The sequence below is a fragment of the Thalassophryne amazonica genome, chromosome 20 (assembly GCF_902500255.1).
Source record: "Thalassophryne amazonica chromosome 20, fThaAma1.1, whole genome shotgun sequence".
NCBI lineage: Eukaryota > Metazoa > Chordata > Actinopteri > Batrachoidiformes > Batrachoididae > Thalassophryne > Thalassophryne amazonica.
Genome location: NC_047122.1, coordinates 67,666,690 through 67,738,778, shown reverse-complemented (window position 1 = coordinate 67,738,778; position 72,089 = coordinate 67,666,690).

Below are 72,089 nucleotides of genomic sequence, written 5' to 3'. Positions count from 1 at the left end.
GTAGCTACTCTGCACTGTGTTGGTATATGGCATTAGAGAACATAAAGAAGGAATCATATCCTTAAACCTAGTTACAGCGCTTTCTGAAAGACTTCTAGTGTAATGAAACTTATTCCCCACTGCTGGGTAGTCCATCAGAGTAAATGTAAATGTTATTAAGAAATGATCAGACAGAAGGGAGTTTTCGGGGGAATACTGTTAAGTCTTCAATTTCCATACCATAAGTCAGAACAAGATCTAAGATATGATTAAAGTGGTGGGTGGACTCATTTACTTTTTGAGCAAAGCCAATGGAGTCTAATAATAGATTAAATGCAGTGCTGAGGCTGTCATTCTCAGCATCTGTGTGGATGTTAAAATCGCCCACTATAATTATCTTATCTGAGCTAAGCACTAAGTCAGACAAAAGGTCTGAAAATTCACAGAGAACTCACAGTAATGACCAGGAGGACGATAGATAACAACAAATAAAACTGGTTTTTGGGACTTCCAATTTGGATGGACAAGACTAAGAGTCAAGCTTTCAAAAGAATTAAAGCTCTGTCTGGGTTTTTGATTAATTAATAAGCTGGAATGGAAGATTGCTGCTAATCCTCCGCCTCGGCCCATGCTACGAGCATTCTGGCAGTTAGTGTGACTCGGGGGTGTTGACTCATTTAAACTAACATATTCATCCTGCTGTAACCAGGTTTCTGTAAGGCAGAATAAATTAATATGTTGATCAATTATTATATCATTTACTCACAGGGACTTAGAAGAGAGAGACCTAATGTTTAATAGACCACATTTAACTGTTTTAGTCTGTGGTGCAATTGAAGGTGCTATATTATTTTTTCTTTTTGAATTTTTATGCTTAAATAGATTTTTGCTGGTTATTGGTGGTCTGGGAGCAGACACCGTCTCTACGGGGATGGGGTAATGAGGGGATGGCAGGGGGAGAGAAGCTGCAGAGAGGTGTGTAAGACTACAACTCCGCTTCCTGGTCCCAACCCTGGATAGTCACGGTTTGGAGGATTTAAGAAAATTGGCCAGATTTCTAGAAATGAGAGCTGCTCCATCCAAAGTGGGATGGATGCTGTCTCTCCTAACAAGACCAGGTTTTCTCCAGAAGCTTTGCCAATTATCTATGAAGCCCACCTCATTTTTTGGACACCACTCAGACAGCCAGCAATTCAAGGAGAACATGCGGCTAAACATGTCACTCCCGGTCCGATTGGGGAGGGGCCCAGAGTAAACTACAGAGTCCGACATTGTTTTTGCAAAGTTACACACCGATTCAATGTTAATTTTAGTGACCTCCGATTGGTGTACCCGGGTGTCATTACTGCCGACGTGAATTACAATCTTACCAAATTTACGCTTAGCCTTAGCCAGCAGTTTAAAATTTCCTTCAATGTCGCCTGCTCTGGCCCCCGGAAGACAATTGACTATGGTTCTGGTGTCGCTAACTTCACATTTCTCAAAACAGAGTCGCCAATAACCAGAGTTTGATCCTCGGCGGGTGTGTCGCCGAGTGGGGAAAAACGGTTAGAGATGTGAACGGGTTGGCGGTGTACACGGGGCTTCTGTTTAGGACTACGCTTCCTCCTCACAGTCACCCATTCGGCCTGCTTTCCCGGCTGCTTGGGATCTGCTGGAAGGGAACTAACGGAGGCTAAGTTACCTTGGTCCGCACCGACTACAGGGGCCTGGCTAGCTGTAGAATTTTCCACGGTGCGGAGCCGAGTCTCCAATTCGCCCAGCCTGGCCTCCAAAGCTACGAATAAGCTGCACTTATTACAAGTACCATTACTGCTAAAGGAGGCCGAGGAATAACTAAACATTTCACACCCAGAGCAGAAAAGTACGGGAGACACAAGAGAAGCCGCCATGCTAAACCGGCTAAGAGCTAGTAGCTGCGCTAAGCTAGCGGATTCCTAAAGACACACAAAGTGAATAATGTGTAAATAATTTAGAGGTGATTCAGCAGAGGGAGTGCTTTAGTTAAGGCACGTGAAGATTACACTGTGAAACAAATCGTTATCTAGTTAACTAGATCAATCTAACTACGCAGATTAAACAGCTAACAGATACAGCAAAACACCGCTGTGCTCCGGAACAGGAAGTGATACAATACCGCAGTGAGAGCCAACCACCAGTAGAGGCGAGAATGTCCGTGATGGGATTTACAGATGGATAGTCAAAAGAAACAGAGCTGAAGGTCAACACACAAAAGGCAATCAATGGTGGCTGGCAACAGTGTCCAATAGACAGTTGGCAATCTCAAACACACGCTGAGGAGAATCAGGTTCAGTAAAAGCCCCGGTTCACATACGTCCCGTTAGGTTGAGATGGGCTTCTCAATAGAAAAAAACATGCAAAACAGCAAAGTCACGTGATAAATCACCAAGTCTACCATGTTGATGCACTAATTTAAATGGTCTGTGTATTTTTTTTAATGATAAGTGTTTACAATTTGATGACTGCTCTTCACCCAGGCAAAGATAAATAACTCTGCTTTTTTGACAAAAAATTGTTGCGAATCATTCCGTAGCATCATCCTGTAATCTGTCAGCCCTGAATCTTATCATAACCCCATATATAAATCATGGATCATTGTATATGGGAGTAGTGCTCACCCTGACCAGTTATCTCAGTTATCTCCTCCAATGCCAACTGTGTTCTGGTCCATGGTTTTCAAAAAACATTTTCTCAGTCAGGAAAAGAAGCTTGTAATTGCTGTCAAAGTAGTCAGAGAATGTGACCTTTTGATGCGTTTTTCACAAAGTCCCAGTAATACAGTGATCTTGATTTAATATGACCATCGTCTTTCTTCCTCAGAGGGATTTTTGCCTTACCACTGCGGCTCTGGGGGTTGGTAAGGTTAGACCTTACTTCTGTGAAGCACCTTGAGGTAACTGTTGTGATTTGGTGCTATATAAATGAAAATAAATTAAATTAAAATACAATACAATAAAAGGTAAGTCCCTTCGGCTGCTCCCTTGTTTGCACTCAGGGTCGCCACAGCAAATCCAAGGTGGATCTGCATGTTGAATTGGCACAGGTTTTACGCCGGATGCCTTCCTGACGCAACTCCACATTACGTGGAGAAATGTGGCAGGGGTGGGATTTGAACCCGGAACCTTCTGCACTGAAACCAAGCGCATTAACTACTTGGCTACCACCCCTGCCAAAGTCGACAATACAATAATATTGTTTATTCATATGCAAATTGGAATGACAGACTCATTCAGAGTGAGGCAGGATTACACCAAGGATCAGCTCCGAGTCCTTTCGTGTTCACAATGGTGATGGACAGGTTGACAGGCGAGATCAGACAGGAGTCTCCAATGGAGTATGATGTTTGCAGATGACATTGTGATCTGTGGTGAGAGTAGAGAGCAGGTTGATTCTAGCCTGGAGAGGTGGAGATATGCTTTGGAGAGAAGGGGAATGAAAGTCAGTAGGAGCAAGACTGAGTACATGTGTGTGAATGAGAGGGAGCCCAGTGGTATAGTGCAGTTACAAGGAGTAGAAGTGGTGAAAGTAGGTGACTTTAAATATTTGGGGGCAACTGTCCAAAGTAACAGAGAGTGTGGTAGAGAGGTGAAGAAGAGAGTGCAGACAGGGTGGAGTGGGTGGAGAAAGGTGGCAGGAGTGATTTGTGACCAAAGAATATCAGCAAGAGTGAAGGAGAAAGTTTACAAGACAGTAGTGAGACCAGCTATGTTGGACGGTTTGGAGACGGTGACACTAACAAAAAGACAGGAGGCAGAGCTGAAGATGTTACAATTCTCTTTGGGAGTGACGAGAATGGACAGGATTAGGAATGAACATATCGGATGGACAGCTCAGGTGGGACAGTTTGGAGACAAAGTCAGAGAGGTGAGACTGAGATGGTTTGGACATGTGCAGAGGAGGGACCCAGGGTATATAGAGAGAAGGATGCTGAGGATGGAGCCACCAGGCAGGAGGAGAAGAGGGAGACCAAAGAGGAGGTTTATGGATGTGCTGAGGGAGGACATGCAGGTGGTTGGTGAGACAGAGGAAGACACAGAGGACAGGGTGAGATGGAGATGATTGTGGTGCCCAATAATGGGAGCAGCCAGAAGAAGAAGAAGAAGATATGCAAATTGTGAGTCATTTTGGCCTCGGCAGACTGAATGTTCACTACAGATGTGCTGCCTCATTCACATGTCTTCTGCAGAAGACATTCCTGGCAGATTCCTGCTTTATTATATTGTTGATTCCTCGTTGTGGTGAGTCACGTCGGCTCAAACAAAATCGCCACACTGGTATTTCTCAATGAGAAACAAATAAAGACGTCTGCACTGAGAGCACGGCCCGACAGTTGCCGGTCACAGAAGTAACGTCATGAACCAAATGCATTCAGTGGCTCCCTCAATTTACACTTCACTCCAGAGTCACACACAGAGGACTTTTCATTACTACCTTAAGACTTTTTTGTTTGTTTTTGTGGTAATGTGGTTTTGTCTCCAGCACTTGTGTATTAACCCTGAATCTGCAAATCCACATTCATCACTCAGTGTTATGTCGAGTCTTACCTGTCGTACTGAACGTGTCACACAAAGATACACATATATTGGTCTTAACGGGGAACTCTGCAACTTTTTGTGGTCGCATTTTTCTCTAAGGAGCTTCGCCTGCAGTTCGCAGTACAGATGTGACAAAACTGTTTCTCGTCTTCTTCATGCACAATCACTTGTATTTCAACACTGCCTACTCCAGGTAGATTTACCATCTAGTACCACACTGTGGGCCTGAATTAAAAGGTTAAACATGTAAAAATGTGCACAAAGTCTGTAACACCTGCAAATTAATGTGCATGCTGCTCTACTAATGACGCATGTTCAAATGTGCAGTATACCACATATTGTGTTGTGGGTGTTGCACATTTAAATCGGTGAGGTTTGCACATGCAATTAAATTTTTCAATGCTAAAAGCAATTTCAGCGGCTGAGAGTATGTCTGCAATTTGTCTGTTTGAAGCCTTGGTGATAAGTCTTCACTCTGGTGGACATTTCTGCCAGAGAGTGTGTAACCGTCACACGAACCATTTGTTATTAATATCTTTTATTTTATTGTGGTTGACAAAATAACACGTTCATTTACATAAATTCATTACAGCACCTATAATGTGTTCATGTTTTTTACAATCACGATTAATTGCACTTTGCTCTGTTTTGTTCCAATGTCACTGACTTGGTCTGCAGATAAAGTGTTTTTACGATCAGTAACTGGGTTAGATGTTCGTACCTTTGGGCAGTTTTATACACAGTTTAAACAACAACACCAGATCATAAGGATTACATTTTTTAAAAGAGCAGCAAGAAATACTAGGGGAGGTATGACCACTACCTTTGCACCCCCACGCCAGGACTAAACCAAACCAACTTTTTTAGGTTCCTTAGATGACCCCAAAACACAATCAGTATGTTCCCAAAACAAGAACTGGCCTCAAGCCGTCCAAGATGGCCACCAAAATAGGGTTTTTCACTAAAACACCTTTGAACAACATATAAACAACTTAAATATTACAGAGATTCAATGATAAGGGTCTGTTGGTGGCCATTTTGGATGCCATTTTGAATCTTAAACCCATGAATGAATTTAGGCACAAATGAGTTTGCTGTGACCTGCAATGGTCTTCCCATTGAATCTGTGTGATATTTAAGTTGTTTATATTTTGTTTAAAGGTGTTTCAGTGAAAAACCCTATTTTGGCATCCATCTTGGGCGCCATCTTGGATAACGGGCTTGAAGCCAGTTTTTATTTTTGGGAACATTCTGTTTGTGTTTTGGAGTCATCTAAGGAACCTAAAAAAATTGGTTTGTTTTAGTCCTGGGGGGGGGGCAAAGTTAGTGGTCATAGCTCCCCTAGTAAAAAATGGTTACACAGAGGTAAAGTACATGTTAAATACTTTTCATCGTACTGTCATTGTTTTATCACAAATGTCGGCGTTTATTCATTTAACAATCTTTAATTAACAGCTTCACGGAGCTCCAACAGGCTTAAAACAGGTTAAAAATGTTTGATTCATGATGCTTTTTGTTAAGGTTTTAATGTTCAATAGACAGATTTAAAAATGAAATGGTCTTGGAGCCAATAAGGTCATTATTAAAGGGGTCATACTGTGAAAAATCCCCTTTTATGTCACATCTCCAAAGTCCCACAATTGTATGAGTGTTTTCACAGATGTTCTCCTGATGTAAGATAATTTGTTGCAGCTTGTTTACCACCTCTGTGACATATGTAACAGAAATAAACCTGATCCTGTCATTTTACCTGAAAACATTTCACACACACACACACACACACACACACACACACACACACACACACACACACACACACACACACACACACACACACACACACACAGACAAACACTAGCGCACACATCTATGCAGCACTTTTCCATCTGAAAATCACTGAGGGCCCTTGGCCAAGGTCCTTAATCCCCAGTTGCTTCCACTATGAATATGTTGGTTAATTTATTGTGGGGTTAGTTCATTTTAATTAACATTTTGCTTGTGAACATTCCTGGATGTAACTGTCTTCCACCTGTAATTTATGTAGCTTGAGGGGAAATCTTTCTGCTGTGTGCTGCCATCTAGTGGAGATATTTCTGTATGAGTTAATCAGCTAATAACAAATTGATACAATTGTCTTGCTTAATGTATTTTCTGAATGTGTCGCCTTAATCATTATCAGAAAAATTTCCACTCCTGAGAAATTTTTCAGGAGCCGCCACTGGTTATGATACAAGGTTAAAAATATTTAAAATATTTAACCAGCGAGTGAACACAGCAGCGCGTGTGAACATCGTGTATCATCTCACCTGGTCAAACAGCACCTGAGGGCTGTTTTCATCCTGCGCTCTGGAGTCTTTCCACACTTCACAAAGTTGTTTTTCCTTTCTGTAAATCTCTGCTTCTTCTTGCTGAAACCACACAAGAGGCAGTTTTCTGGCCCTGCTGTGAAGTGAGCTCCAAAATCCCACCATTTCAAATGCTGCATTTCCTGGCTTGTAAACAAAACTTTTTTTTTTAAAAAAAGGACTAAGAAAATTTTCGACTGTGCCATTATATTTTTTCATGCGTCTGTTTTAGTCTTAAATTACGATAAGACAGATCTCTTTGAATGTTCTCTGGCGATGAATTGTGTCAAATGTTTTTCTACTTCTTAAATACTTCAGATGGAGGAAGAACTGCGGCAGCATCGATGAATTCTCACAAAGCTCCCGGAGCATCAACAATCCCCTGGCAAATGATCAAATGCCTCCCCGGTGCTTCTCCCCCTGCAGTGAGCTTTTGTCAGAGAAGGAGTGTTGTTGTGAGTCAAACAAATCTGCCTGGCTCTTTAAAGCTACACTGTGGGGGATTTCAGGGGCTTCTGTTCATTGGCGTGACTACCTTTAACAAGGAATCAACATGCTTTCATCTGCTTCGAATGAGACCTTCATAAGTATACGCAGCAGTGGGCACAGCTAAAGGCCGTGTCATGCCGGGCGATGCCATCACAGGTTCACGACAAAATGTACCAGGTGTGGGTACCACATTCGCACAACTGTCACAGAAAAACAAACCTGTCAGCAACATGTGAAAATCCGTGGCAGAGTGTGTTCTGAAAATAGGAGTGACAACACCAGAATGCAGCGACAGCTTGGTTTTGGCGTGCCGCTGTGGTAGTGTGGCACCGTCTCTGTGGTCAGCAGCTGGTGTGACGAGGCCAGCAGGAGTCACTGTGTAGTTGAGATCAGTAAACCTCACTCCCCAACGCCAAAAAGAAGCTTTGGCAACAGAGAAAATGGGTTTTAGCCTCGTGGTTAGAGTGCCTGCCTCCTGTCAAGGAGCTCTTGAGTTCACGTACCGACGATGGAAACACAACACAGAGGTTAAACTGGCATAATGAGGCTGAAGAGGAAAAACAGTGACTGTGAGGAGGAGGAGGGCATGAAGAGATGAACATCTCCACTGATGAATTTGCAAAGTGGTCCGTATGAAAAGCATCATACAAACGAAAACATGTTTGGATTATTGATTGATTTGTTTGTTTTTTCTGCATTCAGAGCATGGACTGTTTTGTGTGCAGCAACGCAGGCAACCCAAAGGTGCAAGCTGTGGTTATCAAATGCATCTTTTTACATGCCTCCATACAGGACATAAACAACGGAAAACTCCTTTTACACAGACACTTGTGTTCACACAATATTAATATAACCTGACATAACTCCTGATAATTTTACAGAAAGTACGAGGTCTATTAGATAATAAACCGACCCTTTTATTTTTTTTTAACTATATGGATTTGAATGACGTGCGATTACACCAATCATGCTTGAACCCTCGTGCGCATGCGTGAGTTTTTTCACACGTGTCGTTGACGTCATTTCCCTGTGGGCAGGCCTTGAGTGAGATGTGGTCCCGCCCTCTCGGCTGAATTCCTTTGTTTCACACGCTGCTCGAGACGGCGCGCGTTGCTTTATCAAAATTTTTTCTGGACCTGTGAGGAATATCCGAGTGGACACTATTCGAGAAATTAAGCTGGTTTTTGGTGAAAACTTTAACGGCTGATGAGAGATTATGGGGTGTTTCTGTCGGTGTAAGGACTTCCCACGGAGCGGGACGTCCTGCAGCGCTTCCAGGCGCCGTCATCGGCCTGTTTCGAGCTGAAAACATCCTAATTCAAGGCTTAATTCACCCAGGACGTCATGAGAGAACAGAGAAGATTCAGAAGAGGCCGGCATGAGGACTTTATGCGGACATTCCACTGTTTAAGGGCATTTTGTAATGAAAGACGTGCGCGCAAATTCGCCGAGTCGTTTCCGTGACGACCCCCGCGGTCGGGTCCGGCCCGACATGCGACTCTGCCCACACGTTCTTTCATTACAAAATGTCCGTTAACAATGGAATGTCAGAATAAACTCCTCATGCCGACTTCTTCTGAAAGTTCTCTGTTCTCTGACGACTTACTGCGTCAACAGAGCCTGAAATGTGGAAGTTTTCAACTTGAAACGGCGAGACGCTGCCGCCTCGAAGCGCAGATCGCCGTCAGGCGCCGTGGGCCGTCCTTAAAGTGACACTACCAGACCAAACTCTGTCATCAACCGTTAAAATTTTTAACGAAAACCAGCTGAATTTATCGAATGGTGTCCACTCAGTTGTGCGTTACAGGTTTGAAAAAATTTTGATCAAACAAAGCAACAGTCTCTGAGCCATTCCTAAACAATGAAAAAAATCGATGAGAGGGTGGGCGACTCCTCACTCAAAGACTGCCCACAGGCGAATGACGTAACCGACAGGCGTGAAAAAACTCTCGCATGCCCACGAGGGTTCAAGCATGTCTGATGTAATCACACGTGATTCAAATCCATATGGTTTTTGAAAATATCTGTATACCACAATCCAAATAATGAGGATGCCTGGTAATTATTTCACCCCACCTCCCACACATTACGGCGTTCCACCCAAATAATTTCATGCAATAAGGGATTTATCAGTCACACTGTAAAAACATAACTAGTATTTCTTGATTTCATTTGTTTTCAAATTAAACAAAGCTTTCCATTTGCAACCTACAAAAACTTGTCTGCCCAGGAAATTTCCCTCATTGTTGTCTTAACTAGGATTTTCTAAACAGCAGAACAAAGATTATCAACGTTTGAGTAGATTTTTTGAGTGAAGTTGGGAAGCTGTGGGAAACCCCATAGATGACTAATGTGCACATGCACACATTGTCTGAACAAGACCTGATGGACCTGCCAGAAGATTCTTGACAGAAGTGGGAGCTAATGACCATTTTGCACCAGCAGGTAAGCTAATTAAATGTGTTGTTAGAGTTTTCTACAAGCGCCTAACAACATTTCCAGCCTTTGACCTACTTCTGTGCTAAAGTCTGTTTCACACCAGCCGCTTCGAGTTGCGTTGTGCGGCGTCATGATGACGCCACATGGAAGCAACCCAGCGCCGAGATGATTTATCTCAACGCCAGAACACAGTGACGGACGCAAAGGACGAAGCGAATCGGACGCCAAAAATTAAACATGTTTAATTTTTTTCTGCATTGAGCTCCTTGCTCTTAAATTCTCTCACAACTGTGTTTAAAAAAGTCCATAAAAGTCCTGCTCACAGACTGATATCAAGTAAAACGTCCGGACATCTCCAGTCAGGTCACAGACGATTTGTTCGCACGCGCACATGTGAACAATTAAAAAAAAAAAACTGGCTGGCTGCTGCAGTTCTCACTCTCCGCTCCAACTCTCTCATAATTGTGTTAAATAAAGTAAAAAAGGACATACATCCTGCAGACTGATTGCCACAGACAGGACATGTCCAACCAGTCCCAGCAGAAGACTGCCCCTCCCTGAGCCTGGTTCTGCTGGAGGTTTCTTCCTGTTAAAAGGGAGTTTTTCCTTCCCACTGTAGCCAAGTGCTTGCTCACAGGGGGTCGTTTTGACCGTTGGGGTTTTACATAATTATTGTATGGCCTTGCCTTACAATATAAAGCACCTTGGAGCAACTGTTTGTTGTGATTTGGCGCTATATAAAAAAATTGATTGATTGATTGATTGATTGACATGTCCACATTTACACACGGACGTTCTCGCATTCATCTCGCGGTCAAAGGAGGAAAGATAAACTATAACAGAACTCAGAGCGCAGACCTGCAGCTTGGCACAAGAAGAAATATAAAGGGTTTTCAATCACGTGACCGATTTGCTGCAGGACAGGTGCCGTCTCCATTCTGGATTACAAGGAGGCTGACGCGTGATAGAAAAATCGAGAGAATGTCTGGTTATTACAATGCTTTAAATCCTCCAGATAAAGCTATTTATGGTGATAGATGTGTAGCAGTTGGTTCAGTGGATCCGTATCTTATACCAGATAGTGAATTTAGTGGTGATGTAACGAACTGGCCAACAGTGTCACACTGCGATATTGTGAACTAGGAAGCTGCCGACCAGGTCAGCCTCGCCGGCCTCCTGCAGAGCATCACAGCGGAGCTCTGAAAGCGGAGGTCGTCTTGAAGTCCTGAGCGATTTCTCTCACCAGGCGCTAGAAGGGCAGCTTGTGGATCAGCAGCTCGGTGCTCGATGACCACAATGTAAATAAGCATCCGTATTGGAAGCATTCTTGTGTTATCCTCGGCAGTATTTTTATGTATTCTTATATAATTTTATTGCCAAATAAAATAAAATTAATCTCTCTCTCTCTGCGCCACGGTGCCGTGAGGCTTCTTCACACCAATGTTGAAGCTTCTGCAATTTTTCGCCAAATGCACGTAGCGTAACACAGCGGCCACCGTGTGGTAATCCAGAACGGCCACAGGACACAAAATGACGTGACCAATACGTCACATGAAAACCCTCTATAAACGAGAAGAGAAATCAGAGTGCGCAGTGGCTGCAGTCAGTTTGTCTGCAGCTTCTCCTCTGCCACCAATTTAGTACGCATTTAGTAGTTGTTAATGTTATTTCAAGGACATGTCGCACGTCCCAGTTAGCAGCACAGCAAAGTACTAATGATAGTAAATCTTTCTGCACACATGCGCTCATAATTAGTGGATTCTGATGCTTTTTATTCCTCTCCCGAAGCAGGGAAAGGGGTGCATTTCCCAAAAAAACATCTAACTCAGCAATTCTCTACATTTCTCTGTGTGTGACGGAGATCAGAGCATAACAGATTCATCCCACACAGAAACAGAGCAAAACGAATCCGGTTCTGTCCGAAAATTACACTGGCCATTTGATAAATCCTCATCTCCCTGTATGACAAATTCATCCTGGACGTTGCCTGTTCAGTCATGGAATGTCACACATTGGAGAAATAGAGCTGTATTGTTATTTTATGTTACAGGGACTGTTGCAAAAGTGCTTTTAGCAAAACTGATTGTGTCCTATGTGTTGGGAAAGTGTAGGTACACGGACCCACAACAGGGGGCACAAATGAACGGACAATGGAGGAAGTCAAATAACAACACTTTACTGTTGACAATGGGCACAACAAATACAACAGATTACAACAATAGACAAAAAGCCAAATCACAAAAGGTGTCGTGTGGGCAGGCTCGAAGATAGGAGACGTCTGTCCAAAGCAGAACCGGAACCACACGATTTCCTCCGCCACCAGACCCCGGGAATACTGGAGCCGCCAAGTCCCGAATTCCCAGGTGGCCACTGCCTCCACGTGTCGGACCTGGTACTGCTGGCGAGGAACAAAGAAACAATTAAATGTGGGCGCGTTTGCACCCAGCAATCCGCACGGCAGGAAAACTACCTCCACCTCTTGTTGGAAAAGGAGTCTGTTATACAACGCACAAAAGTCACAAAAGGTTACTGTCACACAGTTAGCTGAGAATGTTACCTTCCAGGTAGAACGATATCTCGGCAAAGAGGTGGAGACGTCGTCCTGCTGATGTACCCCTGCTGATCAGATGATTGGTAACAGCTGTTGCAGGTGATGCGTGACAGCTGTCACCCTGGCTGCTCCTGTGAGGCGGCTGCGCCCTCTGGTGCCTGGAGCCTGCACTCCAGACAGGGCGCCCTCTGGTGGTGGGCCAGCAGTACCTCCTCTTCTGGCGGCCCACACAACAGGACCCCCCCCTCAACGGGCGCCTCCTGGCGCCCGACCAGGCTTGTCCGGGTGGCGGCGGTAGAAATCGGCCAGGAGGGCCGGGTCCAGGATGAAGCTCCTCTTCACCCAGGAGCGTTCTTCGGGACCGTACCCCTCCCAGTCCACCAAATACTGGAAGCCCCGGCCCATCCTACGGACATCCAAAAGCCGGCGTACAGTCCAAGCCGGCTCGCCATCGATTATCCGGGCAGGAGGCGGCGCCGGACCCGGAGTACAGAGGGGTGAGGTGTGATGTGGTTTAACCCGGGACACATGAAACACAGGATGGATCCGCAGTGAGGCCGGAAGCTGAAGCCTCACTGCGGCTGGACTGATGACCTTAAGGATCTTGAATGGGCCGATGTATCGGTCCTGTAGCTTGGGGGAGTCCACTTTGAGGGGAATGTCCTTTGTGGATAACCACACCTCCTGCCCTGGCCGATACGCAGGGGCCGGGGTCCGCCGACGGTCTGCATGGGCTTTTGCCCTCGTCCGGACCGAGGGCACACCGACCTCTCCCTCAACCACCGGAAACAACGGGGGCTGATACCCCAGACATACCTCAAAAGGGGAGAGGCCGGTGGCTGAAAACACCTGGCTGTTATGGGCATACTCGATCCAGGCCAAATGGGTACTCCAGGCCGCCGGGTGCGTGGCAGTCACGCAGCGCAAGGCCTGTTCCACCTCCTGGTTTACCCGTTCTGCTTGCCCGTTGGTCTGAGGGTGGTACCCGGACGAGAGACTCACCGTGGCCCCCAGTTCCCGGCAGAAGCTCCTCCAGACTTGTGAGGAGAACTGGGGACCGCGATCGGAGACCATGTCTTTTGGAATCCCATGCAGCCGGACGACGTGGTGGACCAGGAGGTCCGCTGTCTCCTGGGCTGTTGGGAGCTTCGGGAGGGCCACGAAGTGGGCCGCCTTGGAGAATCGGTCCACTATCATGAGGATGGTGGTGTTACCCTGGGATGGCGGGAGGCCCGTGACAAAATCCAGGCCGATGTGGGACCAGGGGCGATCAGGCACAGGCAGCGGCTGGAGTAAACCTGATGCCCTGCAATGGTCAGCCTTGCCCCTGGCGCAGGTGGTGCAGGCCTGGATATAATCCCAGACGTCGGCTTCTAGGGACGCCCACCAGAAGCGCTGCCGGACAACTGCCACGGTTCTTCGCACCCCTGGATGACAGGAGAGCTTGGAGCCGTGACAGAAGTCCAGGACTGCAGCCCTAGCTTCTGGTGGGACGTATAGTTTGTTCTTCGGCCCAGTTCCGGGGTCCGGGCTTCGTACCAGGGCCTCCCGGACGGTTCTCTCTACGTCCCAGGTGAGGGTGGCCACGATAGTGGACTCCGGGATGATGGGTTCCGGTGGATCCGACAACTCTGCTTTGACTTCATCTTCATGTACCCGGGACAAGGCATCTGATCTCTGGTTCTTGGTCCCGGGACGGTAGGTGATCCGGAAGTCAAAACGGCCGAAGAACAGTGACCAGCGGGCTTGCCTGGGGTTCAGCCGCTTGGCGGTCCTGATATACTCCAGGTTCCGGTGGTCAGTGAAAACCGTGAATGGCACGGACATTCCCTCCAACAGATGTCTCCACTCTTCAAGAGCCTCTTTCACCACAAGGAGTTCTCGATTGCCGACGTCATAGTTCCGTTCGGCCGGGGTCAACCTGCGGGAAAAATAGGCACACGGGTGAAGGACCTTATCGGTCTTCCCGCTGTGGGAAAGCACAGCTCCTATCCCTGAGTCCGAGGCGTCCACTTCAACCACTAACTGGCGAATAGGATCGGGCTGCACCAGAACGGGTGCAGATGAGAAGCGCCGTTTCAACTCCTTGAACGCGGCATCGCAACGATCCGACCAGGTGAAGGGGACTTTTGGTGAGGTCAGGGCTGTCAGGGGGCTAACTACCTGACTGTAGCCCTTAATGAACCTCCTGTAGAAATTTGCAAAGCTGAGGAACTGTTGCAGCTTCCTACGGCTAGTGGGTTGGGGCCAGTCTCTCACCGCCGCAACCTTGGCCGGATCAGGAGCGACGGAGTTGGGGGAGATGATAAACCCCAGGAAGGACAAAGATGTGTGGTGAAACTCACACTTCTCGCCCTTCACAAACAGCCGGTTCTCCAACAACCGCTGCAGGACCTGACGTACATGCCGGACATGAGTCTCAGGATCCGGAGAAAAGATGAGTATATCGTCTAGATATACGAAGACGAATCGGTGCAGGAAATCCCGCAAGACATCATTAACTAATGCTTGGAACGTCGCGGGGGCGTTTGTGAGACCGAATGGCATGACCAGGTACTCAAAGTGACCTAACGGGGTGTTAAATGCCGTCTTCCACTCGTCTCCCTTCCGGATCCGAACCAGGTGATACGCATTTCTAAGATCTAGCTTAGTGAATATTTGGGCTCCATGCAGGGGCGTGAACACTGAATCCAACAAGGGCAACGGGTATCGATTACGAACCGTGATTTCGTTCAGCCCCCTATAATCAATGCATGGACGAAGTCCGCCGTCTTTTTTACCCACAAAAAAGAAACCTGCACCCATCGGGGAGGTGGAATTCCGGATCAACCCGGCGGCTAAAGAGTCCCGGATGTAGGTCTCCATTGATTCGCGCTCAGGTCGTGAGAGGTTGTACAGCCTGCTGGACGGGAACTCAACGCCTGGAACCAGATCAATGGCACAATGGCACAGTGGGGGGGAAGGGTGAGCGCCAGATCCTTACTGAACACATCCACCAGGTCATGGTACTCCACCGGCACCGTCCCTAGATTGGGCGGGACTCTGACCTCCTCCTTAGCCTGGGAACCGGGAGGAACCGAGGAACCTAAACATACCCGATGGCAGGTCTCGCTCCACTGAACCACTACCCCGGATGGCCAATCGATCCGGGGATTGTGTTTTAACATCCAAGGGAAACCGAGAATCACACGGGAGGTGGCAGGAGTCACAAAAAACTCGATCTCCTCCCGGTGATTTCCTGACACCACCAGAGTTACTGGTGGTGTCTTATGTGTGATTAAAGGGAGTAGGGAGCCATCTAGTGCCCGCACCTGCACAGGCGAGGTAAGCGCCACCAGAGGGAGCCCTACCTCCCTGGCCCATCTGCTGTCTAACAGATTCCCTTCAGAGCCCGTGTCCACCAGTGCTGGGGCCTTCAGGGTTAAATCCTCATAAAGGATTGTAACTGGGAGTCGTGTGGCAATATGGGTATGTCCCACGTGAATGATTTGACCCACCCCTAACCCAGTTTCTAGGGGCGGGCGTTGGTGTTTTAACCGCTCGGGGCAGTCCCTCACTTGATGCTCTATTGAGCCACAAACAAAGCACGCTCCGCGGGCCAGCCTCCTCTGTCTATCTGGTGCCCTAAATGTGGCCCTGCTCGTGTCCATAGCTTCATCAGCAGGGGGAGCTGTAACCACACGGAGCGTAGGGGCCGTGGAGCGTGGGGAGGGCGGAACTCGGTCGGAACCGGAAGGGAGAGGGATGGAGCGTGCCCAGCCACGCCCTTCGTCTCGTTCCCGACGGCGTTATTCTAACCGATTGTCTAATCGTATAACAAGATCAATAAGCCCGTCTAAATCCCGCGGTTCATCCTTGGCCACCAGGAGCTCCTTCAGGACCAACGACAGTCCGTTTACGAAGGCGGCACGGAGGGCAGTGTTATTCCAGCCGGACCTCGCAGCCGCGATGCGGAAGTCGACTGCATAAACAGCTGCGCTCCGGCGCCCCTGTCTCATTGACAGCAGCACGGCTGAAGCGGTCTCTCCTCTATTTGGGTGATCGAACACTGTTCTGAACTCCCTCACAAACCCATCATATATCAGAAGGAGCCGTGAATTTTGCTCCCAAAGCACTGTAGCCCAAGCGCGTGCCTTGCCGCGAAGCAGATTAATTACATAAGCTATCTTACTAGCATCAGTCGCGTACATGACGGGACGTTGTGCGAAGACGAGCGAACACTGCATAAGAAAGTCCGCGCATGTCTCCACACAACCCCCGTACGGAGGGTGGGAGGGGTCGTTGAACGACCTGTGGAACGTCACTGTTGCACACAGGATTGACAGGAGGGGGAGCCGCAGCAGCGCCCTGAGGGCGTGCTTCCACCTGCGGGGCGAGAGCCTCCACCCTGCGGTTAAGGAGGACGTTCTGCTCGGTCATCAGATCCAGCCGAGCCATAAAAGCGGTGAGGATTCGCTGCAACTCACCGATCATTCCTCCTGCAGACGCCTGTGCGCCCTGCTCTTCCATTGGCCGTTCAACAGCCGGTTGACGCCCCACGGGGTCCATGACGTTGGCCGAGATATCCTGTTGGGAAAGTGTAGGTACACGGACCCACAACAGGGGGCGCAAATTAACGGACAATGGAGGAAGTCAAATAACAACACTTTACTGTTGTGAATGGGCACAACAAATACAACAGATTACAACAATGGACAAAAAGCCAAATCACAAAAGGTGTCGTGTGGGCAGGCTCGAAGATAGGAGACGTCTGTCCAAAGCAGAACCGGAACCACACGATTTCCTCCGCCACCAGACCCCGGGAATACTGGAGCCGCCAAGTCCCGAATTCCCAGGTGGCCACTGCCTCCGCGTGTCGGACCTGGTACTGCTGGAGAGGAACAAAGAAACAATTAAATGTGGGCGCGTTTGCACCCAGCAATCCGCACGGCAGGAAAACTACCTCCACCTCTTGTTGGAAAAGGAGTCTGTTATACAACGCACAAAAGTCACAAAAGGTTACTGTCACACAGTTAGCTGAGAATGTTACCTTCCAGGTAGAACGATATCTCGGCAAAGAGGTGGAGACGTCGTCCTGCTGATGTACCCCTGCTGATCAGATGATTGGTAACAGCTGTTGCAGGTGATGCGTGACAGCTGTCACCCTGGCTGCTCCTGTGAGGCGGCTGCGCCCTCTGGTGCCTGGAGCCTGCACTCCAGACAGGGCGCCCTCTGGTGGTGGGCCAGCAGTACCTCCTCTTCTGGCGGCCCACACAACAGGACCCCCCCCTCAACGGGCGCCACCAGGCTTGTCCGGGTGGCGGCGGTAGAAATCGGCCAGGAGGGCCGGGTCCAGGATGAAGCTCCTCTTCACCCAGGAGTGTTCTTCGGGACCGTACCCCTCCCAGTCCACCAAATACTGGAAGCCCCGGCCCATCCTACGGACTCCAGACAGGTCGCCCTCTGGTGGTGGGCCAGCAGTACCTCCTCTTCTGGCGGCCCACACAACACTATGTGTCTCTTCTGTCAGAGGTGGATTTCATGCAGTGCAGATTTTGCAAATTCACAAGCTCCAGTCAAGAGACTCTTCTGAAACTTTTCGCCTTCATCACACATTGGCCTTGTATTCACACAGACTGTGTATGTGTATTTAAAACATCTGGAGTGTTACGATCACATCTCTCAAGATCACACTCAGTAGTGAAAATCCACAAAAATTCAACATTTCAGTGTGAATTGTGTGATTTTAAGGAGATTTGCAGTGAAAAGACTTTTTGGAACCATCTTGGACATCATTTAAACAACCAAGAAACTGTACGATGTCCCTTTCTAAGGTGTACCTTTAAAACAAACATTCGCCCAACCTTCAGTTCTCACAGAAGTCGAAACCATAAAAATTGTACACTTGAGGATTTTTGAACAATTGCAAGAGCTGTTCCTGAAGATGAGATAATTGAAAGTGAGCAATCTGATAGTGAAGCAGGAACACCAGCTTATAATATTGTGAGACCAGATGAGGTTGAAGAGATTGTAGAAGATGTGGATAGTGAGACACCTGAACACAAACTGGCTTCTCTCTTTCTGTGTATACAAACAGTGTTGCATGTTTCTCGAGCTGCAACACAAAAGATTGTAGAGGATTTGCGTAACCTGCTCTCTTTCTCTAACATTCATACTGTCAGCAGTGTCAAAGAGATCCTTTCAAAACATGAAATTGATGTAAATGATTCTGTTTTGCAAGAAATTTCTAATGCTATAGTTCAAACTAATCCACTCCTTTTAACAACAACAGAGAAGGGTTCCCTATCTACAGATCACTGAAGGAATATATATTTCAAAGAGAACTTTTCTGTTGTAGAACCCACAGAATATCTGTACAACACAGCTCATAAAAACTCTTTTGTTTATGTATCTGTCACTAAGATACTTGAGACTTTACTCAAGATTTTTTGGACCAAATTGTATTTAATCAAGAAGCTTTATCTGGACACCTTAAGTCTTTTCAAGACGGCAAGTATTACAAGGACAATAAGCTACTGGGACAGCAAAATCTCTGTATCAGTTTGGCATTATATATTGATGATTTTGAAGTTTGTAACCCAGTGGGCACCTCTAGAAAACTTCATAAGATTGCTGTGTATTGGGTAGTTCTAAATTTACCAGCCAGATTCCGATCGAATCTCAGTTCAATTCAGCTAGCGCTTTTAGGTAAAAGTGTGGATGTCAAACAGTATGGTTATGAAAAGTTTTTTGAGCCATTGATTAAAGATATAAGGTGTCTAGAACAAGAGGGAATTTTTGTTGAAGTTGTGGGTCAGTTTGTTAAGGGCACTGTATATTGTGTAAGTGTTGATAACCTTGGTGCACACGGTCTGGCAGGCTTTTATGAAAGTTTTACTGTTGACAAGTTCTGTCGCTTTTGTTTGATAAGTCGGGACCAAATTGCAACCACTGAAATTAATGATTTCCAATTGAGGGGTGTTGATCAACACAATGAATTTCTAGAACAGCTTAGGGCCCTGTCCCACTGGCGTTTAGGAGGATTTTGCGGATGGAATGCACACAAAAGTGGCCCACATCTGCCAAACAACCGCAATAACCGTGTAACATTCCTGTATTAGTCGGCCGCCATCCGAACACGTCCGTGATCATCCACAGATGCACGCATGTCCGCAGCCAGGATTTTTGAGCGGCTCAAAAATCCTGGCTGCGGATGAGATCCGCATCACTGCCTGATCACATACTGAAGACATACGCAGGACATACACAACCAACGCGCTGCATATCCGCTGTCATCAGCTGATATCCACAACCGACGGGTTTGCGCGGCTTGGCGGCGGACCGGGACAGCATGCAAAACAGATATGACGCGTGCCCAGCACGGCCACATCACAGTCGCATATGGTATGTCGCGCATGCAGACAGAGTGGGCACGGATGGAGCGAGTGCATCACGGCTGCTGTGCCCCTCACGCGGTTGCCTTCACTTCTGTTCCCTGTCCATGTTTTCTTCCTCATGTATTTGCTGATCCACCCCGGGACGTTTGTCATTTCCACCCACCTTTGTTGCGGACGCTCAGCTTTTGTCTCCTCATTTCATGCGCAAATCCTCCTAAACGCCAGTGGGACAGGGCCCTTAGGCAGAATGACAACCTTCAAAGTATTAATGGGGTAAAAAGGGAATGTGTACTGGGCAAACATCTACTGTTCTTTCACCCAATAACCGGATTTCCTCCAGATGTTTTGCATGACCTTGTTGAAGGAGTCATCCCTTTGGTGTTGTCCTTATGTTTGAAAAATCTGATTTCAAAAGGTTTCATTACATTTGATGCATTAAACAACTGCATAAAATCATTTCCCTACAAATATTCAGACAAAGTAAACAAGCCTAAAAAAAATTCCAAAAGCAAGCTTTGAAAAAGGAACAGTTGCTGGTAATGGACATGAAAATTGGACACTGCTGCGCTTACTTCCTTTTATAATTGGATGTAAGATACCAGAACAAGAGCCAGCATGGGAGATTTTATAATGGACCTCAAGGAAATTGTTGACATTGTTGTGTCAGACAGACTCTCTGAGGAAGCATTAGGTTATTTATCTTGCAAACTACTGGATCATCGCCTGTTGCTCACCCGTACCTTTCCAGAATTCAGACTGAGGCCAAAACACCACTTCATCGACCACTACCCACATCTTATTCGCTGCTATGGGCCTTTAGTGGAATTGTGGACAATGAGATTCGAAGCAAAACATAGCTTCTTTAAAAAGGTGGTCCATGACACTCACAACTGGAAAAATGTGCTGCTCACTCTTTCCTCAAAACACCAGCAGATGATGGCATACCATCTGGATAGTGGAAACCTTTTCAAGCCAAAACTCTATGTTGAAAATGTGAAAGTGGTCAGAGTTTCAGAATTGGATCCATCACTCAAGCGTGAAATACAGAAGAAGTACCCTCATCTAGATGGTGTGTCTCTGTCTAAAACCATTCACCTGCGTGGGACACAGTATGTGGCGGGCATGATTTTATCTGCTGGGCAATGCAGTGGCCTCCCAAAATTCCAAAAGATTGTGACCATTCTTGTCAATACAGAGGAGGTGACATTCATTTGTAAAAGACTGTTTTCCTGGTACAATGAACTTTTCAGGTCCTATGAGCTTGTTGAACACACCTTTGCTAACCTTTTTGCCCTGGATCCAGATGTGCTGACGGATTACCACCCTCTAACAGCATACACAGTTGGTGGAAAGCTGATGGTGACCCCAAGGATGTTCCTTCTCCATTAAAGCAACTCAGAATGGTATGTTCTCTCTCATCCACCCTCTTTCCTCTCCTCTACTGTCCTCTGCTCCCCTTCCTCACTCCTTTCTTCTTGCTCTTTTTTTCTTCTCCACACTCTTCTTTCTTCTCCTTACTATTTCTCTTCTCCCCACTCTCCTTTCTTCTTTCATTAAGCATTAGTTTTGTGCTGAATGAATTGAAGGTCTTTCCCAAGTATAGGCCAGTTGAGTACAGTGATATAGACTGTAGATTTTTTTTTTTTTTTTTTTTTACATTTGTCGGTTAAATTATTAGCAAATCAAACATAATCAGCAGATTGATCTGGAAAAAGGTCCTCATTTGCAGCTGTATGGTATTTCGTGTCCACTGTCTTCTAATCAGCTTTGACTATTCATTTTCTCCCACCTTTTCTCTCTCCTCTTTTCAGACTTTGCTACGTCGGGTAGTTCTTTCCTCCAGAGATGCCCGGCGAGTCCACCTTCCTGAAGTACCAGCATCTGTGAGGCAATTGATTGAAATACTTAAAGAGAGACTTGAACTTCCAGGTGCTTTCTCACTACAGTTTGAGGATCCAGAGTTTGGAAATGCACTATGCAACTTTACGGCATTATCTGAATTACCATCTGAGCGTGCAGTCCTGCATATAATGTGGAACTGTGATTCATCTCCACTTAACCAATCCACTGCTTCAGTGTCCTCTGCTTCAGTCTCCTCCCAGGACACAGTAAGTGTTCACTCTGAAGATTTCAGGCCTAGCTGGACCAATTCTATCCAGATGAACTTAAGGCATGCCTCAGAGTGGCCCTCTCCATTTCCTATCCCAAGGTTTTCATATGATGTTGAACTGAAATTGTGTAAGGCTAATGTGATATATGAAAAATCTAAGAAGGGCCTTGTAGTGACAAGAGACATGAAGACAGAGATTTTGGATAAAATTGCACAGGCAGTTTTTGAAATTAAAGGCTACCCCGAGAAAGATGAGCTTGAGTCACTTGCTTCTGCGCTGGTTCTCAAGTATCTATGTCTTAAGGAGCCAGGTAGCATCACAGGCTACGAGGGAAGGAAAGCAAGTATCAAACACAAACTTGGAAACTACAGATCAAAGCTTCATCAAGCAGGCTGCAATGAGGTAAATGTAAACAGGAAAAGAAAAGGGAGAGATGAAGAGGGCAGTACTTTCACCCTTAAAAAGCCCAAACGTGGAGAGGTCAATCATGTCCCAGATCATCCACAACACCACGATGATTCTAAAGAGTTGCTTTGGTCGATGAAATGAAGAAGAAACAAAAGAACAAAACAGTCGTACAGCAGAAGATGGTGCTGACATTTTCCCTCAGGCAGAGAGAGGTTGTGGAGTGTCAACCTATGGTATCTGAGGTCCAGGAGAGATGGCAAGGCTGTCCTAATTTATTTAGTAATTCTGGTATTCAAATTAGGCACAAGTTATTACACTAGATCAGAGGTGGACAACTTGTTCCAGAAAGGGCCAAGAGGGCGCAGGTTTTCTTTGCAGCCAGTGATTCCTCCAGGTGATTTTACTGATTAATATTACTTTGAGCAGGTGGAATCAGTTAATCAGTGAAATCACCTGGTGGAGTCAGTGGCTGCAAAGAAAACTTGCACCCTCTTGGCCCTTTCTGGAACAGGTTGCCCACCCCTGTACTAGATTGACTATAATTGAAGAAGTACAGTATTTGCTGGGGTAATGTATTGACAACCTTTATTATACCTTAGCCCTACCACTCCACTCAAGGCCCCTCCAACACAGTGCACCCACTACATCATCAGTCCAAAACTTTGTAATGCCACTGTTTTTGTTTTGTTATGTCCTCCCAAGGAGTACATCACTTACTGCAACTGTAATGGGGGTCATAGTCAATTTTTTATTGAATTGGCCATCCTCAAGGTCCATGTTTACAAATGCCATACTTTCTCACCAGTGTTACATCAAAATCTGTGACTCAATAGGGAAAGAATACTAAGGCAGGTCACAGAATCTGATCATCACAGGTTTCGGTGCAACACTGGAACGTGATAATATACATTTGCATATTGATACTGGTTTTTGTGGAAGGTATTTCCATTCCTGTGAAAAAGACATATTCATGAGAGCTTTTTGATTTAGGTTTTGCTGTTGTTAACTTGGTCAGGCATTGAACATGGTGCAGACTGCACAAGACAGCTACCCAGGAATTTTCTGTGCTGAATAAATGCAGTATTTTGTTGATTGTCATGTTTAGATATCTGAAGAGTTTCATCGCATCACGAGCAAAGACTTCCTGGGGACTTTCAATGCATCCCTTGACAAATTTGTGCCTGGCCTGCTGAAACTGTACCGGTCTAAGAAGCGAGCTCTTGGTGCTCCTTTGCCTGGCATTTTTAGAAGAGTATGAATATACTTTCTCATAAGAGAAACAGAAAAAGATGTTGGCTGCAGCAAAAACACATTAGTGGATGTATCAGTAAAAATGAATGTCAGCAGTCATTGCTTTATGTTCTTATTTGGCGGTATTTGATTTGACAGAATTTTATTTGTAAAAGTAAAGTAAAATTGTTAACATGGTTGCAGTGTTTGTTTTTTTTAGTTTTACACGTTACTAGTTCTGACCTGTGCTTTATCTTCATTACTATGAAAGAGTTATGCTTTTGCATTGTGTATAAGTACACTACGTTACTATACTAATTGAAGTGCTTGTTTTCTTCTGGACACTTTTTAGACATCCAACATTGTGTCCCACCGAAAGACAGCAGCACTGAGAGGCCTGCCCATTTTCCTCAGAGAAGATGCAACAAAGGTTTTCCTGAAGTGCTTGGTAAGTACAAATAGACAAGTAATGCAAGTACAACTAATTCCTTATTCCCATAAGATGTTTTAAAGGATGAGTTCATCAAAAATGGAAATATACAAGGTCTGTCCAAAAAGTATTGTACCTTTTTATTTTTTTCAAAATCTATATGGATTTGAATCACGTGTGATTACATCAGCCAAGCTTGAACCTTCGTGCACATGCATGAGTTTTTCCACGTCTGTTGGTCATTCAGGCAGGCTTTGAGTGAGTACTGGTCCACCCCTCCCATCGGATTTCTTTTGTCTGAGAACTTGCTGAGAGGCTGCCGCTTTGCTCCATGAAATTTTTTTCAGAAACTGTTAGACAGTCAGTTGGAAACCGAATGACACAACCAACAGGCATGGAAAAACTCACGCATGTGCACGAAGGTTCAAGCTTGGCTGATGCAATCACACGTGATTCAAATCCATATAGTTTTTGAAAAAAATAAAAAGGTCTGTTACTTTTTGGACAGACCTCGTACACCTCCTCAGTGCAGTCCAGATCATTTTAGGGTGAGGATTGCAGTTGTCTATAACTCTCGCTCCCTTTTTTCTGCTGAGAAGCAGCTGGGCATTGTTGGCAGGTGTTCCTTAGCAGAAAATACTTTTGTACAAAACTCATCACAAGGTTGGTGGGTGAAAGCTACTGTGACATTAATTAAAGAAAAAGATGCTTTTTCTTTTTAAAACCCCCATGAGTCAAATGACAAGCATGGTACAGAAGTTTAAGTTCAGATCAGTAGAAATGTATTTTGTCTTTAGTTTTTCTTACCTCTCAATAATGCATCTGTTACTTTTCTTCAGGACACTGACATTTTGGAACCAGTGCTAAATGGTGCATCTGTTGCCATCCTCACCATCCTACAAGATGACGATGCTGGGATGTCTGTGCGAGACCAGGCAGTTGTGTTGGAAGGGGACATTGTGCTACATAACATTCCAGACCTCTCTACTGCCTTGACATACCTCTTTGGCCTTCTGTATGCCCTCAGCATTGATTATCCAAAGCAGATGAGGCATACCTTTGAAGCAATTCAGGCCATCTTTTTTGAGCTCGGTGGCTCTCGATGCTCACAGCATATAAGGTCCTTGAAAACAAAGCTTTTGCTGTGACTGTTAATGGGGAAGCCAGACACAACTTTAACTTGTGTTCTTTAGCCTGTTCAAGTGCATTGTAGTTGGGTCATGTAACAAACAGAAGTTAAACCCCTTTGCCTCTGATATAATCATTTGACAGTTACCAAGAGTTGCATATTTAGTGTTTGAACTGTTGATATATGTTCAAGTAAAACTAATGTATGTTTGCAAAAAAGAAAAAAAAAAACTTCATCTCTGTTTCAACTGGCATAAGGATGAGGAGGTGATGGAAAGTTTTATTTTAAGGTGAACTGTTCCTTAACCCTCCTGTTGTCCTTGGGTCAAGGAACAAAGAAGAAGGAAGAAAGGAAAGGAGGGAGGGAGGAAGAAAGGGAAGAGGAAGGAGGGGAGAAAAGAAGGAAGGAGGGGGAGAAGGGAGGGAAGGAGGAAAGAAAGAAGGGAGGAAGGAATGAACAGTCAAAACAGAATGGGTATTTTGACCTGGTTGGACAATGTGAAGGTTAAGTGGGTAAATCTTTATTAGAAATGTCAATTTTAGTCAGAGGAATCTATGTTGTTGACAGTATACGAGGTCTGTTAGAAAAGTATCGGGCCTTTTTATTTTTCGCAAAAACCTGATGGATTTGAATCACGTGTGCTGGCATGAGCCAACCTTGAACCTTCGTGCGCATGCGTGAACTTTTCCACGCCTGTCGATTGCATCATTTTCTGGTAAGCTGCCTTTATGTGAGGACGTGTGTTGTGCGCTTGGTGGATTTTCATTACAAGGAAAAAGACAGAACGACTGGAGCAGCGCCGCATCAAATTTTTCCAGAAACTGGGCGACAGCCAGGTGGAAACCATTCAGATGATTCAGACGGCTTTCGGTGACTTTTCAGTCGTGTGACTATCCGAGAAATTGTGGAAGAGGTGGGCATGTCACAGCATGTCCTGTGAGACTTCAACATGGAGGCGCTTTTGCTCCGCTGTCAGCAGCAGCATGAATTTCGCTGCAACTCTTTTCATGGCCAAATCTTCTGTCACAGTGGAATGTACCGAAAAAGTGCTGATGTCCACCTCTTCCACAATTTCTCGGATAGTCACACAACGGTCCCACATCACCACAGCGTTCACTTTGGAAATGATCCGGTCATTTCAGCATGTTGATTGCCGACCAGAGCGTGGCTCACTCTCCACCGTTGTGTGGACGTCTTTAAACCGGTTGTACCGCTCCTCAATCTGTGTGAGCATCGTCACCGAAAGCCGTCTGAATCATCTGAATGGTTTCCACCTGGCTGTCGCTCAGTTTCTGGCAAAATTTGATGTGGCGCTGCTCCAGTCGTTCCGTCTTTTTCCTTGAAATGAAAATCCGCCGAACACACTGCACATGTCCTCACACAAAGGCTGCTTACCAGGAAATGACGCAATCGACAGGCGTGAAAAAGTTCACGCATGCGCACGAAGGTTCAAGGTTTGCTCATGCAAGCACACGTGATTCAAATCCATCAGGTTTTTGCAAAAAATAAAAGGTCCGATACTTTTCTAACAGACCTCGTATGGTGAAATTTTGTCGTGCAGTATTTTAAAAGATTTGTTGTAGTGTCCAGTTCACAAGAAGCACTGAACTGGTGTTTTACTTGTTGCTTCCCTGTTCATTGATGGTAAAATTTCTAAGGACTTTTAACTGCTCTAGTTCATCATACAACCCCTGGCAAAAATTATGGAATCACCGGCCTCGGAGGATGTGCATTCAGTTGTTTAATTTTGTAGAAAAAAAGCAGATCACAGACATGACACAAAACTAAAGTAATTTCAAATGGCAACTTTCTGGCTTTAAGAAACACTATAAGAAATCAAGAAAAAAAGATTGTGGCAGTCAGTAACGGTTACTTTTTTAGACCAAGCAGAGGAAAAATCTGCTCGTTAGTCTGCATCTAAAAAGGAGTGAACACACCTTGGAGAGCTGTTGCACCAAGTGGACTGACATGAATCATGGCTCCAACACGAGAGATGTCAATTGAAACAAAGGAGAGGATTATCAAACTCTTAAAAGAGAGTAAATCATCACGCAATGTTGCAAAAGATGTTGGTTGTTCACAGTCAGCTGTGTCTAAACTCTGGACCAAATACAAATAACATGGGAAGGTTGTTAAAGGCAAACATACTGGTAGACCAAGGAAGACATCAAAGCGTCAAGACAGAAAACTTAAAGCAATATGTCTCAAAAATCAAAAAATGTACAACAAAACAAATGAGGAACGAATGGGAGGAAACTGGAGTCAACGTCTGTGACCGAACTGTAAAAAAACGCCTAAAGGAAATGGGATTTACATACAGAAAAGCTAAACAAAAAGCATCATTAACACCTAAACAGAAAAAAACAAGGTTATAATGGGCTAAGGAAAAGCAATTGTGGACTGTGGATGACTGGATGAAAGTCATATTCAGTGATGAATCTCGAATCTGCATTGGGCAAGGTGATGATGCTGGAACTTTTGTTTGGTGCCGTTCCAATGAGATTTATAAAGATGACTGCCTGAAGAGAACATGTAAATTTCCACAGTCATTGATGATATGGGGCTGCATGTCAGGTAAAGGCGCTGGGGAGATGGCTGTCATTACATCATCAATAAATGCACAAGTTTATGTTGATATTTTGGACAATTGAAAGGATGTTTGGGGATGATGAAATCATTTTTCAAGATGATAATGCATCTTGCCATAGAGCAAAAACTGCAAAAACATTCCTTGCAAAAAGACACATAGGGTCAATGTCATGGGGTCAATGTCAACAAGCAGATCTGATTTGATGCAGGTGTTAATTTGGGGGATGAAAATTTACAGGGTGATTCCATAATTTTTTCCTCAGAATTGAGTGATTCCATATTTTTTTCCTCTGCTTGGTCTAAAAAAGTAACCGTTACTGACTGCCACAATCTTTTTTCTTGATTTCTTATAGTGTTTCTTAAAGCCAGAAAGTTGCCATTTGAAATGACTTTAGTTTTGTGTCATGTCTGTGATCTGCTTTTTTTCTACAAAATTAAACAACAGAATGAACATCCTCCGAGGCCGGTGATTCCATAATTTTTGCCAGGGGTTGTAGTTGTGCCCATGTAAAACTTCAGTGTCTGGGTACACAGCCAATCATTTGTGGCACTATTTTATTTAATGTGTAAGTCATTTAAGTTCAACTTTTACAAGACAGTCACCGTGTGTGTACATGAGTGACTGTGTTGCTGGACACTTTTTTTTCCACATTGTTTTTGTTTTTGGTTCTGAACTTTAATTTTAATGTGTCTGCTGCAGTGCTCGAAGCACCCCCCCCCCCCCCCCCCCCAAAAAAAAAAAGAAGCCGGCAATACTTTTTTACAGAAACTGAGTGGACTACCCATGACATTCTGAAATGTTGTTGAGGCACTGTTCAATCAAATAAATACGATTTCAGATAATATTCAGTTGTGCTTTGTTTTATTCAGTATCTATTGAGCATATTTCAAATAGAATTACAGCAACACATATTTTCCTTTATTTATATAGCTAAATTTTCAACTCACTGGAATAAGAATTGTATGATTATTCAACAAGAATATCTGTGTTTGGTGAATTTAGGAATACATGGCATTGAAACTAGAATGTCTTCGTTAGCTTTCCAGGATTATCCTAATTAGGTGAACAAGAAGATCCAAGTTGGCAGAACTCTTGGCAGAACTTGTAAACCTTATTTAAGTCAACAACAGTAGGCAAAAGTTGAGAAAACTCAAAAATATCTTGCATCATGTTGCCTTGATATTTTGCATTTTCTCAACTTTTTCTTTTTTACAGTGCAGTCATAAGAAGAGAAAATATTTTGCAGCTTTGCTGCTCTGGTCACCATGATGGCCACTGATCAGAAAGCTGAGAAATGAGATAGGTTCTTAACCCAAATTGTGCTGGATGAAATGAAGACTGTATTATCTAGTGATGGTGGTGGCCAAGCTGTTAACTTTGCCTGTTTCCACAGTGGAAGGTTCCCCTATATGGAGTTGTGTCAGGAAGGGCATCAAGTGTAAGACTTTTATCACATCAACATACGGATCCACCTGCCGTGGCGTCTCAGAGTGAAAACAGTGGAGAAGCCAAAGGGACTTATTAAATTATCTTATACAGTGGAGTCAGTGGTCCTCTGCTGTTTGTGCTCGGTCTTAATGTGGCCACGTCTTGTTCAGGCCTTGATATGGCAGTAAAATAAGCCAGAGTGCATCAGAAAAATACAGACAGATTCACAGCCATTTTTTCCCAGAATAATTATGTAACATTTGGAACAGATTTTTAGCTGCAGGAAGGTTACTCGCCTACGTCCAGTTACAGTTCTGTGCTTGGACTAATGCTAGTAAGTCGATCCGGGCTGCTTTTGTATTCAGATAATAAAAAATATAAAAAACTGAACTAAAATAACCACAATGTAGTAATAAATACATACACTGAGAGACGCGTCCTGCAGAGTTCTCATCCTGGTGTAACACACAGCAGCCATGTAGAATCACTCCTGCTCTGGTTCCACACAAATCCATATGTAAATCAAGTCCTTATCTCCTTTGTATGAACACGACAGTCAGTAAAAAACTGATTGTCGATCGTCTACAGTCACTCATCGGGTAAGGTAACGGCATTAATGGCAGAGCTGTGACATAGACACCAGACCAGCCCCCAGCCGTTTAAGTTTGCAACAGCAGTCACTTTCCCTCTGTCTTCATGGTCACACTTACAAACACACGGATAAAATTCTTCTTTTTTCAGGATTAATCTTCGGTCCAGTCTCCAAATCACTGCTCCCGATGGTGCATGGGAAAGAGAGACATTTCATTTCTGTGACAGCAGCAAAAAACAAAAAACCTCCCATTCTGCGCTTTTGGGAGAGGCAACATGCCTAGTTATGCTGGCCACACAAACTAAACTGAAGGAATAGATCCAAGTGTTTTTTTGAAGCCCATCTCCCAATTTCTGCACTCTTTCTGGGAGGCATGTAGAAAACACTTCAACTTCAACCACAAAACACTTCTCTGTGGACAACTAATAAAAATCATGACTGGTGTTGTTGGACCTTCTACAAACACACCTGTTCAGCATTCTGACATATTAACTGTGAAAGTCCACACTAAAACATTGATTTGGAGCTGCAAAAAAAATTCTTTCTCATTTGTTTCACTGAAAATGGCAAATGAGTGTGAGGGGGCGGTTCCTAAGATGATGTCAGTGTTTATCAGCGATTATTGAGTTAATTTCACCATGTTTATGACTTAATTTCTCAGGGCATATGGCACCAAAAATAAAACACAATACACCAATATTTTCAAAATTCTGTAATTATTCAGAATAGTCATCTGATTTGGCGTTTCATTTACCAGAGATATGCACTTTAATAACAACTACTGCTTTAATCTTAACTTGTTTCAGCTAACAAATTTGAAAACCCTATTTTTGTCATATACTCTGCAAATCAAAAGAAAAGGCAAGCAGGCAAAGCATGGATGGACTCAAACTCATAACCAGCAAAGGCATAATGCAACCTGCAGTCTTACCACTAGATGTCGCTAAGTGAAACACACTGTTGCTTTAAATTTTTTTTTTTTTTGCACTTTTTTTTGTTTGTTTGTTTGTTTGTTTTTTATGGTCTCTTTTCTGCAAGATAAGATACAACAATGCATTCAGCGCATCTCTGCCAGGTCAAAGAAGTTAAGATCACCAATCAGACGCTTTGAATGGTGGGATGAGAAATGCCAAGAGCCCCGAGAGATCCAATCAGGAGTTGGCACAGGGGACACAAAGTCTGTGCTTCAGCTAAATCTTTCACACAGAGATTCAATCAGTTTGTGGGCAGACGTGAAGCTCCCTTCCCTCATGTCAAGGTGAGCGAGGCAGTGAAAGGGAGAGCAATGGATGCATTAGATGAACTCTTTAGTTCAGGTGAAACAGGGAGTCTTCCTTCAGAGCAGCATCCAAATGGACCGGCACATTATCTCAGAGTAAAGTCGCATCCAAGTTCATCCCCGCGCTGATAGACCGGGTGGTTTGAAAATTGTCAATGTGTCACATTTCTCCCTCTCTCAATCTTGCACTGCATCTTTCCCCCATCCCGTCTCTCTTGTCTCAGGCTCGCCATGAAGGCGGACAGATTGGTGCGCTCCTTAATTTCCATTATTCTTTGCATTTTCAAACAGGCCACATGGACACTGCCGGTGAATCTCAACAAAGCAGCAAAGCATGGCAGCACTGTCTGCTGCTATTGATTTGCAACTTCTTCTGGATTGGCTTTGTGGACTGAGGCAAGGTGCATCAAGGACACCCAAAATCATGTTAAGGGTTTCCATGACAACAAGAGGTCGGCTGGTGATTTTTCTGCAGTGTGTGTGGGGAAAGTGCAGGCTGTCAAAGATGGGTGAAGCTCTGCTGGTGTCAGCTCTGCTTAAATGTACAGTTGCTGTGGTCCATGTTCTGTCCTGAAGTACTGGAACAGCTGCTGAATGCCGTCCATAACGTTTTCAAAGATATCTGCCTGTTATTTTGTTGGGTTTTTTTTATGCTGAATAGCATGAGGTATTGAAAAGTTTTATTTTTTAGTTCTTGTGGAGTGCAGTGTTGGTTATGTTGTTAGGATCAAGATTGACTGTCAAAAATGAAGCCACTCAGAAGAAGGAAAAGCTGCAGTTGTATTCTATGAGGTCTGTCAATAAAGTAACGGTCCTTTTTATTTTTTTCAAAAACTATATGGATTTCATTCATATGTTTTTACGTCAGACATGCTTGAACCCTCGTGCGCATGCGTGAGTTTTTCCACGCCTGTCGGTGACGTCATTCGCCTGTGAGCACTCCTTGTGGGAGGAGTCGTCCAGCCCCTCGTCGGAATTCCTTTGTCTGAGAAGTTGCTGAGAGACTGGCGCTTTGTTTGATCAAAATTTTTTCTAAACCTGTGAGACACATCGAAGTGGACACGGTTTGAAAAATTCAGCTGGTTTTCGGTGAAAATTTTAACGGCTGATGAGAGATTTTGAGGTGATACTGTCGCTTTAAGGACTTCCCACGGAGCGAGAGATCGCTCAGCGCTCTCAGCCGCCGTCGTCAGCCTGTTTCAAGCTGAAAACCTCCACATTTCAGGCTCTATTGATCCAGGACGTCGTGAGAGAACAGAGACGTTTCAGAAGAAGTCGGTTTCAGCATTTTATCCGGATATTCCACTGTTAAAGGAGATTTTTTTAATGAAAGACGTGCGGGCGGATTGCAGCGTCGGCACGCAGTCGCCGCGACGCTCCGCCACAGGAAAAACACAATCTATTAGATAAATATGATTCAAACCACCGCAGCGCAGTGCCTTTAATACCTATGGCATGCTCTAATCTCTGTAATAACATTTTTTAGATTTTTTTAAATAGAGCCCAGGCTTCAGACAGCTGCTGTTTATCCTCCACAGGTGCACTTATCATTGACTTTTATTGTTTAGGAATTTTTTTTCAATATCAACATTTTATCATTTTTAGTGATTATTTGTGCACATTTTGATTTTTGATGTCACCTACACTTTAATTCATGATTATTTAGGAAATAAGCCACGCATCATTTTTAGTGCCCACACCAAAGCAATACATGATGAAAACCACCACCCAGTCCCCAGAAATATGATTAATAAACATCTGAACGGATGCTAGCCTATTTGCTTAGCTTAGATGGGGCGTGTTAAGGCTTTATTCATTCCATCGGTGTCAAGCAGGGTCCTGCCCACACTCAACTTCTTTATCCAAATACGGGTTGACCAGGACTTTGGCAAACAGTGCCCATATGGCGACACCCAGAGGAACAGTTTTTGAGCTTAAAAATGGCTCTTCCAGGTCTCTTCAGAACCACAGCCTTTGGTTGTCTGCTGTTAAACTACAGTGTTGGACTTTAAATTGTAAAGGTGTCTCAGAAACAGTGACGTGTGGTCAGGGGAAGCAGGTGGGTCTGTGCCTCACCTGTCATCGTGGAAAGAAAAATGTAAAATGAAAAAATAAATGAAATGGTTATATTTATCCAGTGATTTATACTACGAAGTTATTTTCCTTTTAACGTCACCAGTTTTAGATAATTTTTTTATTCAAAATTGCTGAATTTTCACATTTGCCATTCAAATACTGAGAAGAGACGTGCGGTGAGGCGGCAGCCCGCTGTCCCTCACCTTGGATTGTTCAATCACTGGACTAACTGCTGACATGCTGTGCAGTCAGACTGTCTCACTGTCTCTCTGTATGTCTCCATTAAAACACTTTGGCTGTATGAACTTAAATTCCATAGTTTATCTGATGTACATAATGTACAGTGTTTTTTGTCAACAGCTGTATGTGTGTGTATTTCAGTTTCAATTTATTTTAATTTATATAGCGCCAAATCACAAGAGAGTTGCCTCAAAGCGCTTCACACAGGTAAGGTCTAACCTTACTAACCCCAGAGCAACATTGGTAAGGAAAAACTCCCTCTTAGGAAGAAACCTCAAGCAGACCAGACTCAAAGGGGTGACCCTCTGCTTGGGCCATGATACAGACATAAATTACAGAACAATTCACAAAACGTGTATAATGTTTTTCGTGTGCTGAGCGATCATAAAACAGCTGCAAAAAGGCACTAGGTGAGGCACGCAGTTCCCCTGCCTCATGGTAGGGGGTACTAGTGAGCCCAGGGAGTCTTATTGCAGCTGCAGAATAAGTGACAGCAAGCTCCAACAGCAGCCGTTCATTTTTTTTTCCCCTCTCACCTGGACTTTACTTTCTGAATGGAGGTTTCATATACAAACTGAAACAATTTTCTAAACTGGACTTTCAGCCGAAGCCGTAATGATTAAAGGAAGACCAACGCCACAGCTGAAAGGTTTGCTCCAGACAACAGAAGAGCCTCTGTTTTCAGACAGAGAGAGGACATACTAAAGTCTGGCTGTGTGGACATCCAGTAAGAAACTGCCTTTTTCTGTTTCCTTTTCTCAACTTGTGGCAATATCTGGACTCAGACGGGATATTGTGACCTGAACAATTTACAAAGACGTCTTATCAAACACGAGTGGTCGACCACTCAGATTCAAAGCCACAAAAGGCTGAAAACATTAAGTCAGAACAGGACTGATGGACAACTTTGTTCCCTGGCAGTGATCTCCACTGAAACTTTTAAAACTGAAGAAAGATAAGGAAAACTTCCACAAGCAAGTCATTGATGCTTTTGTTCACAAGGAGTGGCACATGGACTTCAGTTATAAGTAAAGGTAAGACCATAACAATTTTTTTATTAAATGTGCTTTTTAGGAGACTAAGATGAGGAGTAAGAGCAGGTAGCTCAATGGATAAGGAGATGGTTTGCTAATATGTAGACCTGGGTTCGAATCCACTCGCACTAGCTGTGTGTGTCTTTAGACAAGGCATTTAATCTGCAGTGTCTGAGTCCACCCAGCTATAAAATGGTTACCAGCTTTGGTTGGGAAGTAACCTGTGATGGACTGGCGCCCTATACAGGAGGAAGAGACATGGATTCTTGTCTGCTTCACACCATGGAAACTGAAGAAAAGCACCAGATCAATGGGCCACAGAGCCTATAAGGACCTGCTTACTTACTAAAGATGAGGAGTACCGCTTGTATTGTGAGGAAGTATCAGTTACAACATTTTGGTCCTGTGGGGTGCATTTCTCTGTGTGTGATCCAGCACACGGGTGCCTCAGTGTTCAGGCCCCAAGCAGATGGAGAAGGCCACAGAAACATCCATGTTTCATCTTCAGCTAGCTGTGACAAATAGATGGTTACCTTCGATAGGGTTGGATGGCTTCTGTGCTTGGGTGGTTGCAATTGAGGATCCGGAGCGGTGCTGTGGTGTGGTGGATTTTTTTTTTTTTTGTGGTGTGATTTGGCAGTACACCCACCCAGCCTCAAATTCTGCACAAACTGTCAGAAACCATCTCAGAGAAACTCATAAAAGAAATGTGTCATCAAGCAAATAAGGAGATGAGGCAGACAGTGGCAAGAGCCAAGGGACAGGCATCAAGGACGTGTATGAGGAACTGAAAACACAAAAGTTGTTAAATAAAGAAAATCCAAGAGTGGTATTGGAGGCTAGAGTCCTTAATTGAGAGTTAACAGCCAGAAGTAGGAAGAAGTAAGTCATAGGTTTTGAAGATGATGAAAAATGGAAAAGCACCTGGACCAGATGGAAGCACAGAAGAGCTGAAAAAGGAGACGATATGTTGTAGGATCTAATGCAGAAGATCTGTTAGCAGGAGGAAAGAGAGAGCATGCACAAACACACTGTGCCTGTTATTTCACCAATTTTATATTCGCATGACAGAGAGAAATAGAATTTTAACAAAGCTCTGTGAAAACTTTCAGAGCTAAAATAAAAAATGTAAGAATGTCAGAAATCCTGATGTGAAATCAGTCAGTTAGTATCCGTCCATCTTTTTTATTTACCGGCAGTGAAGTTATTTTTTCGGATGGCAGCATTGATTTCTGACACTTAAAAGAAGGAAGCCTCTGGAGTACGAGACAATCAAAACACAAAGTCTCTTTCAGCCTTGTCTCATTTGTTGGAAATGGATACAGCTGCACTCTGGTTTCTTTTCAGAAATGCACTGACAACCTGAAAAGGAAAGAACGGTGAGCCAGAGGACAATTCTCACTTCCAGGTCATTGTTTCTTTACGCTCCAACGATTATTCAGCCTGATGAGGTGATGGACAGAGCAGAGGACAGACTGCAAACTGCCTTCAGCATTTTAGGAAGCTTTGTGTGTTTGGTGCAGCCCGGCTGTGGGGTTGGGTGTACTCTCAGTTACCTGCCTCTGAACTCTCTGTGAGCACCTGAGAAAAACATCATTAATATTTGACTGGGAAAAGATTTGAGCTGGAGAGGTTTTGCCATCCACACTAATCACAGACCTGAACACAAACACAATGAAGTGTGGCAGGCAGATGATGTACCTCACAGCACAATAAGTCCTGCTGCTTTATCCGGGGGGCAAATTAACAAACATATGTGGTGTAATGTGGCCCAACATGACTGCAGTAGAGCAGGAAAAAGTTGTACGAACAAGTCTTTCAAATAAAATCAAATACTTTAAAATGTCTTGCATTGTTGCCAAAACTCTCCCACAATCAAAAATAAAAGTACAAAGTTCTTGTAATAATTCTGAAACTCTCTAATATTAATCTGACATCTATAAGACGAGGTAAGTCTTACCCTGAAGCCCTTTGGTGCTGCTGCAACTCCCGATTCCACCGCATTAAGCAGATGAGAGGCTACGAATCCGCCTGGATAGGATGCCAGTCCTACACAGGTCACATCCCCAGTCAGTACCCATTTACAGCTGGGTGGACTGAGACAATGTAGAATACCCTCAGCCCCTCCCCTTACCCCTTCCCCTCTGTTTTGCGCGGGCACGAGAGACAGAGGGGTGTCTCAATTCTCCTTTTGGAGCGAGGGGGAGGGGAAGACGGGGGGGCTACAAACCCCTTCAAACAGACTGAATCTGGATGCACACTCTGTTTGAAGGAGTAGGAGGAGCTTACCGCTGTCTCCATAGAAACAAACATGGCGCTGAAAGAGCCGCACAAATGGAAGCAGCTTTCATTACAAACTACGCTGTTTAGAAAGTTATAACTTGCCATAAACTTTACAGGCTGTTGTCTATGACAGTAACGTGTCTGCTGCTGGATGCATGTTGTGTATATTGTCGTTCTGAAGAATATCGTAACTTCGCTCGTGCACTGAGGCGTGAGGGAGCCCTGAACACACTCGACTCCTAATAAGAAAATGAGGCAGAAAATGAGGAGAAGTTTCATCAATGGGAATAAGATGGAAAATATCTACACACACATGTACATGTGTAACACACAACCTGACGTCCTGACAGACTGATATTATTTGTCAAGGAAATTTCTAAAGGAAATAGAGCTGCATGTAAAATATGGGATAATTTGAAAAAGAAAACAGGTGCTGGTCATATAATTAGAATATCATGAAAAAGTGGATTTATTTCAGTCATTCCATTCAAAAAGTCAAACTTGTATAATGTGTACATTCATTGCACACAGACTGATATATTTCAAGTGTTTATTTATTTTAATTACTAATTAATGAATTACTAAACAATCAATTAATTATTAATCAACAACATTAACTATTACTATTATTAATGATTAATTATTATTAACATTAATTAATTACTAATTTAATTATTAATACTATTAATTATTAGTATTGTCAATTACTAATTAATTCAATTCATTATTAATACCACAAAATTGTCCGACATGATTGCGATGTGTTGAAGAAATCTGCGATTCCTTGTATTTTGTGCATTGATGCAGAAAGGCGAGAAAATAAAAAGAGGAAACAGGCTACTGCAACAAGTTGCGCTTCGGTTGCCATCTTGATGAAGAGTGAAGACGGCACTTTAACCGACACAACATGATGACGTCAAACTCATGAGATGGGCAGATTTTTCCCCCCTAAGGCGGAGTGGTGTCTCCATTCATACAGCTAGAGGCATACCCCTTGTCCTTACCCCTTGTTTTAAAGGAGTCGGCGTAGGGGTAGGGCCAAGGGATACAAAAGGGGAATTGAGATTGGGCCAATGTGTCTTGTCCAAGGAGGCAGACAGGTAACATGAGTAGGATTCGAACCCGTATGTGTGCGTACAGGTATGAATGTCATTGTCCATCTATATCATGTGACAGTGTCCTGTCTGGCGTGTACCCCACCTCACACCCTTTTACTGCAGAGATAGGCTCCAGCCCCCACTCCCCACTGTGACCCTTGAGTGGAGTAAGCAGGTACAGAAAATGAATGAATAAATATTATAGGAAACAAACGTTTTTTTTTAAATAAGTCTCCACAAAAGCTCAGCCAACCAGATCCTCATTCTTGCTGCCCACCTCCAGTCCCTGTTTCTTTCAATAAATAAATAAAAAGTCCTTACAAGTACTGGTAACCACTGTGCACCTTCTAAAATCACCTAATGCCATTTTTGGATCCTCCATTACTGCTGACATGCCAGTTTCACAAACAAGCACAAATCTACCAAAGTTCTCACTGTTACACATCAAATCTTATTTTCAATGACCTCGCATCAGCCCCAGCAACGTTTGCATGCCCCACGATGTCAGTATCAAGACTGCTTATTGGGTTATAGCATGGCAACACTGACCCGCTCACAACAGGTCTGTGGTCTGACTGTGGGAGCAAAGTCTCTCATCAGATGCACTTTCAAGGCAGATGGATGTTTCCAAATGTGCTTCCACATAAGGCAGCCTTGAGGATGGTCGACGCAGTAGTCAAGATGCATAATGCTGAGCTCCCTGTGCAGATGGAAGATATCCAGAGGAACTATCAAGTATTCATGGTATTACTTTTCAAATTGTCCCTTTTTTTGAACAAGTCCCTAGAATCTTTGGACAGTACTACTGTGTGTAAAATCTTAATGATTTTGTGATTTCCTGTCCAGAGAGCAAACTGTCCTGCCAATAAGTAAAAGGGAGACACTGACCTATTACTGTAATTAGCAGTAACTCTGAGAACTAGATGCTCCAGTAAATAAGTGCTATTAAGTCATTGCTCATATGTCATTCCCTTTGAAAGAAAATGGACCAAAGCTTAAGCTGCACTTTCCTCAACTTTCCATCACAGCTAAGAAAAAAAATCTTTCTTTTCACCTCCATAAAGGTTTTTTCTTGGTGTAATTTGAAGTGACGCAGCAGAGATGACGTATCACTGTGTCGAACACTGTGTGGGGAATTGTTTGTCTCTGAGCTGCGTGCCGACGACACTTAATATAAAACAAATACTAACTGGAGTGTACAAACTCTGACATGTTCATTTCGGTATAATTACCTGCCCTGCTCGTGTATTCCATCATCGTTCGTCAGCGAGACACTGGCATTATATCATGAGATTAATTTGTCATATTTCCTCTGTTGAATATTTTCCCCTCGTGTGACTGATCGAATCGTCGCGGCTCAGCAGCGTGTGACCGTGCAGGTCGGAGTGTTTCCCCACACTGGACTGTGTCCAGGTTTATTTATGTGAGTGGTCCCTGCATCCATAGATAATGTCATTTAGCAGTACCCGCGGGACCGGCCCCTCCGCCCCTGTTCAGACGTTGACACCGAGCAGACGGATTTAGCTCCCCTGCCCCGACTCGCACCACTTAAACTTCGGGCCATTCCAGTCTCCATTAAGAGAATCGCTTCCTAACGAACCCTTTTCCTCAAGAGGAAGTGATTAATAGGAGTGGCCATCCAGTATTGCATTACCCAGTAACGCTCCGCTCTGTAGAATGGGGCACACACAGGAATACCAAGTGAGCCGGGCACTAGCATGCTAACAGTGAAAACGGAGACAGGTTTGGCTGAAACAACAGAAAGCGTCTGCACGCTGTCGAGCACAGCTTCTTTGCTTGTCCCATTTCTGCATCACAAAAAGCAGCGTTATCTTGCCGATCTTTGCTAATCCTTTGATTCATGGCGTCTGAAGTTTAAAACCACACGCATCTCAATAACAATCACATGAGACTTTCATCAAGCACAGTCGAGATAAAGGGATTACCTTGGAAAGGATCATTAGGTCTTTTTAATCAGTTTCCTCTAAAGAAGCTACTGGGCATGAAAACAAACCAGCAGCGCATCCTTTGGAGCCTGACGTTGTAAAATGAAACTCAACAACAATGGCAGCCATCAGGCAGAGCCGCAGAAGCCATATGTTGGTGACAACGGGACGCTATCTCTGCTCCCTCACTCTTCCCCAGGGCTCAAGTCATGCAAAACTCCGCTGTTTGTGTGTGTGTGTGTGTGTGTGCGCCTCTGTTTTTGCTTTAACATATGGTGGAGCAGCAGCTGGAGAAGATCCTGTGTTTCACAGGGGAGAGTTCTGACAGTCGCACAGCTCCATTGGCTCTGAGGGGTTTCATTTTCTGGCAATGATACAGATGAGGATCAGTCAAAGACTCTCCAGGGAGCAGCTCCATGTGGTGGAGAAAAGCTGTTTCCACTAACATTAATCTACTGATGTATTACCTCAACATGAGCCTCGGAACTTTATAAGGTCAAAAGGTGGCAAGAAAATATTAGATTGTGTTTAAGTGCGAGTTTCCTTCATAGACGTAAGAATCCTGCAGCCTGCTGCTTCATGATATTTAAGATATCAGTTAGAGCATCTAGCTTCATTTAAATATCACTGGTAAAACAAGGTATTTGTGCAGGAATTTATTTTTCTATTTGAACACCTGGTGAGTCTGTGTAAGAAAAAAGAGAGAGAGAAAAACAGGCCTTCCTTTCTGAAGGATTATCTTGCTTTCTGCTTGGTGTTGTTGCCCACCTCATACGTCACAGCACAGTGACACTTCAGCCGTCTGCTACAGTCTGCAACAAGACTGCACACCACCTGCATTATGTAACGCCGTTAATGAGATGATTTGTTAATCACCTTGAATTAAACCTGCATCCTTCTAAGGCTGCATCCTAAGAAGCTCAAACCAGACAAGTGAGGCCGATCCACCCGTTCTGAAATGAGACGGTCTGGCCCACGGTGCATTTTGCTATCGCGTGATCCCCAATGGAACCCCCTACCATCTGGCAACACTGACAGCTACACACAACAAGCTATCATAGTAACCCTAACCCATAGTTTTGTAATAATTTGTCAATACTTATTTCTTATTTACAATCGTATACATGGAGACAAAAATCTCATTTAATTTACCAACCATTTTGTCTTGGCAGGGAAAAATTTGTGGAATGACTCTTCAGACTATTTGGGTCAAAAGCCATACACCTTAATTTTCATGGGAAAGTAGGCTCCATTCATTGGCAGCTTTCCACGAAGCCTTCGAAATGAGACAGCGTCTTCACACCGCTATGACATTTACTGTGATGGATGATTGTTCCAACTTCATTATGGGGCTGTGGAAAAATTACAATTTTATTTTACAGTAGCTTTCCAATATTTATCACTGGAAAGTATTTGTGCTAACTTGTCTTAAATGCAAATTATATCAGTTTTGAAACAATTTATACTTAAAAGTACATGAAAAAAAGGTGAATTCCACAAGACATCTCGCAGATAAGATCAACCACCATCCGAATCATGAAACTAAATGGAAACTTTCTCTCCTGTTTCACAGCAAAAATGTTGGTGTGACTGGCGATAAAGTATATCTAAAGACCAGAGCAGGGTTTTTGAAATCAAAGTCTCTGATATAAGATAAGTACATATTTGATGCACGGGAAAAAAGTAAGACCACGAAAATATGAATCAAATCACATGATGTCCCAGATGTCAGTGTGTTGACCTCCAAGAGGAAGACAGGAAATGAGCGAAAGACTTTGACCTGATGTCCTGTAAATCTGTGCCAGTTGAACATCTCAACAGATGATAGCTCCATTAAAAACCTGTCGCAGGACATTAAAAGGCTGGACCTTGACACCCGTTACCATGTGGTAAAAACAAACAAACAAAAAAAAAAACAGTGACGGGTCCTTAAACAATGAAAATGCTCCAGAGAACAATTGAGAGAGATTACAGTGACCGCGGGGCTCTTCTAGCCCAAACATTTAGCAGCCAGCGCATAATTCAGGCCTAAAAGACCCGCTGGTGGGCCACAACACTAGCGATAACAACCCGTGACCGTCAGCCTTCATGTATGAACATAGATACACTGAGGACACGTGTGGCAACCTGTTGGTGGACTCTGAGCGAGAGTCACTTAAGAGGTCTGTTAGAAAACTATCTGACCTTTTTATTTTTTGCAAAAACCATATGGATTTGAATCATGTGTGATTGCATCAGCCAATCTTGAACCTTCGTGCGCATGCGTGAGTTTTTTCACGCCTGTCGGTTGCGTCATTCGTCTGTGAGCAGGCTTTGAGTGAGGAGTGGTCCAGCCCCCTCGTCAGATTTTCATTGTCAGGAAATTGGCTGATCGACTGCCGCTTTGCTTCATCAAAAAATTTTCAGAAAGTGTGAGAGACAGCCAAGTGGAAACATTTGGAAAATTCAGATGGCTTTCGGTGACGATCTTATGGGGATCACACAGATTAAGGACAATTACAAATGGATTAAAGATGGCCCACAGCGGCAGATGGCGTGCCGCGCACCGAGCGGCGATCGACAGGCTCAAACGACCAGATCATTTCCAAAGTGAACGCTTTGTTGATCCGGGACGTCGTCTGACTACCATGCCAAAAAAGTGCTGATGTCAAACTCTTCTGCCATTTCTGTGGTAGTCAGACGACGTCCCAGATCAACAAAGCGTTTACTTTGCAAATGAACGGCACATTCCACTGTTACAGGAGTTTTGTGTCATGACAAGACGTGCGGAGGACTTCGTGCGTCGGGACGGAGGCGCAGGGCGCAGAACAAAAAGCAACGCCGTGATGAAGCCTCACAAGACATGTTGTCCACAATTTCTCGGATAGTCACACGACTGAAAAGCCACCGAAAGCCGTCTGAATTTTCCGAATGGTGCAAGAGCTGGGCATGTTAGGGCTTGTCCTGTGAGACCAACACGGAGGTGCTTTCGTCCCGCGCCATGAGCGGCTCCGTGGCGAATTTCTCCGCTCCTCTTTCCATTACAAAAACTCCTGTAACACCACACACAACCTGCCGAAAAAGTGCTATGTCCAGCTGTCTTGCCATTTCTCTGGTAGTCAGAGGACGTCCCGGATCAACAAAGCATTCACTTTGGAAACGATCTGGTCGTTTGAGCCTGTCGATCACCGCTCGGTGCGCGGCGCGCCATCCGCCGCTGTGGGCCAGCTTTAATCCAGTTGTAATTGTCCTTAATCTGTGTGATCCCCATACAAGTTTCACCGAAAGCCATCTGAATTTTCCAAATGGTTTCCACCTGGTTGTCTCTCACACTTTCGGAAAAAAATCTGATGAAGCAAAGCGGCAGTCGATCAGCCAATTTCCTGACAATGAAAATCCGACGAGGGGGCTGACCACTCCTCCCACAAGGCATGCTCACAGGCGAATGACGCAACCGACAGGCGTGAAGAAACTCACGCATGCGCACGAAGGTTCAAACTTGGCTGATCCAATCACACATGATTCAAATCCATATAGTTTTTGCAAAAAATAAAAAGGTCGGATAGTTTTTTAACAGACCTCGTATCTGAGGCTCTGAAAGAGAAGCCAGAGAGATGGATGCAGTGCACTGTTCTTATTTCATTTTCTGGTCAGTTGGCATTTGCTCTCATAATGATTTGCTCATTACAAATGACAACGAGCGGCAGGCAGCGCAGTCAGTGGACGTGATGGAGCGCACCGGGCCGTGAAAAACTAGTGGTCTTACAGATGTGTGTTGGTGGTAAACAGAGGCATCAGCACCTCGCACTGACTTTAATTACTCCCATTTCATATATATATATATATATATATGTGTGTGTGTGTGTGTGTGTGTGTGTGTGTGTGTGTGTGTGTGTGTGTGTGTGTGTGTGTGTGTGTGTGTGTGAGTTTATGAGTTCAATGGTACAAATATTTCATGAGGTGAAAGCTGGAACATACCATTCAACGAGGCGAAGCTGAGTTGAATGGTATGTTCCAGCTTTCACCGAATTAAATATTCATTCCATTGAAATAATGTAAAAAAAAACCTTCATATTTGTTTTATATAATGACTAAAATAGATCTTTGTCATTTGATATTTTATTAATTATAAACAACAGAAAAGGGACTTACATCTTGGTGTTCCGCTGTTGCTAAAGTCCAAATTGTGACATGTAGTCCAGTGATGCTGTGCACTGACTTCAGACTTCCATTAAAAAACTCCAACTCCAGCCAAAAATCATGCCAGCTTTTCATCTGAACAGTTCTTCATGCATCCAGACGGCTTACAGCGGAGTGGTTTGTGTGTGTGTGTGTGTGTGTGTGTGTGTGTGTGTGTGTGTGTGTGTGTGTGTGTGTGTGTGTGTGTGTGTGTGTGTGTGTGTGTGTGTGTGTGTGTGTGTTACAACAAATAGCAGTGTGAGTTAGCTCAATCAAATCGTCGTGTTGGTAGAGTCGTTGTCCCCCATGCACGCGCACACACAACCGGGTCGGCACTTGTGCGCGGGTGTACTACCAAGAAAAAGATGTGTACATCCTCAGTGCAGACAAAAAAAAAAATCACGTCAGAAATTAACCCGCCATACCCAAAAAATTGATTGATTGATTGATTGATGTGACATACAAAGCACCAATCAAATGCCATCTTAGACAGCTTTTCAGGAGTTAAACCAAAATGTTTTTCTTGTCCCATATTGGCTGGATGCATCACAGCTCATTAACCACGCCTTCCTAATAGGCATGTGAATCTCAACACTGACAACGATTCAATATGCATCTCGATACACTACCAGCGATATGATACATGTAGAGATACATATAGCGATACCTGACAATACGATTCACCCTCGTTCCTGATTTGATGTGATTTGATATGCGTTTGATGGCGATTCAGTTCCTCAGAGTGTGATATGATGCAACTCAACATGATGCAAAGAAATTATACCAAAAATTTAAATAGAAAATAAGAAGCTGCAATTCAGTATGGTACTATGGCATTCTTCTTTTTCTTATTCTACTAGAGGCAGAGGATTTGTTTTACTCCTTCTAAGCAGCAAATTTACCAGATTCAACATTAAGGAACAGGAATTGGTTCCATCATATTTGGAACTTGTTTGATCACACTGTCAGAACTTAAACAGTAAACAGTAAGACAATGTCACTCTCAGTGAGTGACTTAAAGTGAGTCACTCACTGAGGGAGCCTTGGTAAAAGTAAACTGAGATATTTTTCTCACCAGAGTTTTGGTGGAGGATTCAGTCTGAGGAATATCCGAGTGGAGCAGCAGCAGCCACATGGTTTAGCAGCACGGCGTTCTTTACAAACAACCTGCATCTTGTCAAGTTTCCCATCTTTTTTAGAACAGCCAAAGTATCTCCAAATGCCTGATTTAAATGTTTTAGGTGTCAAAAATCTCCAACCGCTCGCGGACCTCCATTTTGCTGTGGTAGAAATGTGCTTTCTGGCTTTCGTCCGTGTTCAAAACAAAACACGAAGCAGGGATGGTGCCTTCAATGTGCCTCAGAAAAAATCGATGCAAGCACGCAATGACCAATGCGATCATCATTTCACCTGTCAACTGCACACTAAATGAATTGATACACTTGCATTGCGCACGTTTGTATCTAGATACTGATTCGTATCAGTTAATCTCCACATGCCTACTTCCTAATGTACTGTGACTTGGGCATTCCTGGGACACAGTTGTGGTCACAATATATTAATGATTATTTCCTGTTATTAAGGGTTGAATTTTTAACTCATCCCATAATTCATCCATTTATTTTGATTATAATTGCAGTGTTGCTGAACAAACAGGTCCAGAGTAATGGAGAGTGTGACTGTACAGTTTCTCCAAGCCAAGATCACAATTTCAGAAATGTAAAACCACACACTTGTTCTGGCGCACCCGACTGGACACTCACATCCTCACGCCACAAATAAGAACTCTCCGTGGTGCTGATTATTATCTACAGCGCTGTAAAACTCTTACTCTGTTTGATGGTGACACCGTGCAGACACATGCACGATTCTCAATGGGTGATTTTTGGAAATTAGAGAGGCAGGCTTGGAACCAGAAGATCCTCAGTGCAATTGCCTGTTTGGCAAAAACCAAAAATAATTACTAAGATCCTTAAGCCAGCAGGGGTGGTGGCCAAGTGCATAAGTTAAGATGAAGAAACAGAAAAAGAACAAGAAAAGAAATGAAAAAGTCTCATCATTCAAAATCTGGTGAAGTAAAAGAAGAGCTCCTGCAGGATAAAGGAGAAAGGGCATCCGAGCAGAGGAAAGAAAGGGTTCATCCAAGAAGTGCAGATAAAGAGCTGCTGAAAGACAATGAAACAACAGATAATCTATATAAAGAGGCTTTAACATAATATTAGTTCTCTTTCTTTTTAATAGACAACTGGTCCATCCCCACCTCTCAAAGGCAACCATCTGTCTGCAGCAGCCACGTGAAACGTGGACATCCCTTGGCTTGCCAGCAGGTGGGGCTCTGAACACTGAGGCAACTACGTGCAGAATTGTAGACAAGAATTGCGTCATATGGCCAAAATGACGCAGCTGAGGTTCCTCAAGGCCCCTTCACACATAACACAATTGAAACCAACTAGCACACGAAGGAGAAATTGCATGCCATTTGTGAAAAATCGGAGCCACCTCAAATGCCCTGTGCACCTGTCGCCACAACATTCGCGTACACAAGCGGCTGAAAGACCGCAAATGCCCTGCGCGTGCTCATTCGATCCCTCTCTTGGCAGGTGTCAGCCAAATTCCAGGTGACACACACAAACATCCGACACTGCTCACTGCACACTTAGAAAATGTGTGGCCATTCGCACTGTTTGCATGAAAACAGTGAGCAGACGATCACTTTCAAGCTGGATGTGAAATTTGCACGAAAACAGTGAGCAGACGATCACTTTCAAGCTGGATGTGAAATTTGTCTAAGTGCTCCCACGAGTGTGGTGTTGCAAAACAACACATATGTAGCATGCCAGAGTGTCGGCTCCTCCCTCAACACATGTACCATGTGTGTGTTTCGCCCCCCTTCCCCAACACATGTGCCATGCCGGGGGGGGGGGGGGGGGGGAGCACACTTGCACAGAATGCTGATAGATGGGGACTGGCCAGCCACGTCAGAGCGCACTTAGCACAGACAGCTGCTTCCCAGCTGATTGCTGTTGAGAGACACTGCAAATGACGGCTCAGTGCACACGACGTGTCACATTAAAAACAGAGACCACAGCCAGGACAGGTATGTTAATAAGTACTACAATAACTACATACCCAATTACATAACAAAATAACAAAAAAATGATCACATAACACAGAAACAGAAAAAGTGACACACTGGTGTGTGCACTGAACTGACGGGGGTGTGGCCGCCGACAGCAGCAGTTGTTGAGATCTCTGGTTCTGGACGTCATGGCTGGAGAACATGGACAGTGTTTTGAAGGATATGGCCTTACAACTGTCCACTGTGATGTGTGTGTGTCTGCTTGCTGTCCTCACATGGACATACAAAAAACAAATATCGCTGTTGCGATGAGCTGCAGTGAACGAGCACACAGCGTGCACACTGAAAGGCTGTCCCAGGTGAAAAGGACCATCAGATCATGTGTGATATGACGGGGATCTGATGTGCAGCGGGTGAGCTGAATGTCACATCTGTCTGACAGGACACGTGTGTCCTGTGAGCTGTGTGCTGCAGGACTATGCCAAGTCAACAGTGCCACAAATATGCCACATATCATCAGTCACGTATCACCAAAAATACAACATAAAAACAGTGTTTTGTCAATTATTACGGCGCTTTCTTCACCATAATTAAAGAAGGCAAAAACTTCAATCAATCAATCAATTTTTTTTTTATATAGTGCCAAATCACAACAAACAGTTGCCCCAAGGCGCTTTATATTGTAAGGCAAGGCCATACAATAATTATGTAAAACACCAACGGTCAAAACGACCCCCTGTGAGCAAGCACTTGGCTACAGTGGGAAGGAAAAACTCCCTTTTAACAGGAAGAAACCTCCAGCAGAACCAGGCTCAGGGAGGGGCAGTCTTCTGCTGGGACTGGTTGGGGCTGAGGGAGAGAACCAGGAAAAAGACATGCTGTGGAGGGGAGCAGAGATCGATCACTAATGATTAAATGCAGAGTGGCGCATACAGAGCAAAAAGAGAAAGAAACAGTGCATCATGGGAACCCCCCAGCAGTCTACATCTATAGCAGCATAACTAAGGGATGGTTCAGGGTCACCTGATCCAGCCCTAACTATAAGCTTTAGCAAAAAGGAAAGTTTTAAGCCTAATCTTAAAAGTAGAGAGGGTGTCTGTCTCCCTGATCTGAATTGGGAGCTGGTTCCACAGGAGAGGAGCCTGAAAGCTGAAGGCTCTGCCTCCCATTCTACTCTTACAAACCCTAGGAACTACAAGTAAGCCTGCAGTCTGAGAGCGAAGCGCTCTATTGGGGTGATATGGTACTACGAGGTCCCTAAGATAAGATGGGACCTGATTATTCAAAACCTTATAAGTAAGAAGAAGCATTTTAAATTCTATTCTAGAATTAACAGGAAGCCAATGAAGAGAGGCCAATATGGGTGAGAACTTCATCTGAATTGTCTAATTTCTCTTTTTTAAAATACATTTATAAGATCAATGGTAGCGCATTGGTAACGTTTCCGTCTGCTAATCATAGCGTTTGTAAATTGCAGATTCGAATCCCTCTAGTAGCATTTATTTTTTATTTAACGTGAGCTCTGCAGTATCTGTGCTGCATTGCGCCGCCCACAGGACATGCTTGCGGGGCTGACTGGACACGCCGGGCCAGCAGATGTGGACATGATAAGAGCGCACTGCTTCATTCATGTCATGACTGTACGTCTGTGACCATGGGTCATCTACAGAGGAACAGATGGTTCATACTTGTATTGTGTGCTCGGTAAGAGGGAATCAATAAAATGTGGTGTTTTTTATGGTCTGTGGTTTTTAGTTTTTATTTTCTCCACAGCAGAGGTGTGATGTGGTGCAACATGTTCCAGCTGCTCGCTCTGCTCACGCCGGCAATGGTTTCATGCACGCTCGTGCATGAAATCATCGCCGGTGTGTCACGCATGCCTGTATGTCCCTCAAAACAGCAAGCAGAATGTTTTGTGGTTCTCCATTTCGCGTTTGTTCACGGATTTTCTTCCGGTTTCTGCATCCTTCGTGTTATGTGTGAAGGGCCCTTAACAGTGCAAAGTTGTTCTCCTCATCTGAGCATCCCTAAACAACTTTTTCTTTGATGTAAAGTCATTCTAGCAGTACACAAGAATCCATAAAATAGTCTTTGGACCAATGACATCTTGTTGTTGCCTTAATTTCTGGTTGTGTCCAACTCTCAAAACCATACAGTATGGCAGGAAGCTCCGGGACCCTGAAGACTTGGACCTGCACTAATTGTTTCATTTCAACTTCATCACGGTGATGTTTTGACACAAAATTACAAAAATTGCATCACTGTCCAAATATCTATGTACCTGCCAGTATATTCTTCTCTTCCTTCATTCAGCAGCAAATCCTGCTTCATGACGGCGGCTCCTTAGTATCTGTAACATATTTGAATTGTGAATCTGAAGCTGTCAGCACTTGTACTGGTGAAGGGCTGGTGTTAATGTACTGTTCAGATACCCACCAGTGGGTCGAGAGGAACGGATTAACTTCACTTTGGAGACAAGGAGTAGCTGTCATTTAAGGATTTGCAGAAGGATATCTTTATTCCACTGTTAAGCTCTCAGACTGTGCCAAAGGAAAATATTCAGCCTTCTGAGGTGACAGAGCACCTTTCCCCCACCAGAACAGTGGATGTTAAGCCTGGAATTAGTTATTCTGCTCACGCCGTGTCCAAGGACACAGCGGACAGATTTGCTGTTTTCACACGTCTGTGTCCTTCCTCCAGCGCTGAAACAGCAGCTGGACAGCGCTCAATGGATTGACAGCCTTTGATTGACATCTTGACTTAATTGTTGTTTCAGACGAGGTTCAGACTCGTGTTTGTGGACATAAAAGTGCTAAAAAAAAAAAAAAGAAAAGAAAATGAGCTGCTTTTTATGGCTTCTTTGGCCCTTAAACGCTACTTCCAAATTGAAAAGCAGAAAATAATGCTGTTAAACAACCAGACACCTCAAATCCTTTTCTGAATTAACAATTACTTCTTTTGTCCTTTAAACAGCTTCTCAGAATGACAGAGTGCCAGCTCAGTGGAACGACAAGAAGAGACGGGTGCGTGTTAGCGAGCAGCGTCAGACAAACGACGGGAGACTCACAAAGGATATGTACTCAGAAGGTTACCTCGTTTCCTCAGAACCTAATGTCACACCCTTCTTTACCTGAGGTGAAGGAAGCCACCAAGATACCCACACAGCTCTGAAGTAATTATGGGCTTCTATGGCTGTTTGGAGAAACTGTGCATAATGCAACTGTTGATCCACTCCAGTTCACATATAGACAGAACAGAAGCGTGGAGGATGCTATTTCATTTGCCTTGAACTCAGTGTACAAACACCTGGAGAAGGAAAAATCCCAGGCTAGAATGCTTTTTATTGACTACAGCTCTGCTTTTAATTCCCTTGTTCACGCAAGGCTCATCCAGAAACTGATATTTTTGGGTTTGAGTGATGCCATTTGCAAATGGACTTTTAGTTTTTTAACTGGAAGACCACAAAGAGTCAAGATCAATGGCTGTGTCTCTGCTGAACTTTTAAGCCCACTGCTGTACACTTTGTACACTTATGACTGTGTTGCGTCCTTTCCTAACAATTTGATAATTAAGTTACTGGTTTGATCTCTTCTCATGACAACTGTTTGTAGATCTGAAGTGCAAAACGTGGTTTCCTGGAGTGAGGAAAACAATTTGAAGTTAAATACTGCAAACACTTTTGAGTTGGTTGTTGATTTCAGTAAGAATAGATCTTATGTTCCCATCATATTAAATGGCGCTGAGGTGAAAACAGTTGAAAACTGTAAATTTCTTGGAGTGTTTTTATCTGATGACTTGAGCTGGAATCTTAACACCAGTGAAATTGTTAAAAAGTCTCAACAGCAGCTTTTTTTCTGCATAAGCTGAAAGAATTCACTCTTAAGAATATTCTTTTAAATTTCTATCACAGCTGCATTGAAAGTCTTCTTACAAACGCTATAACTGCATGGTTTGGAAATGCCACTGCTAAAGAAAGGAAGGCTTTGAACAGATTGACTCATTCAGCCAGTAGGACCATTGGTGTGGAACTGTCTGTCCTGGAGGACATTTACAAAAAAGACTTCAGTCCTGATCTTTGGCTATTACTAAAGACCTGCATCCAGCCAGGGACCTGTTTGAGCTATGTCCCTTGGGTAGGTGCTATCGGTCGATTAAATGTGGGACATCATGTTACATGAAAAGTTTCTTCCTACAAGCCGTGGCAATGATCAATACTCTTTGACTACTTCTAAATGTATCTTAAATTATTTTGTGGCTTCATCGTTTTTATGTCATTTTTATGTCCTTTATGTCTTTTATTGTTTTGTGTATGTCTTACTAGTGGACTTTGAGCTCCTTGCACCCTTTTTCCATTGTGGTTTTAATACTGTAAATGGCAAATAAACTTGAACTTGAACTTGACTCTTTGTGTGTTACATCACCAGTCACAGCTTCATGGTGGAGTGGAGCAAAGAATGAAGAAAACAGATCATATCTAGGCTCATGTCTCCTTTGTACCTTCTGGTCAACTGAAGGTGAATTTTTGCATTTTCTTTTCAAGAAAATACTTCACTTTTGGTCCAGAGAGCAAGTCTACCTGATATGAAAGTGACACCTGGAAGCTTTGATGAGTTATCATGACGAAGAGTCGTTCACCAGACACACACACACACAGACACATGAACACACACAACTCCTTTTATTACCTCTCTTTTATGTATAAAAACACATAAACTCCATTTACACTCTCTGACCTTAACAGAAATAGAAAAAAAAGTCACTTCATGTCAACAGTTGTTTTCTTACCATTAAAGGAGCTGCAGTAGTCTGTGTGGAATGACCTGGGGACCTTATCTTTACATTCATTCAGGCATTTTGCATGTGAGGTCTGTGGGCCGTCAGTGAGCAGGACACATCACAGTGGATGCATCAGTGGATGCAGTCATGTCTCATAGCAGTAAATATAGCTTTGTCCAACTTTAGAACAGAAATAAGTAGTTTAAGTTTACAGCCTAGTACAAAAAACAGTTTTGGTGTTGAGAGCAAGTTTCCCCTCCATGTAAATTGTACAGTGGTGATTTTTTTCTAACTCCTTAGTTTAGGAAGTTTTAAGCTATAAAGTTACGTATAATTATTGTGCATGGTTGCTTTGAGTGACAGCTATTCTGTGCCACTGATTGGAGTGCTGAGAGCTCCGGTCGCTACTAGCTGTTGTGGAGGACCTTTCTGAGCATCTTATTATAAATATTTGTAGTAAATTGGCTTCTTGTGCAGCCAGTTGTCCTAATGGATCATCTAAGCTCACTGTGCTGCAGTATTTCCGTTGTGTGAAATGTTCATCCTCTTGTTTTTGTATCCTAACGGTGTAAATACTCTGAGCATCTGTTGGCAGCTTGATGCCATTAGCTCCAGTTAACCCATGATTACTGAGGAAATAATGTGTTATGCCCAAACAATAGCAAACTGTTATTAAACCACCATCCACCCCACCCAAAAAAAAAAGACAAATAAATGCCTGAGCTGAGGTTAGCCTGTTAGCTTAGCTTGGTCAGTATCTCAAACATGTGGACTTGTCTGGGCTTCATTTGTCCCGCCCAGGTCATGCTTGGCCTCACCCCAGCCCCACATCGTTATCCATATATGGGTTAGGCATGACGTACATAGACTAGGTACTGTCAACATGACATCACCCAGAGCTATTATTGCACTTCCAAACGGCTTTTCCAGGTCGCTATAGAAATCCTAGGAGAGACATCACACAGGGTTTGTCCAGTGTCTATTCAGTCTATAAATTGAACAAATTGACCTAAACTATATCAATATAGTGTGGATGGATTTCATGAAGTACATGTACCTTTTTCTTTTTTTAATAGCAGTTTCCATATTGTGCCAATGTCTGTGGTTTGGGGGTTGAATAAAAAGTAATTATCATGTTCAAAACACTGGTGATTTCATCCAATATGTGACAGGCCCATTGACAAAGAATCAAATGTCACTGCCCAGAGTCATAAACAGAATTTGCCGTGCCTGAACTATATGCAGGTTTACGCACAAAATGTCAATAACAGCCCGCATACAGCTGCCTTGTGCATGCAGCATGATAAATGAAAGCAGTGAAAGAAGTTAAAAGAGATGTAAGTGTAGTACTTTCACCTTAGGGCACCGATAGCAGCTGACGTGACGACCCCTCTCCCCCCACGACTCTGCAACACTAAATTATTACTGTCCATTGCATAATTACAAGGCTACATGCAAGTTATTCCACCTTGTGTGCACTTATCCTGCAGACTCTGCTGTAAGAGACGGGTGATTATGTTTTATTTCTGGGAAGCCATTTCTGGGAAGATATGCCTTTTAAAATGTAACACGTGTAGGATGTGGGATCTGTTTTCTTCATCAGGCAGCAGTGAGGAAGTGCAATGTGATGATGAATCCTAAAGGGGTGCAGAGAAGAAAAGAACGGAAGGATTTAAAGAATAAGCTGAAATAGGATCAATTATATGGAAACACGCGAGATGGAATGGGACCAAAGAGAAGAGAGACAGAGAAGCTCTCTGCAGGATTTTTGACACCAACAACGCTTATAGGATAAGACAATAAATCAGAAGCCACCGCGCAAGTCCCCTCTATCAGTGGACTTTTCTACATGGCCAACTTTGCATTGATAGGGAAGCCAAGCATGGAGCAGAGCTGAGCGTGGCATGATGGGATGGCAGGGCTGAGGTAGGTTGATGACTGATAGGACAAGCTCCCTGGAGCACTGTGGTCACACCTCAGTGGGCAGTGATGACTAGCTGGTGGAGGCGTCGTGCATGGTTGTACAGCAGACCTCAAGGCAGGCGTCCACTCACAATTTCCTGAAATAGTCACAAAATAGTGTCAAAAATAAACAAGAGTAGTTTTAAATTCCACTACTGCATCGCCACTGGGTGCTTGGAACAAACTGTCGGAGGTGGATTGACGTGTCCAACACAGGAGATGTGAAAAAAAACTGATGATTCCAGTGTAAATCCACCAAATTTCCAGTGGCCAGTTCTATAATGGAAAATGGAGTTTTTGTACTGTGTATGGGTCAGTCAAAGTGAAAGGCTGTACATTAACAGCTGATCTGCACTCACCACACTATGGAACTGACTTCGGACCTGGACACTAACCACTCAGGTAAAATGGACTGTACAGCTATAGCACTCAGTGTGCTTCACAATGATGCCTCACATTCACAGCCCAATATCAATGTGCTGCCATGCAAAGCGATCAGATGCACACCAGCGCCCACTTGGGGATTAAGGACCTTGCGAATGTGATTCGCTTAGGCAATTTTCCAGTCTGATGGGGATTTGAAGCAAAACCCTCTGGTCTCACACCCGCCAAATTTTAACTTTTGACCATCACCTCCCTATGATTTCCAGTAGGCAACTGATGCATCCCCACCTCACGAAAATAGTAATTTATTTGCTACAGCCAGGTGAAGCTGGGGCATCCCCTTGACCTTCTTCAGGCACTGGGATCCTGAACACTGAGCCACCCGCATGCTGGAGCATGTCCAGGGAAACAGGCCACATCACCGAAATGTTGGACCTGATAGTCTCTCACAATGCAAGTGATACTACTCATCTTAGTCTCCCTATGTGACCGTTTATTTGACAGAAAGTCATTGCAGTAGTACCCAAGGATAGCTCTAAAGCCCCACTACAAAATCATCATGTCCTTGCTTATAGTGATTGGTTAAAAACTGTGGAAATACAGTGCACCCAGTAAGAATTCACAGTTCTTAATTTTTTCCACATTTTGTTATGTTACAGCCTAATTTCAAAATGGAGTAAATTTTTGCTTGGGCCTCCGGCGAGGGTGGTTGCATCTCCTCCTCTCTCCTCTCCTTCTGTGTTTATCTCTATCTCTGCCTCTATCTATGCATGCCCAGATGGAACCTATCCTGCGGGCTAAGTTCTCGAAGCCTGGGAGAAGTGGCGTGTTGAGTGCTTGGCACCACTCTCCATGGAAGACGTTGAGGATTTATTCTTATTTGCCTTTATGGTAGGAGGTCTTTTGCTGCTTGGGTTATGCACTGCCCTGACCTACTGGAAAACTGTCAAAACGGCTGCTATCAAAACCACAACCCCACATCTGTCCATCATGATTAATGAGGTGGGCAAGGCGATACCATCTCAGACTGCATTAACTTTTGAACTTAAACGCAAGTTGGAAACCATCTGGGAGCAATTATCTACCATAAAATGAAATTGATGTTGGATCTGAAGGGTTAAAGAGAGGCTGTATTGGAATTCTGTGTCTCTCTGCCAAACCCAAACATGGCAGCCACTGAAGGCCAAAATGCCCCGCTGTTTTCCTCCAGAAGGATTTCAACAGCCTTGGTGAAGCATTGGGCTCCCTCTTTGCCCTCCCCTACAGACTCTATGCACACACGGACAGAGGCTGATATGAACTCATCTGCACACATGATGCACACCCCCCGCCCCACCCCAGCCTCCAATCTGTCACTCCGGGAGACCACGCGGCTCAGCTGCAGCGTCCCCACCCCCCTCCCCCAGCTCAGCTGCGTGGGACTCTGCTGTGGCCTACACTCACTTTGCCTCAATTCGGATGACGTACTGCTTCCAAGTTTAGCGTATATAAACAAATCAAATGTATATGTGTGGTTGTTTCAATTCTGATGTGTGCCATTATTACATTCAACCAATAATTGTGGATTAACTGCTGTATTTCTGAGGTAATTGGGTGTGAAGATCATTTTGTTGTACTTGTTATAATGACAATAAATCATTACTTCTCAGGTTTCTTCTCCAACCAAGGTTTAAGACTTGTGCACATAAAACTGAACTGAAAAACAAAAATTCAAATTAAGTAAAAGCAAAACTTTATTAAGTTAACTCTGGTTTCTTTGCTGCCTTGATGTCTGCTGGTTCCTGCCTTTTTTCTCTCTCTCTGTCCCCAGGTGGTGTCCAGCTGATCAGCACACCTGCATTTAAACCCCGGTTCAGCACCTCAATCTTCACTGGAAACTCATTTGTCACAGCTTGGTAACTGGCCTCTCTCAAGCTTGAGTTATTCTGCGTTCCTACACAATTCCTTTTTTAGTTCTGTGTGTTCCTACGCTGCCTTATCAAACTCCATGTTTTTTGAGCATTCTGCACGCTAGGTACTCTGTGGGTGTGTGTGGGTGTTCCACACCAACTCTTACCTTTCCTTCTGTTCCTCCCACAGTGACATCATATCCTGTCAGCTCTGTGGGCTACCACCTGGCACCGGTGTCGCAGACCAAACGGTCCCCCCTAAAAATCAGTCCGCCCTGCCTTCACTGCGCATGCGTCATTTGGGACCACAGCAGCACGTCTGAGTCTGACTCTGACTCTCTACACCAAAAGAGATCAAATGGATTAATGTATTTATTAACCATCAGATGACAAAGTAAAACCTCTTAAATCATTCTAAAATCAGTTTAAAGCAGAAACGAGGTGATAATCGCCTCATTTCATTGCTGACACACCGAAACCCACGTCAAACGTCTGCCGTGCAGCTGTGGCACTCTGATCGCTCCCCCGTTTTTTATGATGAAATAATGCTGAATTTATATGGAAATGATTGTTGCTTCAGATATCTGTTGCTGAAATAGATGATGACTGGAGTGCAGTCTTAGAAATTAGGCTTGAGGCTTAGAAATGACGATGCTGCCACACTGAAGGCGCTGTGAAGGCAGGGGGGGACCAAGTTTTAGGGGGGACCGTTCAGTCGGCGACACCAGTCATCCGTCCACTACATCATCCTCTGGCTACCTCCTCACCTCTGGCTTTGGTTCAGGTGGACTGCGGCTCCAAAAAAAGTGTTCCAATAAATCCGGTTCATTGATTTGTGTTTCAATTTCAATTTCAATTTATTTTCATTTATATAGCACCAAATCACAACAGAGTTGCCTCAAAGCGCTTCACACAGGTAAGGTCTAACCTTACCAACCCCCAGAGCAACAGTGGTAAGGAAAAACTCCCTCTGAGGAAGAAACCTCAAGCAGACCAGACTCAAAGGGGTGACCCTCTGCTTGGGCCATGATACAGACACAAATTACAGAACAATTCACAGAACAATTCACGGACGAATATACAAGAAATGCTATTGGCGCACAGGACAGGCGGATCGCCAGCACAAACACAACTCCCATCTCTGGATGGAGCTGCACCTTAAACAGAGAGAAAAAACAGAATCAGGCATCAGAAAGACAAAAAATACAGTATAATTTGTCAGCATTAAACAACAAGAAAAACAGAGAAATACTAAGGTGATCGCCGGCCACTAGCCCTAAACTTCACTAAAAGACCCAGAATTTAGGTAAAGTTGAGGCCGCGGTCCGCTCCAATTACTAATAAATGAATTAAAAGAGTAAAAAGCATAAAACAAAACTGTAACAGTATGCTAGCCGTATGAAAGGAAAAAGAAGTGCGTCTTAAGTCTGGACTTGAAAGTCTCCACAGAATCTGACTGTTTTATTGATGCAGGGAGATCATTCCACAGAACAGGGGCACGATAAGAGAAAGCTCTGTGACCCACAGACTTCTTATTCACCTTAGGGACACAAAGTAGTTCTGCACCCTGAGAACATAAAGCCCGGGCCGGTACGTAAGGTTTAATTAGGTCAGCTAGGTAGGGAGGTGCCAGTCCGTGAATACATTTATAGGTTAGTAGCAGAACCTTAAAATCGATCTCACTGGGACAGGAAGCCAGTGAAGGGATGCCAAAATGGGTGTAATGTGGTCGAACTTTCTGCTTCATGTCAAAAGTCTGGCTGCAGCATTTTGAACCAATTGGAGACCCCTAATGCTAGACTGCAGTAAACCAGAAAATAGAACATTGCAGTAGTCCAATCTAGAAGAGATGAACGCATGGATCAGGGTCTCAGCATCAGCCATAGACAGGATGGGATGAATCTTCACTATATTTCACAGGTGGAAGAAAGCAGTCCTAGTAATATTTCTAATGTGGATGCCAAAGGACAACATCGGATCAAAAGTTATCCCAAGGTTCCTCACTTTGTCAGTGTGATGTATGACACACACTGCGTCCAGTGCTCTAAGCTGATTTTTTGCGGACCCCTTTCTGTCCTTCATCATTTTGCTACATTGGGCTGCATATGCTTGCCGATGATGCCGACGTCTCACTGGACCAAGAACCATCATTTCAGTCTTATCTGAGTTTAAAAGTAGGAAGTTTCTAGACATCCAACTTCTCACTGCTGCAAGGCAATCTTCTAAGGATTTTATGTGAACGAGATAACCAGCAGTTATCGGCATGTATAACTGAGTATCATCTGCATAGCAGTGAAAGGTACTCAAAATGCCACAATATGTGCCCCAAGGGGTGCTATATAAAGGGAGAAAAGCAGGGGGCCTAAGACAGAGTGGAACCCCAAATTTCATGTCACTAAGGTTAGAGGTAGTGTTACTGTACAAAACACAGTGAGAACAACTGGTCAAGTATGACGTCAGCCATGCAAGGGCACTCCCAGTAATCCCAAAATGATTTTCCAGCCTATCAAGTAGAATATGATGATCCACGGTATCAAATGCAACACTGAGATCTAACAGCAACAGAACCGTAGTGGTGTCCGAATCCATTGTAAGCAGAAGATCATTCACCACTTTAGTGAGAACCGTCTCTGTGGAATCATATTTTCTAAAAGCAGACTGCAGTGGCTCAAAGAGATTATTCTCAGTAAGATAGTCCACAAGCTGCCGTGACACCACATTTTCCAGAATTTTAGAGAAAAATGATAGATTTGATATCAGCCGATAGTTTTTCAGTATACTAGGGTCAAGATTAGGTTTCTTAAGTAAAGGTTTAATCACTGCAAATTTGAAACATTTAGGAACAGATCCAGAAGTTAAAGAAAGATTAATAATTTCCAGCACAGTCGGCCCAAGAGTGGGCCACAGGTCCTTAAACAGTTTTCTGCATTTGGGTCCATCACTCTGTTTGGGTTCAGACCATAACAGGTTTGCACCATATTTTTACTCAGATTTTCTTTGTAGGTTTGTACACTGAGAGCACCGCGTCATCGCTGGCCACAGGAGCATCGGGGGGGGGGTTGCGCTGTCTGGGTCCAATTGGATATGGGGAGGTATACATACAATGTAAACCTGAATGCTCAGATTAATTAAATAGCTTAAGTAGTATAAACTCAAAATTTTAAAAATGTTGTACTTACTTAAAAATTTCACATTTGTGTAACGTGCTCTTACATTTTGAGTTAAGTAAACTTGGAATTTTTGATTGACCTCAACAAATTGTATATTAAGTAAGCAAAACCTCAAAGGATAACTTAAGCAAAACTTAAAAGAAGTAAGTAAATACATGTTTGAATTCCAGTTATTTCTATTGCTTCAGAATTACTGCATGTGTCTGATAACAGCAACATTTGGTTGCTGTGGTGAGGGATGATATGAAAGCACACAACATGAGTTGACTTCATAAACACTCTAGCAGGGCTGGTGGCAAAGTGGTTGGTGCACTTGCTTTTGGTGCAGAAGGTCCCTGGTTACACTGAGAACGGGGTAAGAATATAGGTTTGTACTTCTGCCTATTCCATTTTGAAAATGTTGGGAGAAGGAAATATGAAATGATAATGTCTGAGCATGTTTGAAATTAATACCATGAATGAATGAAAGGCGAAATATCCAGGTTCATCACGTAAACCCTACCAAGCTCTTGACGATTTTCCAAGTTTAGAACATGTTTCAAACTGGAACTTCTGCATATCCATGAAAGTGGAAATGGTGCTTAATAACACTAAATCCCTCCTTTTCCAAAGTTTTGAAAAGTGTACACTGCTATTATAAAAGGCTGTGGCTACGGGTACGGACCCGTATCTACAAAGACCGTTCTAAAAATACGGAGGGTGTCTTACCAACCAATCAGAATGCGCAAATATGTCCATACCCGCACCATATGCGGCTAAAGGTCCGGTGTCACGTACAATTCTTTCCGCCTCGCTTAGAAAACAGCGCCTAGAACTTGAGGTGGATGGACGATGAAAGAAGCAAAACACATTTGCAATTTACGTCGATATTTTGATGAATTTCTTCATTTACATTTGATGAATTTCTTCATTTACAGCAGCTTCATTAAACAAATGTACTCAAATGATTATCAGCATGACGGCGAGCTTAGAGACTAACCTCTGCTAACACTAGAAGACAGTTGCCAGTTATGGCTTCTGAAACAAGGGAGAAAAAAGAAATCAAATCAAATCAATTTTATTTATATAGCGCCAAATCACAACAAACAGTTGCCTCAAGGCTCTTTATATTGTAAGGCAAAGCAAGAAACAGCACAGTTCAGCTGAAGCATTAGTGGACGTAAAATATTCTGTGTCTGTTAAGAGCTTCACCTCTTGTTCCACGTGTGTATTTCCCACCGGTGTCACGTACGTCCACTCAGTGAACCTCGGTATGTACCTTTAGCAGTACCGCAGAAGATACGGATGTACGTACCCGTAGCCACTTTGATTATAAAGAGAGACCCTTTGTCCATATTACACTGTACTGAGCGCACTGAGCGAGCACCATGAACACTTGGTCCCAGTAGTTTCAGCATTTTCCTGTGGAAGAAAAAAAATGAATTGTATGTGAATTTTTTTGTTCAATGACAAAAATAAATTCAATTCAATTCAATTTTTTTTTTTATATAGCGCCACATCACAACAAACAGTTGCCCCAAGGCGCTTTATATTGTAAGGCAAGGCCATACAATAATTATGTAAAACCCCAACGGTCAAAACGACCCCCTGTGAGCAAGCACTTGGCTACAGTGGGAAGGAAAAACTCCCTTTTAACAGGAAGAAACTTCCAGCAGAACCAGGCTCAGGGAGGGGCAGTCTTCTGCTGGGACTGGTTGGGGCTGAGGGAGAGAACCAGGAAAAAGACATGCTGTGGAGGGGGGCAGAGATCGATCACTAATGATTAAATGCAGAGTGGTGCATACAGAGCAAAAAGAGAAAGAAACAGTGCATCATGGGAACCCCCCAGCAGTCTATGTCTATAGCAGCATAACTAAGGGATGGTTCAGGGTCACCTGATCCAGCCCTAACTATAAGCTTTAGCAAAAAGGAAAGTTTTTGTTGGGTATTTTCTCCTCCAAACATTTTTAAACCTTTAACAAGACAAACAGAGTCAAGAAACACCAGTGAGACAGAAAGTCAAATTTTACGCGCGGAGTGCGGCCAGGCTGTACACCAAGGCTACACTAAAGTCTGGCCTGCTTTTCCGCTCTTTTTATTAAGAGACGCCCTCATCACATAAACAAAAAACTTGTCCTAAGGGTGGGGGTGATGACGCAAGACAAGTTTCTTCCCGTAACATAAACGCATACGTCAATAAGTGCAGCTGTAAGGAAGGACACTTTCTTTTACACAGGTCAGCACATCTCGTTCGTCTGTTGCAGTTATCAGCTGTTCTGCATCTGCCTGAAGTGTCCTGTCCTTCACACTCCTTCACACTAAGCACCACATCACAACAGTCAAAACGTTCTCTTACTCCCAGTCATTAGAGGCTGCGAAAACAAAGTTATATTATAATAATAAGTACATCCAGCCCTTCATTCCCAGCTCAGATTGACCCCAGAGTGCTAAAACAAAATTGAATTCTCAGGCTTGGTTAAGACAGGTGCAAAACAGCACAACACCGTTCTCATGAGAAAGAAGACAAAGCTAAAACAAGGTTGAATAACACATACATTCTCAGGGTGAAGTGCAAACAGCACAACACCGTTTTCATAAGAAAGAAGACGAAGGTACAAATGTTTAACAGTGATAACATATATATATATATATATATATAAAATCCTTAACAGTTTTAAGCCTAATCTTAAAAGTAGAGAGGGTGTCTGTGATCTGAATTGGGAGCTGGTTCCACAGGAGAGGAGCCTGAAAGCTGAAGGCTCTGCCTCCCATTCTACTCTTACAAACCCTAGGAACTACAAGTAAGCCTGCAGTCTGAGAGCGAAGCGCTCTATTGGGGTGATATGGTACTATGAGGTCCCTAATATAAGATGGGACCTGATTATTCAAAACCTTATAAGTAAGAAGAAGAATTTTAAATTCTATTCTAGAATTAACAGGAAGCCAATGAAGAGAGTCCAATATGGGTGAGATATGCTCTCTCCTTCTAGTCCCCGTTAGTACTCTAGCTGCAGCATTTTGAATTAACTGAAGGCTTTTTAGGGAACTTGTGTGGGCCGCCAGAAGAGGTACTGCTGGCCCACCACCAGAGGGCGCCCTGCCTGAAGTGCGGGCTTCAGGCACGAGAGGGCGCTGCCGCCACGGACTCAGCCGGGAGTGACAGCTGTTACTCATTACTTCCTGACAGCTGTCACTCATTCTTCATCATCTCACTCCATAAAACCCAGACGTCATCTCCACCTCATCGCCGAGATATCATACTTCATTGGAGGTAATATCCTCAGCCTTTTGTAAATCTGTTTATTGTGAGTGTTTGCAGGAGTACCAGTCCTTTTTGTGGAGGCTGTGCAAGACGGCACTCTTTTTCCTCTGAGGGATCGCTGCAACATATTGAGTGAGAGGTGGAGGTGGCATTCCCACCGCTGTTGTTACTGGGTGTACACACACCCACACTTGACTGTCTTTGTTCTTCGCCAGCAGTACCAGATCCGACAGTCGGGGACGGTGATCACCTGGGAATTCGGGACTTGGCGGCTCCAGTATTCACCAGGTTCTGTGGCTGGCGGAAATCGTGTGGTTCCGGCTCTTCTCAGGACGGACGTCTTCTATCCTCGAGCCTGCCCACACGTCACCTTTGTGGATTGACTGTAATGATATTCTGAGATTGTCTGTATGTTCGTTGTGCACAATTCACAACATTAAATTGTTACCTTTTGGCTCATCTATTGACCGTTCATTTGCGCCCCCTGTTGTGGGTTCGTGTCACTACACTTTCCCAACAGAACTTTTAGGACAACCTGATAATAATGAATTACAATAGTCCAGCCTAGAGGAAATAAATGCATGAATTAGTTTTTCAGCATCACTCTGAGACAAGACCTTTCTAATTTTAGAGATATTGCATAAATGCAAAAAAGCAGTCCTACATATTTGTTTAATATGGGCTTTGAATGACATATCCTGATCAAAAATGACTCCAAGATTTCTCACAGTATTACTAGAGGTCAGGGTAATGCCATCCAGAGTAAGGATCTGGTTAGACACCATGTTTCTACGATTTGTGGGGCCAAGTACAATAACTTCAGTTTTATCTGAGTTTAAAAGCAGGAAATTAGAGGTCATCCATGTCTTTATGTCTGTAAGACAATCCTGCAGTTTAGCTAATTGGCTTCATGGATAGATAAAGCTGGGTATCATCTGCGTAACAATGAAAATTTAAGCAATACCGTCTAATAATACTGCCTAAGGGAAGCATGTATAAAGTGAATAAAATTGGTCCTAGCACAGAACCTTGTGGAACTCCATAATTAACTTTAGTCTGTGAAGAAGATTCCCCATTTACATAAACAAATTGTAATCTATTAGACAAATATGATTCAAACCACCGCAGCGCAGTGCCTTTAATACCTATGGCATGCTCTAATCTCTGTAATAAAATTTTATGGTCAACAGTATCAAAAGCAGCACTGAGGTCTAACAGAACAAGCATAGAGATGAGTCCACTGTCCGAGGCCATAAGAAGATCATTTGTAACCTTCACTAATGCTGTTTCTGTACTATGATGAATTCTAAAACCTGACTGAAACTCTTCAAATAGACCATTCCTCTGCAGATGATCAGTTAGCTGTTTTACAACTACCCTTTCAAGAAGTTTTGAGAGAAAAGGAAGGTTGGAGATTAGCCTATAATTAGCTAAGATTAGCTAAGATAGCTGGGTCAAGTGATGGCTTTTTAAGTAATGGTTTAATTACTGCCACCTTAAAAGCCTGTGGTACATAGCCAACTAACAAAGATAGATTGATCATATTTAAGATCGAAGCATTAAATAATGGTAGGGCTTCCTTGAGCAGCCTGGTAGGAATGGGGTCTAATAAACATGTTGATGGTTTGGATGAAGTAACTAATGAAAATAACTCAGACAGAACAATCGGAGAGAAAGAGTCTAACCAAATACCGGCATCACTGAAAGCAGCCAAAGATAATGATACGTCTTTGGGATGGTTATGAGTTAATGGAAAGTTAATGGAATACTCAGCTCAATAGAGCTCTGACTCTTTGTCAGCCTGGCTACAGTGCTGAAAAGAAACCTGGGGTTGTTCTTATTTTCTTCAATTAGTGATGAGTAGAAAGATGTCCTAGCTTTACGGAGGGCTTTTTTATAGAGCAACAGACTCTTTTTCCAGGCTAAGTGAAGATCTTCTAAATTAGTGAGACGCCATTTCCTCTCCAACTTACGGGTTATCTGCTTTAAGCTACGAGTTTGTGAGTTATACCACGGAGTCAGGCACTTCTGATTTAAAGCTCTCTTTTTCAGAGGAGCTACAGCATCCAAAGTTGTCTTCAATGAGGATGTAAAACTATTGACGAGATACTCTATCTCACTTATAGAGTTTAGGTAGCTACTCTGCACTGTGTTGGTATATGGCATTAGAGAACATAAAGAAGGAATCATATCCTTAAACCTAGTTACAGCGCTTTCTGAAAGACTTCTAGTGTAATGAAACTTATTCCCCACTGCTGGGTAGTCCATCAGAGTAAATGTAAATGTTATTAAGAAATGATCAGACAGAAGGGAGTTTTCAGGGAATACTGTTAAGTCTTCTATTTCCATACCATAAGTCAGAACAAGATCTAAGATATGATTAAAGTGGTGGGTGGTGTTGTGAAAGTGTAGGTACACGGACCCACAACAGGGGGCGTAATGAACGGACAATGGAGAAAGGTGAATAACAAGTTTTACTGTTGTGAAACGAGCACAACTAATACAACAACCAATAATTTGGGGTTTAGGTCGAAATCCGCTGGTGTCGTGTGGGCAGGCTCGAAGGTAGGAGACGTCCGTCCCAGTCGAACCGGAACCACCCAGATCTCCTCTGCCACCGAACCCTGGGAGTACTGGAACCGCCAAGTCCCGAATTCCCAGGTGGCCACTGCCTCCGCTCGTCGGATCTGGTACTGCTGGCGGGAGAGAGCAACAAACACACAGGTGTGGATGCGACAGCACCCAGTAAACGGAGAGGGGAGAAGCCGCCTCCACCTCTTGTCACTATACAGCAGGAAGGTGAGTACTTATCCAAGTAATTAGCTTTCAGTAGTCAGCTGTCCTGAAAAGGTTTAACAAGTTTTATCTGGTTATGCAGAATATGCGTGCAGAGAACGTTACCTCAATCTTAAGGCGATATCTCGGCACTGAGGTGGAGACGCCGTCCTGATGATATACCTCCGTGCTGAGTGGAGTCAGCTGTGTCCAGTAATGGGTGACAGCTGTCACCCTGACTGCTCTCGTAAGGCGGCAGCGCCCTCTGGTGCCTGGAGCCCGCACTCCAGGCAGGGCGCCCTCTGGTGGTGGTGGGCCAGCCGTACCTCCTCTTCAGCGGCCCACACAACAGGTGGACTCATTTACTTTTTGAGCAAAGCCAGTAGAGTCTAATAATAGATTAAATGCAGTGTTGAGGCTGTCATTCTCAGCATCTGTGTGGATGTTAAAATCGCCCACTAGGTGGACGATAGATAATAACAAATAAAACTGTTTTTTGGGACTTCCAATTTGGATGGACATGACTAAGAGACAAGCTTTCAAATGAATTAAAGCTCTGTCTGGGTTTTTGATTAATTAATAAGCTGGAATGGAAGATTGCTGCTAATCCTCCGCCTCAGCCCGTGCTACGAGCATTCTGGCAGTTAGTGTGACTCGGGGGTGTTGACTCATTTAAACTAACATATTCATCCTGCTGTAACCAGGTTTCTGTAAGGCAGAATAAATCAATATGTTGATCAATTATTATATAATTTACTAACAGGGACTTAGAAGAGAGAGACCTAATGTTTAATAGAGCACATTTAACTGTTTTAGTCTGTGGTGCAGTTGAAGGTGCTATATTATTTTTTCTTTTTGAATTTTTATGCTTAAATAGATTTTTGCTGGTTATTGGTGGTCTGGGAGCAGGCACCGGCTCTAAACAACTAACAAGTACTTTATAATGAAAGATGAAAAAAAGTTCTCACCCTCAGCAAAAACTAAGCATCTGTCCAATCTGCTATCACAGATGAGGGTTTGTTTTTGTTTGTTTGTTTAGTGTTTTTTGTAACTATTGTGATACATTTTGAGTGACAAATCAGCAAAAATAAATCTCTCCTCTAGTTGCCTGAAAAGGCTCCACAGCGATGTTACAGCCTGTTTGTGAAATGTTCAGGGATTTTCAACATAAAAGCATTCAGACCAGCCACACAAAAAAACGCAGCCTGCTCTTTAAAAAGATGCTGGTTGCAGGTTCTCATTTAGAACAACTGAAAAAAGGTTCTGCTTCCCAGAAGAAAAAAAAACAACAAACACTGTATAGACACAGAACCACAGAGGACCACAGAGTCCTTCTTGATAATCAGAGACACCTTAATCCCACCAGCTGCGATGCTCTGGCTCACAGGCCACATCCAGCCATCAGGCCTCCAGTTTGAGACTTCTAACACCCAGTGTACCACTGTGGCTTTATAGTGTGAAACTTTATTTAAAGCCAAAAACAGCAAGGTGGTGAGATTAAAGCGATAGCCATGACTTTGGGAATCTGCGAAAGCATCAAAAAGCCACAGTGGCCGTGCTGATGGAGAGAGACAAAGACAGCTCAGGGACTGTGAGGATTCAGAAGCCATTTGATCGGCCACAAAGTTGCAGAAATCCTTTAACAAGCTCGGCGCCCTGTGTCTCCGGATGACTTGTTTTCAAGCAGACGATCGCCGGCCGATAGCATGCAGATAGAAACATGGCCAACAGAGCGGAAAAAGAAACAGACACTTCAACACAAGCCAACAACAAGCTGTGTGATATTTTTCATACCAGTTGCAGATGGCCACCAGTGGAAAGCGACGTATGAAAAATCTGATTACTTTCAGTCCGTGAGCATTTCTCACTGCTGCAGAAATTTGGGTTCCAAATGTGTTCGTTTTGGACGTTAAGAATAAACTCAAAATGTGAGCAGTAGGTGTTCCCGCACAGCTGCAGCGTTGCTTTCCAATAAATAATTTAATCATCAAATCAGTTCAGATCTCTCAGTTCTTGGAATTATCTAGTAGGACACCCCCCCCCCACCCCCCACCCCACCCATAGTGTTTTGACAGTTAATTCACAAAAATAATTCCAGCCGTCTGGAACAACGACTAAAGCCTTCTAATCGGAATTTTCACTGGAATCCATGCAGCACCACAACCGATAAAACTCCAAATAAATCAGTCAGACACAAATCTCTTCATATTGGTGTCGAGGACTGAAACTAAAGTGGTGTCTGTCTCACACGATTTATGACACTGGCAGCTTTAGGTGAACACGAATGCAGCAAACAGGGAGCACAATGATTCGTTTTCAGGAGATATTAATGAGCTGTGGTTGAACATGGATTTTCATCTCACCATCAGGAGGCTTTAGTGAGAGAATTGAGAAGGCCACCCGTGTCCCACTACTGCCCCCTGCTGCTCGCAACGGAAATGTGTCGTCTCTGCAGGATGAGTGTGCTTGATGTGAAGCTAAACGCAGAAAAAGAGCACAAGAACAGTTTATATGAAACACAAAGAGTAGAGGAAAGACGTCCCTGTGCACTAATGAAACGGTCATCTTATTGTGTTTGAGGGGAAACAGACAACCAGCCTCACTCACTCTGACTCGAGCTTTTCTCAGCCTGAACCTGCAAAACGACTGAAAAATGTGAATCTATTTTTTTTAAGTTAGCAGTGCTCAGAGAGCGAATCCCTGCTCTGTTACTTCAGCACATATTTTAAACATGTTTTCACAAAGAGAAATCTGAAGGAAAAGAAGGATAATTATCTCCTGTGGCATAACGGGAAGGCTGATGGGAAAGCCGGTTTCCTCAATTATACTGGGATAATGTAAGTTATCACATTGGACTAGAAACCTGTAACTCTATTTTTTCCACATATTTTGTGAGCATAAAAAACATAATGTTTATTTCTGATGGGGTGAATGAAACAACATGACTAAAATTCACACTTGGAGCAATAAATTGTGGATCTTTCTTTGGATTGACATTCCAGTTAAATATAATATATAAATGTTAAATTTTTTCATGGCAGTTTGTGCATTAATTTCTGAGAAAGAATGACAATCTACTAAATCATACTATCTGTCAGGATTAAAGTTTAAAAAAAATTCCTGGATTCACCACCTGTATTGGATCCACAAGATAATGGTGGAAGGGAGGGATATGGGTCAAGGAGGACACCACGTTTCAGGAAAAGTAGTCAGATAGTTTTTGTGTAATCCAGCTAACAGACAGACAAACAGCAGAAAAAACAAACTCCCCATTTGATCTCAGAATGATGATTCAGTGGTGAAAGTCCATACATCCAAAAGTATTTATTCTCAGCACAGCATTGACGTTAATGTCTCTGGGACTTAAGTCATTTACACTGACCAGTGCCTGGGACGACCTTATGGAGTCACGAGGTCCCTCTGTAAATTGTATTGTTCTTTACCGGACATAAACTCACAACTTCAGGGGCCTCATGTACAAAAACGTACGTGGATTTCCTACTGAAACGTGGCGTACACCAAAACTAAGTGATGTAAACACAAAATATCCAGATGTATCAAAGTGTGCATACGCATGGATCCAAGCAAGTACCATTTGTACATCCCACTGAACATGGAACTGAGTGCACATGCAGACGTACCAGACTCCACCCTGTCCATGTCCCTATTTAAATAGGCAAATCCATGTAAATAGGCTGTTCAATAGTTTTTGTGTTCATGCTGATTGACAGTATTTATTTATCCCTTTACATACATACATACACACACACACACATATATATATATCCATCCATCCATCCATTTTCTTCCGCTTTATCTGGAGTCAGGTCGCGGGGGCAGCAGCTCAAGCAAAGCTGCCCAGACCTCCCGATCCACACACACCTTCCCCAGCTCCTCCGGGGGAACCCCAAGGCGTTCCCAAGCCAGCCGAGAGATGTAGTCCCTCCAGCATGTCCTGGGTCTTCCCCGGGGCCTCCTCCCAATGGGACGTGCCTGGAACACCTCTCCAGCGAGGCGTCCAGGGGGCATCCGGAAAAGATGCCGAGCCACCTCAGCTGACTCCTTTCAACGTGGAGGAGCAGCGGCTCGACTCCGAGCTCCTCCCGAGTGACCGAGCTCCTCACCCTATCTCCAAGGGCGCCCAGCCACCCTGCGGAGGAAACTCATCTCAGCTGCTTGTACTCGTGATCTCGTTCTTTCGGTCATGAGCCAAATCTCATGACCATAGGTGAGGATCGGAACGTAGATCGATCGGTAAATCGAGAGCTTTGCCCCCCTACTCAGCTCTCTCTTCACCACAACGGTCTGATACAGCGACCGCATCACTGCAGACGCTGCACCGATCCACATATATATATATATGTGTGTGTGTGTGTGTGTGTGTAACTGTGTTTTTGACTATGTGAGCTTTCATCAGATGACTTATGAAGTCATTCGTAGAAATCAATCAGAAATATGATGTTGATATGTGCTTCCGATCATCCATCTCAGCTTCTTGGTTGATGAGATGTACAACAAAAAAAGACCATGTTTTCCTTGTCTTTGACCTTTGGCCAAACTACTCCTAAATCTTCTCACCTGTAGGTCTCTAAACAGGTAAGATTGAAAATCTGTCCAGCTGTTTTCAAGTTCTCTTGTCCATACACATACACACAGACACACACACACACACACACACACACCAGTGAAAGTAGTTCCCTGCTATCACCTCTTCACTGAGATGCAGCCTAATTATCCAATAACTAAATAACTATGTATCTGCGCTCCGACACCACGCTGAGCGCTAAACGTCTTGGGTAGGCTCTGCTGTGACTTCCCCTCATTAGACTATCCGAGTGCTGATTAAATCCTCCTCCTCTGACACCTTCTGCTTGATGGCTCAAGTCCACTCCATTTCTCACTGCTGTTAAATTATTTGTGAAAAAAGTCTCACTCCTTTGAACCAAATGCGTCCTCACATTCACATTCCACATTTCAATTGGAACAGGTGCTTAAAATGGCACAACTGCAAAGACTAAAATTATCCACACTTGATGCATTTCACATTTGAAACGTCCTGACTGAGAACTTACAATCTCTAAGTGTGTCGACTCACTCGGAAATAAAATACCTGAGGGAGGATTTTGAATTTTAATAAACCATTGCATCTGGATATTTTTTGAGGTACAACATTCCAAATTTTATTCCGACCATGAAGTGTTTTCCCTGAGGTGTTCTGCCCTCACTGAAGACAGAAGTTGGAGTGAGAAAAAACTTTGAAGTTGCAAAAATATTGAGTGACTGCTGCAAGATTGTCTCAATCCAGTCAGAAACCTGCCTTTTCATTCCCATAAGAAGCCACGTTCACAAAAAAAAAAAAAAAAAAACTAAAATCAAGGAAGTGTTTGGGTTTGAGTCGGATTGCTGATTTTTGTCTGGATTTGCTCGTGGCCACCTGAGTCAGCAGTTGTCGCAGAGCATTTTGTTTGTGGCTTAGTTGAATTTATCTTGCCAGTAATGTAATTTAAATGCCAAAAATGCGTTGATATTCAGAGCCAGCCGAGGGGACAAAGACAGAACACCAGCAGCATTAATATTTCATGAGGAAATGCCATTTTCTTTGGATAATCAAGAGTTCTTATTTTGCGTTGGCATTTGATAAAGCGATATCAAAACTGTATCTGCCATCCACAAAGAAATGTCTCTTGTGTGCATCTTAATTATTGTGTGGATATATTGATGCTGCTATGAGAAATGCCGGGGGACGAGGGACGAGAGACAGTTTAAGGAGTCGCTCAGTGTCCTTAGTCAAGGGCATCAGTGCTCCACTGAGAAAGATTTAAAACTCAGATAATTAATTCACATAATAAGTTCATTGACTGAATAAAATTACAGAAAATTCTTTAGATTGTTGGGTCTCGGCCTGACGGTGTAACCTCACAAGAAAAGACAAATATGGACTCCAGTGCAAAGCTAACTTTGTCGACGGCTGTGGTCACAAAGGCCAAGATTCTGATCAGAACTGTTTGATTGTCTGTATGACAAACATAGTATTTGTATGTATATCAAAGATTTCAATGCAGAAATAACAAAATTAAAGAAACATTTTTGTTTTGTTTTGTTCTTTAGATGGCACAAAAGTGCCTGTTTGTCCTTTACAGGCCACACTTGTCTTGAACTGAGCTGTAATGTTCAAAGAAAAAGCAAAGCAACTTCTTTTATTTATCTTTGTTTATGGCGACACGCTGTCTCTTTGGTCAAGCTCAGATATCAGATATCAACTTTGAAGAAAAACATCTGTCAAAGATGACAAGTCAAAGAACGGAAAACAGAACCAAAACCATATAGAACCTTTGGCTCTGATTTTTTGCACAACTTCAAAATATTTTTTATATATATAGAGAGAGAGAGAGAGAGAGAGAGATTAATAGCCAAGTGGCCTCTGTGTGCCTTCAATCGTGGACAAACTGGAGAGCTGACATTTGTTTGGATTTGTATTTATACGTTTATGTATTTTGGGTCAAGGATGAACGTTGCCAAAAGGGAAAGTTGATAGGACTAATATTTTTGGAGAAACTATGGATATTAGATAACAACACTGAACAGTGGACCATTCCAAATCATTATAGAACCTTTGCATAATTTATTACCACCTTTGAAAAATGTCAGCTACCTATTTTATAAACACTACCCAATCTAGAGTCCATGGATCCCCACACACAACACACTAGTATTTATTAACCCTTCATGTACCCATATTCTAGTGTTAATTTTGTCACCTGTTTTTTTTAATTTAGTCTTAGTCTTGTGTCAAATGTCCTTTTTAGTTTTTGTCATATTTCATCATTCAGACAACATGTTCACATACCACATACCATTTTGTTTTTGTCAACTAAAAGTCTGGTTATTTTAATCTGGTTTTAGTCAAAAGAGAACTGAATGTATTTTAGTCTCGTTTCGCTTGAGACATTTTAGTCTTTCATTAAAAAACAATTAGATTAATTTTGATTACCATCTCAGTCAATACCTGAAGTATAATGAATGTTATCATTTCCTGATAAAATACAC